The following is a 72,089-nucleotide window of genomic DNA, read 5'->3' on the forward strand; positions in this document are numbered from 1 at the left end:
TTTTACTGAAGATTCATCCTGCTGTCGGTAAGTGAAAGTTCAACAGCATCATTTTATAGTATTCCTGCTGGCAAAGTCCATCTATTTTGATGGCTGGTTGTGGGGCGACCTTGTATCCGAGCTCCTTGTTCTCGCTTTCTTATTTTCTTTTAAAAGCCAAACCTGAAAAGTTTTGCGGAACACATTTTAATTTGGTTTTATACTCATTCTTTTGTCTTCAAATTGCCTGTTAACTGAAGGCCTATAATGGATAAGTTTGTTTTATTTTTGTTTAAATTACCTTTTCGGTAACGGGCCTGCAACCACTCAGACTGGACGGTAGAGCGACGGTCTCGTTTCTTTCAGGTCCACGTTCAATCCCCGATCGTCCAAGTGGTTGGGTACCATTCCTTCCCCCCCTCCCCCCTCATCCAATTGTAAATCCTAAACCTCATCCCTTCCTAGTGCTAAACAGTGGTCATGGCCTAGTGCTTTCTGCTGAAAATTGCCTAGATAATAATAAATAATTGCTCTGTAATTTGCCTATTAAGATCCAACAGTACAATGGTTATTATTACCAATGTGTTCATCTCTTTCTCAGGAATATATCATAATGTATCATTTAATTTCCAAGGGAAGAACTAAACACAAAACATCCTCGCCAAGCCTTGCATGGGGACACTATGCACTTGGTTCAAGTGCCTGTGTTCGTAACTATCCACTTGGCCTGAGAGGGTGTGCATACCGCTGTCCGCCTGGTATAGGAAGCTATAACTCGGAATATCCACTTAGTTTAAGTGGCTGTGTATGGAACTATCCTCCAGACTTAAGAAGTTGTGCTGGCCAATAGAAGCATATTTACTCACATTTCCGTAATGCGAAAAATGTCACGAGGTATCTTTTTGACCTAACTTATTTTAATTTAACATAAAGGAGAAAGAACCTTACATTGCAAAGTGCCTTGAAAAGCTATTTTGAGAACCCTGACAAATAACGAGAGCGAAGAAAAGAGGGGAGACGGAAAGAAGAAAAAGAGGGGAGTGAGAGGGGAGAGAGGGGGGGAGAGGTGAGAGTGGGAAGAGCGAGGGGAACGAGAAGGACTAAGGGAGAAGTTTGATAAGACGTAAAGGGAGAGCTTTGATAAGAGCTTTTGTATGGGTAGAGGGGGAGTTGTGATAAGGAGTAGGGGAAACTGGAGATAAGGCTTAAAAGAGGGAGCTGTAGCGATGGCAAGGGGAGCCTGATATTGAGAAAGGGACCCTAATGGTTGTAAAGGGAGCCTAGTGGTAGTAAGGGGAGCCTGGTGGTGCTAAGAGGAGCCTGGTGGTGCTAAGGGGAGCCTGGTGGTGCTAAGGGGAGCCTGGTGGTGGTGCTAAGGGGAGCCTGGTGGTGCTAAGAGGAGCCTGGTGGTGCTAAGGGGAGCCTGGTGGTGCTAAGGGGAGCCTGGTGGTGCTAAGGGGAGCCTGGTGGTGGTGCTAATCGGAGCCTGGTGGTGCTAAGAGGAGCCTGGTGGTGCTAAGGAGAGACTGGTGGTAGTAGGAGAGAGTTTAGACGACGTTCACGAGTTTTGGGTTAAATGGTGTTGAGTGACTGACTTAGATGAGCAGTGACAGGGAGTGATGGACTGTTACGAACACTGGTGACAGCTGGACCTGTTCTCACAGTCATCACTGAAATGAGTCGTGTTGACACTCGTGAAGGCAGAGAAGGAAGAGATTCAGCAAGAAAGGGAGGAGAAGGAGGAGGAAGAGTAGGCGTAGGAGAAGAAAGAGGAGAAAGAGAAGGAGGAGACAAAGAATAATGAATTGGAAGAACTTCCATAAAACATTATTGCGTTAACAAACTTTTAATATTAAATGAAGTCAAAATGAATAAGTCACAGTATCTCAGTTTTGTTATAAGAATGTGCAGTAAACAATGTTCAATTCATTTTTTGCTTATTGAATGAAATCTAAATTTTGCCTCCTGAAAATATTCATAGAGACAGCGGCCTGCAAAATCCTGTTGCACAATTCAGTTCGTGCAACGCCCATCGGGCCTTTTTTGCCGTTGTTGAAACGGATGTGTCAGTCATTTTTGTTGAGTGAATGACAATGAACAATTGGAAGCACGAACATAACACCAGCTGAGGTCTATAGTTCAAAAAATGTCAATATGACATTTCTGTGTTGGGTGAAAAGAATATGGACGGGGAGCTCTATGTTGAATTATATCACAAAAGAAGTATTGACATTTTTTCTCATTCTCTTTCGCCTTTATGATTGATGTGAATTTTTATATCCCTGAACGAATGACCATTGTCAGATTTTTAAATATATTCCTAACAGAACAAAAGCTATATTCAAATATGTGTATACCTCATATATATATATATGTCGTACCTAGTAGCCAGAACGCACTTCTCAGCCTACTATGCAAGGCCCGATTTGCCTAATAAGCCAAGTTTTACTGAATTAATATATTTTCTCTAATTTTTTTCTTATGAAATTATAAAGCTACCCATTTCATTATGTATGACGTCAATTTTTTTTATAGGAGTTAAAATTAACGTAGATATATGACCGAACCTAACCAACCCTACCTAACCTAACCTAACCTATCTTTATAGGTTAGGTTAGGTAGTCGAAAAAACATTAATTCAAGAAAACTTGGCTTATTAGGCAAATCGGGCTTTGCATAGTAGGCAGAGAAGGGCATTTTAGCTACTAGGTACGATATATATATATATATATATATATATATATATATATATATATATATATATATATATATATATATATATATATATATATATATATATGTCGTACCTAGTAGCCAGAACGCACTTCTCAGCCTACTATGCAAGGCCCAATTTGCCTAATAAGCCAAGTTTTCATGAATTAATTGTTTTTCCACTATCTAACCTACCTAACCTAACCTAACCTAACTTTTTCGGCTACCTAACCCAACCTAACCTATAGAGATAGGTTAGGTTAGGTTAGGAAGGGTTGGTTAGGTTAGGTCATATATCTACGTTAATTTTAACTCCAATAAAAAAAAATTGACCTCATACATAATGAAATGGGTAGCTTTATCATTTCATAAGAAAAAAATTTGAGAAAATATATTAATTCAGGAAAACTTGGCTTATTAGGCAAATCAGGCCTTGCATAGTAGGCTGAGAAGTGCGTTCTGGCTACTAGGTACGACATATATATATATATATATATATATATATATATATATATATATATATATATATATATATATATATATATATATATATATATATATTGTAAATGACAAATTAGCGTGTCTTTCCCCTCGCGGGTAATAGTAACGGTGGAGTCCCCATAAGCGTGAGTTAGTGCAGCTGGACTCTAGGGTGAGGAGGAGTAACGGCGCTCGGGAATCACTGCGTCATCATGATCAACCTTCCCTCGTCTCTTTCCCCTCCACTCTCCTTCCTCTCCTCTCCTTTCCTCTCCTCCTCCTCTCCTGCTTTCTACTCCCTCTCTTGCTAACTAGAGAGATGTGGGGGCGCTTGCACTCCCCTCGCTGTTAGCTGATTTGCATTACAGCTCACCATTCTTGTCAGCGCTTGAAGCAGACTATGAGGCTGTAACAATATACCGGGTAAAGTGATGGGGGTGGGAGCCAGTCTCTTCCCGAGGCGACGAGCGTCTCCATACTGAGACCTCCTCAATGTACAACTATCATGTTTACTGCACCCTAGAGACAATCATGACCTTCATTAAGGTAACGCCACTGTCTGTGAGAGCTGGGGATAAATATTCAATGAGAAAAAAAAGGATTTAGTACTCCTCACCCAAAAAAGTTATAATTGGATAAGTATATAGGATGTTCCTCCTTATCCGAGTCTACAGGGGAGGAAAGGTAAGGTAACGTATCAGGATTACATAAGCCGTTACGACTATATAGCACTTATAAGATATATACGAGGACTAGGATTAAGGAATCCTAGGACTAAGGACGAAGGAAAGGAATGGTGCACAACTCCTTTTGGACGATCGGGAAATGAACCCCGACGTGCAAGAAGGGAGGTCCTCACTCTTCCTCTCCAGGGATTGAGGTCTAGCTCTATGTGTCCCGCCTAGCCTTATACCCATTGTGTTCCAGTTTACCTATTCAAAATCTCTATTCAGTCGGGTCCGAAAGTCGTGGATGGAAATGGTTTACAAAATTTCCTCTTTTAGAACATTGCAGCTGTTAACTACAGGGTACGAGTACTTCCTTACGTTGCTTTCTGAAGAAGCTATCCTGGTCCACCTTGTCCTTACCATTCAGTATGTTGTGATCATATCCCCTCTGTTTCTTCTAACATCTAATAGTTTGAGATTTAGTTCCATTAGCCTATCTTCGTAGATTAACCCTCTTATCTCTGTCATCAATCTTGTTGCAAGCCTTTGTACTCTTTACGTTTTGGCTTTTTGCTTCACAATGTGCGGCTTCCATAACGAAATCCATATTCCAGTATAACTTGATATGTACAACTTTCAAGAGGACAAAATTTCCCAATAAGTTTTTAGTGTATGATGAGAGGTCATGTTATTCAATACTATCTGTTTCATATAACTGATATAGCAACACTAGACCATAACAACGTTTGCTCCCAGCATGTTTGTATATTCCGACACACGGCTAAACATATGATAAGCATATGACTTCCTAAACATATGATAAAATTATGTAATTTATATCATAGGGACACTGTCTCTCGGTAATCTTGAATGGGAAACTACCATATTTTACTATATCTTGTCATCACAGTTTTGAATATTCTTTTACAATGGTGCTGGCTTGATTGGTTGCAAAGGTGTTTTTGGAAACAACAATTTTAAGGTATTCTGTTTTATTTTGGGTGAAACAGTTTTAAAGAGTGTTAGTATTTTTATAATAGCTTCCACTATCCTGTGGAATGTCTGTAATCCATGCCAGTCTCTTGTACAGAGTCGGACTTAAGTCATCTCCCTCATTGTCCAGCTGCCTGTAACTAATGATTTTTCCAGACAGAAATTTTTAAAGACATTTTAATGGAAAACTCTTGTTTCAACATTAGTTTTTCTCTAAAGACTGCAATAATGGCGGATCTGTAACTCTCGTTTTCAGCCTAATTAATTAATGAAATTATAACTTTGTAAATACAAAGGTTGTAATCCATCTCAAGTTTGAATGTCAAACTTTAATACTGGTTGTATGTCGTATAATTATTGTGCTGTCAGTAAAATTTTAAACATTTTCAGCACGGATGTTTCTTCTAACCATTGCCACTCATTCACTTGTTGGAGCAAATATGAAATCTATTATATTTCCATTGAGAAGATCAGACTACAATAGTATCTACAATCCACTTAAATAGTAAACTCTCTTCAATCTACATATTGTCCAGTATGAGTTCAGTAATTGCGAAGGGATATATGTACACTGAGAGGTGTATCCCGCTCCTTAGTGGTTATATTGAACGTTCACTTTAGCCCTGATTGTTGTTCAGAAGTGCGCTATACTTACTGGTTGGTCATTGCTTTCTTGTAGTGGCCTTAACAACCCTTCAGAAGATGATTGCTTTGAGCTCAATTCGAAACCAAACCAGGGCAGAATATACAGAGTATATACATAAAAAACATGTATATACACAGACTATATACAGCAAAAATATATATATACACAGAGAATATACAGCAAAAATATGTATATACACAGAGTATATACACCAAAACGTGTATCCTAATTCTAAGTATATATACATCAGAGAAACCTAATTAGGTGTAACCTAATTCTAAGTGCATACACACCGATAGTTTATTTTGGTCCCAGAACTACGTTCAGAACGAAAGAGGAGGCGCTACGAGTTAAGTATCTGTAGTAGTTGCCTTGTTAACCCTTCAATGGTTGAGAGACTTGAAGGTCAGTGAGAAAACGAGTTATTGTTTTTTTTCTCAACCTTCTTCGCTACCAAGACCAAGATGTGGAATCAGTATTTAATAAATGGGATTTGCTCAACAGCCAGGGTCATATATGCCGCACTATTATGAAAGATTTTGCCTAATAGTGGAGGTGGCAATGAATAGATTGCCATGGCAATTGATATCATCAAACTGCCATGGAAATATCTATAACTGTACTATAACTATTGCAAGACCAATTCAATGTAATTTATTAAATACTTGGTCAATTTTTATGGCAAAAAAATATGGCATGTTTACAATGGAAGGGGTACATGTGTCTAGGGAGAGGGTGGCAGCCTTAGCTAGTGCACTAGAGGGGGCTATTAGTCGGATTTACACTGCTAGAGAATATTGGGCAGAGGATAGACAGGGAGGGGGAAGCTCTAATCCTGATAACCGAGATGGGAGTCGAGACACAATGTGCAGTTAATATATGAAAACTTAGGGGAATTTCGTAAATATTTTTGGGACGAGTCTTTTTTTCAGAGAGTGACCCAAACATGTACACAAGGGAACACTACACAGAGAAGCTTGTGAATAATAAAAATGATCTCGTTAAATTCATCTGTGTGCCCACAATTAACTATTATTATGTGCAATTACAAAACCATTAATGTATGTTGAGAGTAGGTAACTATTAGCTGAAAACAGAATTAATTACTAGATATTATTTCGCACGGACCGTTCTTATGATTTGATAAGCGTCACGTATGACGTGGTTTTGCATAACCGCAAAAATACCAACCTATGTAAACCATATAATATACCATAGATAATGATATATTAATATATATTATATTCCTGATAGTCTCAGGAAGTGTCAGTATTACGGTATTTTTTAACTTCAGTACAATGCCAGAATTGTAAGACTGTGCTTGATTGCCCCTAAACTGTGGAACATTAGTGTGAAAACAAGTTGTACATAGACAAATTAGACTAGTAGAATAAGTTGCAATATTTTCCAGACAAGATTTCGAAGCTTTGTGAACTGAGAATTCAAACAATGGTACATAGAAGAAATTTAGATTGAACTGCTGGTAGCAAATAATTGCATAATAATCGGAGTTATAAGAAGGCCACCACTTCTGCACAGAATGTATTGGAATATATTATTGTTTTCAAATTTATTCAAATAACCCTGACAAATAAAGCAAGAAATGATGTTGTATAAGGATTAAACGAAGTTGTTGAAGACAATTTATAAAATAGAACATTATACAGCCAACCAGGGTGAATGATAGGTCAGATGTAAGTTAAATAAATCAAATCTAAGACTTTATTCATAAACGTTGTACATTTATAATCTATATAAATGAAAATGGAAATGTTCGTTTGTGTATAATCGCTAATCTCCGAAAGTTCTTCACCGATTGCTTTGAAATTTTCACACAACGTTCCATTCGCATCCGGTCAGATTTATATATACATACTATATAGATGTCACGTCTGTGACGGTAAAAAAACATGTTTTTACTGAAAAACTGTGTTTTTCATGTGAGGAGAAATCTTCGAACCCTCTTTACCGATTGCTATGAAATTTTGACACAACGTTACAGTCGAATAGGCGCATCTTTTTATATATCTGCTGTATACATGCCTTACCTGTGACAGGAAAAAACATGTGTAAGAAAAATACAGCGCCATCTGTTGGACGTAAGAGCAACACACGTTGTAATCTCCGAAAGTTCTTCTCTGATTGCTGTGAAATTTTGACACAACGTTGCATTCAAATAGGCGCGTCCTTTTATATACCTACTATATAGATGCCACCCATGTGACAGGTAAAAACATGCGTTTTTTTTTAAACAACGCCATCTGTTGCACATAATAGCAACACGCAAGCTATACTAAATATGTCATGAATTCTATTTCAATGTTTCCGATTGCATTGATAAATTTTATTTTCATATATTTCGATTTATTTTATTTTTTATTAAATTATTTTGTGTGACATTGTGTTGGAATTAAGCTGTGTTGTTTACCATACCATTTATTTCGTAGGTATAAGTATAGATACCACACCTGTGACAGGTAAAATTATGCGTTCCTTGAAAAACAGCGCCATATGTTGCATGTACGAGCAACACACATGCTATACTAAATATGTTACAATTCCATTTCAATTTTTCTGATTGCAATAATAAATTGAATTTTCATAGATTTTGATTTATTTTCATTTTGATTTAATTATTTTGTGTGAATTGCGTTGGAATTGAGCTGTGTTGTTTACCATACCATTCATTTCGGGAGTATAGTTTATTTATTTTTTGTTTTCATATTTTCATATAATTTTTTAGCTGTTTTTCTAATATTTCAGTGATGGGAACATCAGATCACTTGATGCTCCCATTTTTCTAATGGGAACATCAGACCATTTGGGATGATATCGGACGAGGGAGTGGGGAATGGTGGGGATGACGAAAGGGGACGAAAGGGAGAGATGGTGGAGAGGTCGAGGGGACAAAGGAGGGGGTAATGGTGGGGGAAGGACGAGTGGACGGGGGAGTTTGGGATGGTGGGGACGAGGGGATGGGGGAATGGAGAATGGTGGGGAAGACAAACGGACTGGGGAGTGGGGCATGGTGGGGAGGCCAAGGAGACGGGTGTGGGGGGAATGGTGGGGAGGACAGGAGGAAAGGGAATGATGCTGTGGCTCAGCAAACCACACGCGTCGCTGAGCCTCAGCAACGCGTGGCTGGGTACTGCTAGTTATATATAAAACTGAACATTTATTACAGAAGGGAGTCACAATAAGAGCATAACATGTAGACATTGGCATTATCAATATTAAAGACTATTTGAAACAATATGTTCAAACTATTGCCATACTGTTGCAATTAAGTTGCAATACTTTTGGACTAAACAGATGTATGACAATCTTAGTCAAACACATTTAAGCATAAAATGAGTGACACCCATATTACAATTTAAAAGATGATTTATTGCCAAAAAGAAGTGAGGTTTACAAGTATACCGCTAAGATATATATTCGAACAATGTATATCACAGAGTTTGGATAAAACAATTAGAAGTGGAACTAATATAAATTAATTATGATATGACGTAATTTACATTTACTCATCCCTCTGCATTCTATATAAACAGATTCAGGGACTAATTAGAATCAAAATCCCTCCAAACACTCCGATCATATTGTTTCCTCCCACCATCTTCTCCTCTCCTCCCACCCCCTCCTCTTCTCTTGCTCCTCCTCCCTCCCTCTCCTCTTCTCCCCCTCCTCTTCTCCCCCTTCTTCTCCTCCCCTCCCCATCATTCGGCCCTCTTCCCCTCACCCAAGTCAACCCCAACACGCGCCACCACCATTACTATTCCCAAGATGCTGCCTTCTCTTGCCTACACTCCGGAAGCTCAACGATTTCTCGAGAGATGCTTCCCTCCCGTCTAGCTCCAAGCCTCCGCATTCACACCCGGAATATTGTACTTGCCTCACGCCAGGCTGTTGGTCCAGCCTCGGACGTGCGCTACATGTTATAAACCATGTATGGAACGCCAAGAAAAAAGATATGGGGCGAATAGGAATTCTGGATTCAGAATTTTATTTAGTTGCTGGGTGGTGGGTGATATGGTGAGGTTTGTGTGGTGCATTGGTGCATGGTGAGGTCTGTGTTGTGCAGTGGTGCATGGTGAGGTCTGCGTGGTGCAGTGGTGCATGGTGAGGTCTGTGTGGTGCAGTGGTGCATGGTGAGGTCTGTCTGGTGCAGTGGTGCATGGTGAGGTCTGTGTGGTGCAGTGGTGCATGGTGAGGTCTGTGTTGTTCAAGGGCTGTATGGCTAACGGCAGCGGCCGCCTTGTTGGCCGTAATAACTATGAAAACCATGGCTGGTCCTAGTTAGCTGTACTGGTAGTGACAACAGTGGACGTTCCTCAGTTTGCCATAATTACTGTGATAACGGACGACACTGTCTGTAATCACAGACAGTGATTACAGACAGTGTGATGTGATAACAGTAAGTTGCCCCAAATTATCTGAGCCCGGTATACAGTCAGTCGTATTAGCTAAGGTAACTGTGGATGAGCTTCAGTCTGACATAATGTGAGTGTTGACGGTGGCTAGGCCATCAGGTTGATGAACTATCTGTGATTATGCCATAATTCTCCCCATCCAGTCTAATCGTGCTGGGATTACCAATCAGGGGTCCCTCTGCGTTAATAGTGTTGATGACTTACTCATTTTCGATCAAGTTGCGCTTTGACGAATGTTGTGAATGGAAATTTCGACGACCTGATGACAACCCAACAAGCATAGCTATCTGCAGTGATTTTTTTATTGAATATGCAGAGAAAATACAAATTTGCAAATACATTAATCAATAGTTTTGTTTGGAGGGAACGTTTGTTAATATATTTAAACCGATATGATAATAGAAGTGACGTTTTAGAAACAAAGAAAAAATCTATTATAATTTTAACAAATTCAGTTCAAATTCTATTCAATATAAATACAAACAGATTTTAGTTAAAGGGTTTAATATGAGATGTGACTTTTCTTAAGACAAAGTTGTCTAGTCCCAGTATTTTACTTTTTCATACATTGTTGAGTGGGGCCTAAGACTCAGGCCGGTCCATTCTTTTCTGTCTTAGGTGATGTATGAGTATTTATGACTGGTATATTTGCTTTAGCAAGATTGTGTCCCATGTGTTTAACAACTTCTGCTTTCTTAAATCAGAGATGAAATCCTATTTGGTATGTACCTCTACACTTTGTTTAATAATGTTCCAGCGGTCTGTCGGTCATTTCACTTCAATCCTGACATTTCCTCTTTTCTTCTGGAACCTGTAGGCCTATTTCCTATGCTCATGTGTATCCAAACCTGTTGCGATATAATAAAGTGCATTTCTACTTTTCTATTGATCCCTTCTTTCATCAAAATACGTGTTCGTAGTTGGTTGAATTCTTGTACCAACCCGCGGATCCAGATGTTGCAGCTGCTAAGGCGTGATCACTGCATTATGATCATTCCATAGCATGGTGATCTTCTGCATTCCTTTAACTCTAAATATTCGCTTAATCTGTGTTAGATTCTGTGGTATGTAAATGACTTCATTTCTTCTCTTACTTACAAGTTATTCAGTTTCATCTGCAATGTCATTCCCTAGTATTCCTTCATGACTTGGCACATAGTTGGAATGTTTCCAACGACCCTGAGTTTTGAGTGTTTCATTAATGAGGTGACATTTGTGGTCGGAAGGATGTTGTCATGAAAGTGATCTTGTTTTAAGGTTTCAATGGTGGTCTGCAACTTTGAAAGTTTTAAAGTCTCCGACTAACTGCATAATATACTGCCTTAACTGCAGATCTGGACTCTTGTCCCTGCTGGTATACTTATCGGGCTGTGATATATGTGAAACTGTCAGATACCAAGTTTCCTTCTATATTCATTTCTACAATAATACATAGCAGATAGGAATTAGTCTGGTATTTAATCGAAACATTCTCAGTGATTATACGTGTGATCTCCAATGTATTGGCAGTGTCTATGGGACAATGGGGCCACCTGTTGCTGTTGGAAGCTCTTCTGTCCCAAGTTAGTGCTCCAGTGATTATATCTTTAAGTGAACTGATTCTCGGTCTAGTCAATATATTGGTCAGCATGCATGCAGCAAGAAGTTCTACCTTTATTACATCCAATGGTATTTTGGTTACTTGTCTTAAGTTTAATAATTTTGCTCACCTGGGAGCCCCTGTTATGACTCGCATTGCTTCATTTTTAATCATCACCACCTCTTGCCAGGAGATACAACACTGCATTCGTGCTTAGGTCGTCCCTTGTTTGCTTAACGAGTTTCCCACACACCGCTTTTAGGAACCTATGCGTACATTTACCCCAGGTGCCAAGGTTCTCAGAATCTATTGGCACGAACCTGTAACAATGTTCTAGGTCCCTGTACTTATTGGTTTTCTTGGTCTCTATAAAGGTGGCCACCCCACCTCCCTCAGTTGTACTGTGAGGTAGATTGGTATTAGCCAATGACAACACACGTGTAGTCCCACAGAGCCTGTTTAGCATCCCTCCATGGCTGCAGGGTGACTCCATTTAGGTGTTTGTGACTGTTGTCAGGTTTGCTCAACTGAGGATCCCTTTGTGCTGGACACCCAGCTGTAGATAAACTTCTCTTGATGATGTAATTGACAGTTTCATGTCGGGCAAACTTTCCCTTTCACTGACGACAGACGAGACCATGGCTGCTGTATTGGTATGTCGATACATAATAGCAGATACACCGGTGTCTGGAGGAGATAGGAGAGCCAAGGCGCAAGGCAACGCCAATTCTAAGAGCCCGATTATCCAGACAGGGGGCCCAGGGCGGGAAAATATATATATATATATATATATATATATATATATATATATATATATATATATATATATATATATATATATTTCTAAGGCTCATCTGTTTCTTGCAGCCTCCATCCATGACCTCTTATGCTACTGGTTTTCATTGAGTACATTTGTCCCCTCTCTGTTATCCCCTTAAGTATTTCATATGTTTCTAACATGTATCTTCTTTTTTTTCTGTTTTCACCAACGTCAGGCCCAACTTTCCAGGCTTTCTTCCTAACCTATCCATCGCAATTCAAGGACGAGCCTCATTGCAAAACTCAGAATCTTTCTTTCAATTCTCATACTTGCTCTCCGAGCTTGGGTTCTACTGTGAAGCGGCATACTCACGACCTGGTCTCACGTAGGTGTTGTACATTGATCGAAGGCCTCCTTGTTTATATTCCTGAATGGCGTTCAAAATTTGGCTGTTGGCATTATTTTATTTATCAGCTTCCGGAGTTAGGCTTGAAGTTATATTCACTAACAGATCCTTTTGGTTTTGTCATTACAGGAATGTAGTTTCTTTTTTATTGTATGTGGTCCTAGTTTCATTTCAATGGCTCGTATTTTCTTCACCTTACTCCTTCTGGTGTTAAAGGTAAATGCTAGTTGTATGATCAGCTCTGCAGCTTGCATAAATCATCTTTGAATATCATAAATACCATATATGACCCGACTTGTTTTGATTCATTTTGCAATGTCTGTGAACAACGAACATCGACTCAACTCATAGAGCTAGTTCATTAATCTATGAAAACTCGTATCGATCCTAGCACCGATTTTTGTTTAATCACCGCTAGTCTGACATTCCACCCTCACTAGGACTCTCAGACTCCAGGCCGTTAGGTACACACTTGACAATGTGAGTGTTCTTCCATTGTCTCTCCCTCTGCCTCACAGATGTTTGGAACACACGCTCATGTGCAAGTGTAAAGGCATTTTGGCAGTCCAGAAATACGCAATTTACCCAGCCATCAGTCTAGTCTTATTTTTGTTACTTGATAATAGAACTCCTGTAGTTAGGTATGGTTCCCCTCCATGATATCATGGTGATGACTATTTGCTTCACTCTAGGTGGTTTGCTTCAAGTAATTTTCTCCAGGGGTTCAAACACGGAATCGAACACGGGACTAGAGGATCACGCGTCCAGCGTGCTGTCCGCTCAACCGTCGGCATATGTACTCACCTAGTTGGGTGAGTACATATGCGTGTATGTGTGTGTGTGTGTGTGTGTGTGTGTGTGTGTGTGAGTGTGTGTGTGTGTGTGTGTGTGTGTGTGTGTGTGTGTGTGTGTGTGTGTGTGTGTGTGTGTGTGTGTGTGTGTGTGTGTGTGTATTTACTATTTGTATTTGCCATTTGTGTGTGCAGGATAGAGCTTTTAGTTCTTGGACTCTACTTTTCTAACCATCGGTTGTCTAATGTATTGAATCCCGACCTATTTTTCCTCTAATATATATATACTACATATATTTCTCCCTCTCTTTCAAACACACATTCCCAGGATGCAGCCCGTAACAACTGTTTCGTTATCAGGTAAATATTCACTGCTAGGTGAATGGGGCCTTTGAGAAAAACTCTACCAACTTGGATTCTCCCTCGCCCGGGAATCGATCCCTGGCCCCTTGGACTATGACCCCGAGTGCTGTCCAGTCAGCCGCAAGACCGACTGGAATGAGGCCACTTTATATGTGTACTCACCTAGTTGGGCTTGCATGGGTTGGGCTTTGGCTCTTTGGTCCCGCCTCTCAACTGTCAACCGACTGATGTACCGATTCTTGAGCCTATTGGGCTCTATCAAATCTACATTTTAAACTGAGTATGGAGTCAGCCTCCACCACATCACTGCTTAATGCATTCCATTTGTTAACTACTCTGTCACTGAAAAAAAAATCAAATGTCTCTGTGATTCATTTGGGGACTCACTTTCCACCTGTGTCCCCTTCTGCGTGTTCCATGCGTGCTAAATAGTTTGTCTTTGTCATCCCTCTCAATTCCCCCTGAGAATTTTGTAGGTGGTTATCATGTCTCTACTTTCTCTTCTGTCTTCCAGGCACGTGAGGATTATCTCCCTAAGCCTTTCCTCGTAACTCATAACTTTCAGTTCTGGGATTAGTCTGGTGACATACCTCTGAATCTTTTCTAACTTTGTCTTGTGCTTAACTAGTTATGGACTCCAGGCTGGAGCTGCATACTTCAGGATTGGTCATACATAAGTGGTATACAGGGTTCTGAACGATTCCTTACACAAGTTTCTAAAAGCATTTCTTATGTTGGCCAATCTAGTATATGCCGCTGATGATATCCTTTTGATGTGGGTTCCTGAGGACAGGTTCGGTGTGATATCAAACCCCAGATCATTGACTCTTGCAGGATTTCACCTCCCAGATGGTACCTTGTGTTCAACCTCTTGCTCTTTTCGCCTAATTTCATTATTTTACACTTTCCTGAGTTCAAGTTTAGTGGCCATTTTCTAGACTATTCCTCCAGGTCGTCCTGTTGTCTCTGGCTATCTTCATCTGTCTTGATTCTTCGCATAACTTGTGCATAATCAGCAAACGTTGAGAGGAATGTGTGAATACCCTCTGGAAGATCGTTTACATATATCAGAAACAGGATGGGTCCAAGTACATAGCCCTGTAGGTCTCCGCTGGTGACAGCCCTTGTTTGTGTGTGTACTCATCTAGTTGTTCTCACCGAGTTGTGCTAGCAGGGGTTGAGCTCTGGCTCTTTAGTCCCGCCTCTCAACTGTCAATCAACTAATGTACAGGTTCCTGAGCCTACTGGGCTCTATCATATCTACACTTGAAGCTGTGTATGGAGTCTGCCTCCACCACATCACTTCCTAATACATTCCATCTGTTAACTACTCTGACACTGAAAAAAATTCTTTCTAACGTCTCTGTGGCTCATTTGGGCACTCAGTTCCCACCTGTGTCCTCTAGCGCATGTGCCCATTGTGTTATATAGCCAGTCTTTATCTACCCTATCAATTCCGTTGAGAATCTTGTATGTGGTGATCATGTCCCCCCTAACTCTTCTGTCTTCCAGTGACGTGTGGTTTAATTCCAGTAGTTTCTCCTTGTAGCTCACATCCCTCAGTTCTGTGTGAGTGTGTGAAAGGTGTGTGTGTGCAGGCGTGTATGTTTGTGTATGTGTATGTTTCAAGTAATTAAGCCTACGCGTGTTTCATACGGGGATGTCTGTATCCTATAACAAAAGAATTTTCAGATAAGCGCATTATCTATTAAATTTCTGGCCAGTGTTTTATAGTTTGATATTTTGCTCCGGCGCACCAACCATTAAAAGCGATTACTTTACGGCACGATAACATTAAGGAGCCATAGCAGCCCAATTTGGGTTCAGCGCGCCAATATCTCTATCAACCACCGACAAGATTAACCCAGGCCATCAAACTCTATTAAGCAGAGAGTCTGAGGCCGAATATAGCATTATGTTTTGGGAAGTTAATAAAGTGATGCATGTTTTTCTTACAGGCAGTTATAAAGTAAATTAAAGAGTCTTTAATCTTCTTTGGTATAAAGCAAAGGTTTCTTTTGAGAGTCTTGTATACGAAAATTATGTTTTAAAGACGTATAAACTACTGATGAGACTACAGTTCTACAGGTGTGGTTGGATTCACACTCATGAAGCAGGCATATGTAATCACAAAGCTAGCACATATGCTCACATAGGTCATTCACATATACTGACAAAGGCACGTATACGCTCTCACAAAGCTCAAACACACGTTCACAAAAGCACACACACACACACACACACACACACACACACAAGGGGCCTCGTAGCCTGGTGGATAGCGCGCAGGACTCGTAATTCTGTGGCGCGGGTTCGATTCCCGCACGAGGCAGAAACAAATGGGCAAAGTTTCTTTCACCCTAAGTGCACCTGTTACCTAGCAGAGTAAATAGGTACCTGGGAGTTAGTCAGCTGTCACGGGCTGCTTCCTGGGGTGTGTGTGTGTGTGTGTGTGTGTGGTGTGGAAAAAAAAAAAGTAGTTAGTAAACAGTTGATTGACAGTTGAGAGGCGGGCCGAAAGAGCAAAGCTCAACCCCCGCAAAAACACAACTAGTAAACACACACACACACACACACACACACACACACACACACACACACACACACACACACACACACACACACATACACACACACACACACACACACACACACACACACACACACACACACACACATACACACACACACACACACACACACACACACACACACACACACACACACATACACACACACATACACACACACACACACACACACACACACACACACACACACACACACACATACACACACACACACACACACACACACACACACACACACACACACACACATATGCCAATCTTTGGGGTTACTGTAGTGAAGCCCATGTAAGCCATATTGGTCGGCTTCCAGATTTTTGTAAATTCACTAATACTGAATGTGAATTGAGCCACCGAGGCCTAGCATCACTGCAATACAGAGGGCCTCTGGAGCTAGACGTGTGTGTTAGAAGATATCTAGATACAGATGTCTAGAAGACATGGGTACTTCTAAAATGGCTTCTAGTTCCCTATATCGAGGTATTTATACTTCTGAGAGGCGTGCATACTTAGTTACGGTACAGAGTGTGACCTCAGCTACTTTCTCCACCGTTGGGTTCTCCAGCAGGACTGTTTTGACTTTCTTGTCACATCGGATCTGAATGCTGGGACTGTAAGGGTATGCCAATCATAGCTTTTAACAGCAAGCAGGCTCGTGAAAATGCTGAATCATAAATATTTTCTTGTAGGATTTTGTATTGAAAATAATTCGACGCTAAAAAGCCTGAACCAACCTGATACTTGCTTACCGTCGAACAGAGACCCCAACCACTCCCTGACAGAATAAACAGCCGAACTCGGTAGCCAGACTGTTGCTACCGTCGATCGACCAGCAATGGGCACTGGAGTGCTTGCAATTATTTGGGAGATCACCCTGGTAAACGTCTGGTTCTGGAAAAGGGGTTCAGCATAACCTTTATTCAGGGTTACCCCTCACACTGCCTAATTGTCATGAGTACGAATGCCAGCAAGACACTCTGGGAGGGTGTGTATAACAATGCCAACAAATTTGACGGGAAAATTTGCTTCTTTCTACCGTTAGTAAAGAAACAGATTGAGGACTTTTTTTTTAAATTACTTCATAAGTGAGAGTGTACAGAGCACCTGAGTATTTATTTGGTTAATCCTTTCAAGCATCCTCTTTAGGTCGGTGATGTACCTTGAACCTCCTTCATTGTATGCAATCCTAGATGGATGCTCAGGAGGGTACAATTAGCAACATCATCATCATCATCATCATCATCATCACCATCATCATCACCAACATCACCAACATCACCATCATTATCACTGTCATCATCACCATCATTATCACTATCATTATGAAATGTCTTTTCTCTCTCAAAATCCTCCATATGATCACTTCACCATTATTCTCTTGCCTCCCTTTAATGTCTCTTTCTCCTCTCTCTCTCTCTCTCCTTCATATCACAAGGTTCTCACCCTTTCTTTTTCTCTTCTCTCCTTCTCCCTCAGTTCTCTCCCACTTCTCCTCTCCAGATAGAAAAATTGTGAGAGTGAACGCACTCGGCATCCATTTCCGGCATTTTTCTTGTCTGTTTGTTGCCATTATTTTGACCCAGTTAGCATTATTCAGGCCATAAATTATCATTTTCTTTCAAGAGGCTCTCCTGAAAAACAGTCTAAAATAGCTTGGTTCTTATCTCAGTAAGTTATTGGGCGTTAATTCAAGGTGGAAACACTCGCTTTCTCGAGGAAGTAAGGGGGTGAGGGGGGAGGGGGAAGGGGGGCATTATGGGAAAGGGAGGGGTAGGGGTTAAGAGGGAAGTGGGGTGGGGATTAATGGTGAGGTAGTGAGAGATCAGGGATAAGGGGTTGGTCAATTGGGTCGGCGTCTTTGGCTAAAGGGAGATGGGGTGGGGTTTAATGGGTAGAGGGTGTGTGGTTATGCAGTATGGGGGAGTTGGTTTAGGAGAGGGAAGGGAGGACAGTTGACGTTAAAGAAAAGAGAGGGGGGAGGAGGTTCCGGGGCAATGGGATTGGTTGTGGTATGAACCTGTTCACTACTTGTTTTTTTTTTCTTGTTTTTTGCCAAGTAGAGTTTGCATGTATAGTGACGGTGTGGAGAAGACTGATACTCCAACACGGAGGCGCAATGACCCAAACACTGATCGAAAAAAATTGCACGTGGCGGACACACACACACACACACACACACACACACACACACACACACACACACACACACACACACACACACACACTGACACTGTTCTAACTGACAAACAGATGAAGTCAGTAATCAGAGACAATGTATCTGACTGGAGGAGTGTTACTAGCGAAGTACCACAGGGTTCAGTTCTTGCACCAGTAATGTTCATCGTCTACATAAACGATCTACCAGAAGGAATACAGAATGATTTGAACATGTTTGCGGATGATGCTAAGATACTGGGGAAGATAGGAGACGCAGACGACTGAAATGCCCCTCAAATTGAACTAGATAATATAAGTGCTTTGAGCGTAAATTGACAAAGGGAATTCTATGTGAATAAATGCCGTGTTTTGGAATGTGGTTTCGGAGAAAATATACCACACATAACTTACAAATGACGTGGAATGGAATTACATAACTCTAATAAAGATGGAGACCTCGGGGTGGTTTTAAATAGTAAGCTGTCGCCAGAAGAACACATTAAGAACATTGTGAGAGGAGCGTATGCGTCGCTTTCCAACGTCAGACTTGCTTTTAATTATATGGATGGAGAAATACTAAAGAAATTGTTCATGACTTTTGTCTGACCAGAATATGCAGCAGTTGAATGGTGCCCCAATCTCTAGAAACACATAAAGAAACTGGAGAACGTGCAGCGGCACGCTACAAAATGGTTTCCGGAACTAAAAACCAAGAGTTACGAGGAGAGACTAGAGGCGTTAAACACACCCAAACTAGAAGATAAAAAAGACTAGAAAAAGAGGGGATATGACCACCACATACAGAATTCTAACAGGAATCAACCAAATTGACATTGCCAAGGAGGAATTCCTTAGACCAGTAACATCTCGAACAAGAAGACAAAGATTCAAGCTAAAGAAACAAAGGAGCCGAAAAAATATTAGAAAGTTTTCTTTTGCAAAGAGAGTGGTAGACGGTTGGAACAAACTAAGTAAGAAGGTTGTGGAGGCCAAAACCGTCAGTAGTTTCAAAGTGTTATTCGACAAAGAGTATTGGGAAGACGGGACACCACGAACGAAGCCCACATCCTGTAACTACACTTAGGCCATTATACTTAGATAATTACACATATTCACACTCACACTCACACTCACACTCGCACACGCAAACGCACACACACAGAACAGAAAGGAATAATTCAGAACCTTGTCTACCTCATATGTCACACCAATACTGCAATATGCGGCTCCAGCATGGAGTCCACATCTAGTCAAATACAAAACGAAGTTAGAGAAGATTCAGAGGTATGCCACCATGCTAGTCCCTGAGCTGAGAGGATTCTCACAGAATCACAAAATTCTCACAGGAATTGACAGTATATATAAAGTTAAACTGTTCAGCACGGGAGGTACGCGAACAAGGGGACACAGGTGGAAACTGAGTACCCAAATGAGCCACAGGGACGTTAGAAATAAACTTTTTTGTGTGTCAGAGATGGAAAGAATTAGGCAGTGATTAGTGGAAGCTGACTTCATACACAGTTTCAAATGAACATATGATAAAACCCAGAAAGCTTAAGAATCTGCTCACCGGTTCATTGACAGTTGAGAGGCGGGACCAAAGAACCAAAATTCAACCCCGGCAAGCACAACTAGGTATGTGCAACTAGGTGAGAACGCAAGCACGAACACGCATACACCTAGACATACTAGCACTTAAACATGCACACTTGCTTACGTGCTTACACATGGGGCCGGTGGCTGAGTGGACAGCACGCTTGATACGTAGTCATGTGGACCGGAGTTCGATTCCCCAGGTCGGCAGAAACAAATGGGCAAAATTTCTTTCACCCTGATGACCCTGTTACCTAGCAGTAAATAGGTATCTGGGAGTTAGACAGCTGTTATGGGCTGTTAAGGTAGCTTCCTGGGTGTGTGTGTGGGGGTGAAAAAACATTATTCAGTAGTTAGTAACAGTTGATTGATTGACAGTTGAGAGGCGGGCTGAAAGAGCAGAGCTCAAACCCCGCAAGCACAACTAGGTGAATACATGAAGACACACACACACTCCTACAATCAGACTACATGCAAGCCATCAGCAACTCTATGAAAACTAGTTTTTTCTCATTCAGTGAATTCAAGTATAACTTCAGAAGCTCTTCGGGTTTGAGTTTTCGATTATAGAATTGATGATTCATTTATCCCAACATACATACGTCATTTTATCGCATGATGACACTTGTATAATAATTTCAGGAAATATTATTTAGATTATTTAAATAATCATAATACTATTTAATTTCACTTCTGGATTAAATCTTTTGTACGTTATTGAAAGTGATATTTTCTCACGATAGTTACTACATCTGAGTGAATGTTAAATGTTTGTCAATTTTGAAGTGCTTATAGGAAACCCGTCCTCTTGAGTTGCTATAAGGGACAAAAAAGAGAACTAGCACCAAGTAAATGCTTATTATATTCACAATATATGCTCATTATATGAGATATATGTTAAATACGTTAGATACGTTTATGGGAAAACTAGTTGTCTCATCAATATTAACATAGCGATATACTGACATAATTTCCTGGTCAGAGAGTGATTTGAAGATCAAATCATTAGGCAGATGAAAATATTCTTTTAAAAATTTACGTAATGCTTGAGAACCCATACAAGAACATAAGTGATTAATTCAAAGACAGGAAAACTAAAAAGGAAGACGTAATTCCCCGGAAATATGTAGGCAAACTGGCAATGTATTTCAGAATTAAAATACATGAAAGACGTGTTAATGAGAGAATGTGATGAGTGGGTAAGATGTTAATGTTCTTAATCACCAAGTTAAGATAAATGTTAGTCTTCTTGTTTGAGAAGCTGTTCACTGGACACAGTTAAGCAAGTTCCGGTTGTGGGTACAAGTCACAGAATGAACAACCCAGCGGGTTTTCTTCCAATTGGGAATGTTGTACATGCTACTATGGCGGTGTGTCCACTCACAGAATGAGTGGCACAGCCCAATAAATTCGCCCTTCTGGGCCAAATTTAATGGTTATAAACACTGGTTGTTTACAGAGTGGTTCATGGGTAATCCTGCCGCCTCATACCACCATTGTCCAGGAAAGCCCCCGGGCCTTAGCGTCTTAGCCCGGGCGATCAGGCGAGCGTTGTGAGTGGTCCACTTGCTCTTGGGTCCGGTCCACAGTGACGCTCACGATCCTCTCTAAGCTGCCATTTTCCTCTTGGGTACGACACGCTGGTCGGGTCTGGCGTACCACACTCAGAGTGCACCAGGATCTGCACACATGCTATGCTCCCTCATTATAAGAGACATGCTCCCTCACTATATGAGCCATGCTCCCTCACTATAAGAGCCATGCTCCCTCACTATCAGAGCCATGCTCCCTCACTATACGAGCCATGCTCCCTCACAATAAGAGCCATACTCCTTCACTATACGAACCATGCTCCCTCACTATACGAGACATGCTCCGTTACCACGATCCATGCTTCCTCACTTTACAAGCCATGCTCCCTCACCATGAGCCATGCTCCGTCATCACGAGTAATATTCCCTATCCACAACAAAGGCTCCCTTGCCAAGTAACATGCTTCGTCATCACAAATTATTCTTAACAAAAGCACACCATGCTCCTCCACCCGTCATGCTCTGCCACTACAGGCTATGTTTCTCTGATAAAATTAGGCCTTCCCTCTATTGCACAAGCCATGCTAATCACACCAAGCCATGCTCCCTCACCACAAACCATGGTCCATCACCACAAGCCATGCTCCCTCACCACAAGCCATGCTCCCACACCACAAGCCATGCTCCCTCACCACAAGCCATGCTCCCTCACCACAAGCCATGCTCCCTCACCACAAACCATGCTCCCTCACCACAAGCCATGCTCCCTCACCACAAGCCATGCTCCCTCACCACAAGCCATGCTCCCACACCACAAGCCATGCTCCCACACCACAAACCATGCTCCCACACCACAAACCATGCTCCCTCACCACAAACCATGCTCCCACACCACAAGCATGCTCCCTCACCACAAACCATGCTCCCTCACCACAAACCATGCTCCCTCACCACAAGCCATGCTCCCGCATAACAAACCATGCTCCCTCACCACCACTCGTCTAACAAAATGGTCACTTTATCTCTGATAGCTGGAAGGTCGTGGATAATATTGGGTTTTCAGTATATTCCACATCGGCGTCTTGTTCACAAATCGAAGGTCGAGCTTCACAACAGAGGGCACACGGCGAGTCTCAGCGCAGCTGTTCCTGCTGGGAACGCTGAGGGCTGCTGAGGACACTACGGGCTGCTGAGGACACTACGGGCTGCTGAGGGCACTACGAGCTGCTGAGGACACTACGGGCTGCTGAGGGCACTACGAGCTGCTGAGGACACAACGGGCTGCTGAGGGCACTACGTGCTGCTGAGGACACAACGGGGTGCTGAGGGCACTACGGGCTGCTGAGGACACTTCAGGCTGCTGAGGACAACAAGAAGGTTTTCTGAGAACATAACTAAGAATTACAAAAGACGCTTGTTGTGGCTACCATAGTAGTGCGTGTGGCTGTATTTGTCTATCTGCCAATCCATCTCTCAAGTTGCACTCATTTCTCTGATGCGCACTCCGACCCTCTCTTGTCCACAAATATATATGTATATATATATATATATATATATATATATATATATATATATATATATATATATATATATATATATATATATATATATATATATATATATATATATCTATCTATATATATATATATATATATATATATATATATATATATATATATATATATATACATATGTCGTACCTAATAGCCAGAACGCACTTCTCAGCCTACTATTCGAGGCCCGATTTGCCTAATAAGCCAAGTTTTCATGAATTAATGTTTTTTCGTCTACCTAACCTACCTAACCTAACCTAACCTAGCTTTTTTTGGCTACCTAACCTAACCTTACCTATAAATATAGGTTAGGTTAGGTTAGGTAGGGTTGGTTAGGTTCGGTCATATATCTACGTTAATTTTAACTCCAATAAAAAAAAATTGACCTCATACATAGAGAAAAGGGTTGCTTTATCATTTCATAAGAAAAAAATTATAGTAAATATATTAATTCAGGAAAACTTGGCTTATTAGGCAAATCGGGCCTTGAATAGTAGGCTGAGAAGTGAGTTCTGGCTACTAGGTACGACATATATATATATATATATATATATATATATATATATATATATATATATATATATATATATATATATATATATATATATATATGCGAACCTAGTAGCCAGAACGCAGTACTCGGCCTACTATGCAAGGCCCGATTAGCCTAATAAGTCAAGTTTTCTTGAATTTGTATATTTTACTAATTTTTTCTTATGAAATGATAAAGCTATCCATTTCCTTATGTATAAGTTAATTCGTTTTAATTTGAGTTAAAACTAACTTAGATATGACCGAACCTAACCAACCCTACCTAACCTAACCTAACCTATCTTAACATAACCTAAATTAACTCAACTAAGTCAATAATTTATATTCTTTATATAATATAGTAATAATAATTCAAATCGATTTACTGGAAACAATTTATTGAAAATAAAGAAAATCACTCGGCCTATTAGGCAAATCGGGCCTTCACAAGCGTAGAGATTGTGTAAGGCCAGCCACTGGCGTCTGGCGTTCAACCTTCGAAAATGGACAGCCAGACAGATAGACAGACAGACAGACAGACAGACAGACAGACAGACAGACAGACAGACAGACAGACAGACAGACAGACAGAGAAACAGACAGATACTCAGTATGTTTTACAAATAATGATTAAGAAATGATTGATTCATGCAGTTTACTCCCAAAATGACCTGAAATGTGCCATATTTTTTTTTAATAATGTTTGTCAACTCGTACTATGCCGTAATTCTGAATATTTGTATATATACGTATGTTACAAATATAGTGAAAGGAGTTCTTGTAGCAGTATTCCTGCTCCTACCGAGGGGCCCGTTATGTTGCACATCCTGCACCGCTATCTGAGTTTGGTTGCCCGCCATGTTGCACATTATTGACCAATAGTTGGTTGCACCGACCAGTTAGGCTCCCAAGTGTTCCATTATTGTTCTGTTGGATCTCTACCTCGACCCCTTACTCTCTTAGTTATTGCCCAATCGCTGTCTTCTCAATTTTGTTCTTACTGGCTCTCATTGTCTCACAATGAGACAATGGCGTTACTGTCTCACACTCCCCTTGTTACTGTCTCACACTCCCCTCGTTACTGTCTCTCACTCCCCTCGTTACTGTCTCACACTTCCCTCGTTACTGTCTCAAACTCCCCTCGTTACTGTCTCTCACTCCCCTCGTTACTGTCTCTCACTCCCCTCGTTACTGTCTCACACTCCCCTTGTTACTGTCTCACACTCCCCTCGTTACTGTCTCTCACTCCCCTCGTTACTGTCTCACACTTCCCTCGTTACTGTCTCACACTCCCCTCGTTACTGTCTCACACTCCCCTCGTTACTGTCTTTCACTGTCTCACACTCCCCTCGTTGCTCTCTCTCACTGTCTCACACTCCCCTCGTTACTGCTCCGAACTCTTTCACACTTCTCTATTGACTGACTTTCAATGTCCCTTACTCCTCGCGTTACTGCCTCTCATTGTACCGTCGTTACAGATTTACTGACCGACATTCCTCTCGAAAGTTCCTCTCACTATTCCGCTACCCGCGTTACTGCCTCTCACGGTTCCTCACTCCCTCGTTACTGCCACGAATTATATTACACTTCCATCGTTACTGCCTCTCATCGTACCACACTGCCCTTAACACTGCTTCTCACTATCCCGCACATCTCATCATTATTGCCTCTCATTGCATCACTCTGCCTTCTTTACTGCCTCTCACTGAACGACACTTCAACCGCTACTGCCCCTCAACCTTTAAGAGGTCTATTGGCCATAAATCTTAGCTGCTGGAGTAACGAGCATTTGGTCATTGTTTACGTGGACTGGCGGCAGAAACTACCACCTACAGCTGCAGTGATTGGCCCGCTGACCGTGGCGGCGTGACGACGTGTTTTCTCGTTCTCGTGTGAGTCGGTTTAATGGTCTGGCTAATTGGGGTGACGCATGTGATATAATAAAGTTTGAGACCTGAGAATGTGGTTGGTGTGGTGGCCGTGAGAGACGTTCTGACGCCGTTTTTGACGTGCAACGTTTTTAGGATTGGAAGGAAGGGAGGGAATTATCAGGGGGAAAGCGCCAAGCCATTACGACTATATAGCACTGGGAAGGGGTCAGTATAAGGAATTGGGATGGGACGGGGGAAAGAAATGGTGCCCAACCATTTGGACGGTCGGGGGAGTTTACGTTTCTCCTGACGACTACACTAATGTGAGCAGTGTATTGATGAACGTGCTGCGTCTTCGTCTGTGACATCTCATTGGCATTCAGCGTTCAAGAGCTGGGTGGACAGTAATAAACTTAAAGGATGTATAGGGGGTCATCTGCTACTTTATGGGTCGTTATGAGGATAGAGTGCTCCACTTTGCCGCCAGGTGTGGGTGTAAGGAAGGCGCTGGATAATGGCAAGGGTCTTGCTATTTGAGATACCTAATGTGGTGAAATCGAGTGTTGGGCCTAGGGTTTGGTACAGAAGCAAGTGTGCAGGTATATATGTACACGTCTGGACCGGCGGCTGGGTTGGTAAATGGAAACCGCACTGTACGAAATGCGGTTCTCAAGATATGTTCCGTCATCTGTGATGGTGATGGGGTGTTCCCCTGCTGAGTGGTTATCATTGGCAATCCCGCACCTCTTTTAAATGCAGGTTTCCTGACAGCATATTGTGGGCAGGGCCTGGTGACCGCGTCAAAAAGTGCTCAGTGAGAGTGATTTGTTTATAGTAGCGCTCGTGCTCCTGATTCTATTGTGATTGGTGGCGAACATAGTGGCGATGGTGTTTTGCTTGTGGCTGTACACACAGTAGGGCGTGTGCTCCAGATGTGACCGAATCGAAGCACCCGTGTATAGTTGAGCAGTGTGTACACACACACACACACACAGGCTTCGGTGGAGGCAGAGACTATATGCTGCACCAGATGTAGGGTGTGTGGTTGCATATAACCACACAACATACATCACAATCCATACCCTGTGTGTCAAGGGTATGGATTGTGTGGGCGTGAGGTGCAGCGGATAGTGTGAAGGTCACTATGACCAGTAGCTCCTGGTGGGAGGGATTGTTCTACCTGTGGTGCGGCTCTCTGATGGGTGCTGCTGTAGAGGAAGGTGAGCCTACAGCTGTGAACCGTCTATATGCTTAATGAACCACCATCGGTATTACTGAAACATTTACAACACCACTGAACCACCCACAGAGTTACCGAACCACCCATCGAACTAACGAACCAGACACGGAACTAACGAACCACCCACGGAAATAACGAGCAACACACGGAGCTAACGAGCAACACACGGAGCTAACGAGCAACACACGGAACTAACGAACCAACCATGGAGCTAAAGAACCACCTGCGTAACTAAAGAACCACCGACGGTTATGATGAACTACCCATGGAACCAACAAACTACTCACGGAACAAACTAACCGCCGTAGACAAGAATGGAACAATTCTCGACACCAAAACCACGCATTAAACCATTTAACAGTATAAAATATATTTTTTCACAATCATTGTTTTCACTGAATAAACATTAAACTATAAATGTTTTTCATGTGATTGTACAATCAATACATTCTGTTTAATGGTATAAAAACAAGTATATAATATATAACACAATGACGCCTTTTCTTTTCCACTGCATTTTGCATATCAGGTAAATATTGCTAAAATATGCAGTATTTCTTGCTTCTTCACTACATATTTCGGTCAGGAACGTTATATTTTGTTAATTGAAGCTAACTTAAAATTATGAATAGAGATGAATAGTCAAACTCAACTTTTACGCACCAGCTACCATAGACTAATGAGTGTTTCAAGCATCATGTGAACAAGAAACTACAAATCACAGTTACAGAAACATTTTATTTTTCCTGTAATATTACACAAACTTCACGTAAAAACCCATAAGGCTTATGAAGTTTTGAAATCTGTCTATTATTCGCGAGAGATCTCTGTGTATTCTGATAATAAATGAATTAGAGCTTTCACTTACTAATGATTAAATGTTGTAGTAAAAGTAAATTAAAGATTTAAATATCAATCAAACTGAAGGTCGAGGGATATACAAAATTTATCTAAAAAAAAAAACACTTTGAGGTGTAAGGCGTTCGAGTGAGAACTCACTGAGATAAATTTTCCAGCTGCCATAAACTAACCAAATCAAGTAAGAATGTAAAATTAACAAGTCAGAGACTACGAGCAGAGAAGTTAAGTGTCAAAAGCATTCATTTAAATTTCCCATACATGGGAATTATATTGCCTCGGAGATGGCTTTAGACAATTAAGGTAACTTGTGAAAGCTTTTGAATGTTCTCTTCCTGTTCTTACATTGACCTTTTTAAACTTTTTAGAGACATTAGAAGGAATTTTTCATTGTCAGAGTAGTTAACAGATGGAAGGCCTTAGGCAGCGAAATGGTGGAGGCTGACTCCATACACAGTTTGAAATGCAGATATAATAGAGCCCAATTGGCTCCGGAATCTGTAAACCAATTTGACAGTTGAGAGGTGGGACCAAAGAGCCAAAGCCTAATCCCCGCAATCACATCTAGGTGAGTTCGTCTCTCTAATAAAGATCAGAATACACAGATATGCCACAGAGACGGATTTTTTTTTTTAGCTAAAAGAGTAGTAATAAAATGAAAAGAATTCGACGTACACGTTAAAAAAGAACTTTATTCATAATTAAAAAAATATATGAGAGAAAAATGGAGAGACTCGTATCATTAGACAGTCGATTTCGTGGAATCTGTACAGATCCAGGAGCTTTAAATTCGATCCAGCACACATATAGGTAAGTGAATATGACCCTTGTTGCTAGCAGCAACAAGGTCCGAAGAACACCATTTACAGTTCCTAATCTCGTGCGCGACTATTTACTGGTTCAGTTCTGGAAAACATGTAAACACACAAGTTGTCGAAGGAAGTAAGACTATATACCAAAATGTTTTTTAGAAACTATATTTCCACAAATGTTGGCGAGAGTTTAACCACATAACACACTGGATGTTAGTACACCCAGAGTACTAACAATGTACTAACAGTGTACTAAGCACGTTGTTAGTACGAATTACTTTCCTGATAGAAATTATTTATTATACTAGTCGCTCATGTCTAAACCATGAAAATTTAGGCAAAACTGCTGGATAGTTTATATTCATCAAAAAACTCTCCCACCTTGTGTTAAAGACTGCCCTAGAAACACAAACCGGAACTGTCTCTATTTTCAGCATGTAATAAATTTCCGCATGTAATAACTTGTAATAAAGTTGTTACATCTTGGCTTAACGTGTTTATGATGTATTAGAACGTTGTTACAACTTGCTATATTGGTTGTTATAACTGGTTAGGAGGTGTTAAATCTTGTTCGAACGTTGTACCAACGTCGTAGTTTCGGTGTGTATTTGGCGGGAAACAGTGACCATGGTCACTGTTTCGAAGAAAATGACAACATATCTGTTCTATACCAAACTTTTACCAGGAAGCTCAGGAGTCGAGAGGAAGAAAAAAACTCTCACAAATTAGACTCAAGCAGTGACTCTAGTCTGAGCCTCAAGCACCGAATCTAATCTCATTAATGAATAGCCAAGAGCTCATATCAGGGCAACTCATTACGGTGGAGTGCTGCCACGGGTCGAGCCGGATACCGAGAGATAAACTCAATTCCACTAAGCTAACTCCGCTTATCAAGAAAAAAGATATATTTAAAATTTACTTGGATTTCTGTATGGTAGTTATTGGCTGCCAAGGACACAAAAATATGAAAAATGGTACAAATTTATTGTTTTTCTGTTATTAAGGATCTCTTCATCTCATAAAGTATATTACAATGAAATATATAATATGCGTGTATGTATATAATATATGTACATGCACACATAAACGCGCGCACACACAAATGCGTGTGCGCGCGGACACACACACACACACACACACACACACACACACACACACACACACACACACACACACACACATACACACACACACACACACACACACACTCACACACACACACACTCACACACACACACACACACACACACACACACACACACACACACACACACACACACATATGGGGGGCCTCGTAGCCTGGTGGATAGCGCGCAGGACTCGTAATTCTGTGGCGCGGGTTCGATTCCCGCACGAGGCAGAAACAAATGGGCAAAGATTCTTTCACCCTGAATGCCCCTGTTACCTAGCAGTAAATAGGTACCTGGGAGTTAGTCAGCTGTCACGGGCTGCTTCCTGGGGGTGGAGGCCTAATCGAGGACCGGGCCGCGGGGACACAAAAGCCCCGAAATCATCTCAAGATAACCTCAAGATAACTATATAAATAAAAATGGAGATGTCCGTTTGTGCATAACCGCTAACTTCCGAAAGTTCTCCACCGATTGCTTAGAAATTTTCACACGCCGTTCCATTCACATCTGAGCAGGTTTTTATATACATAATATATAGGTGTCACGTCAGTGACGGTAAAAAAAAAAACATGCTTTTTTCTGTAAAACTGTAATTTCATGTGTTTTTCATGTGAGGGAAATCTTCGAAACCTCTTTACTGATTGCTTTGAAATTCTGACACGACGTTGCATTCGAATAGGCGCGTCTTTTTATATATCTACTATATACATGCTTCACCTGTGACAGGAAAAAACATGCTAGTTTGAAAAACAGCGCCATCTGTTGAACGTAAGTGCAACACACGCTGTAATCTTCGAAAAATTGTCACCGATTGCTTTGAAATTTTGACACAACATTGCATTCGAATAGGCGCGTCTTTTTATATACCTACTATATAGATGCCACCCCTGTGACAGGAAAAAACATGCGTTTTCGAAAAAAATATGCCATCTGTTGCACATAATAGCAACATGCACGCTATACTAAATATGTCACGAATTCCATTTCAATGTGTCCGATTGCACTGATAAATTTAATTTTCATAGACTTCGATTTATTTTATTTTTTATCGAATTATTTTGTGTGACATTGTGTTGGAATGGAGCTGTGTTGTTTAACATTATGTTCATTTCGTAATTATAAGTATAGATGCCACACCTGTGACAGGTAAAACTATGCTTTACTTGAAAAACAACGCCATCTGTTACATGTAAGAGCAACACACATTCTATACTAAATATGTTACAATTCCATTTCAATGTTTCTGATTTGCATTGATAATTTGAATTTTCATAGTTTTTATTTATTTTCATTTTGATTTAATTATTTGGTGTGAATTGCGTTGGAATTGAGCTGTGTTGTTTACCATACCGTTCATTTTGTGAATATAGTTTATTTGTTTTATTTTTTCACATTTTCATTTCCTTTTTTAATTGTTTTTCTTATATTTCAGTGATGGGAACATCAGATCACTTGATGTTCTCAATTTTCAGATGGGAACATCAGACCATTTGGGAAGGTATCGAACGAAGGGTGGGAAATGGTGGGGATGACGAGGGGATGGGGGAGTTTGGGATGGTGGGGACGAGGGGATGGGGAAATGGAGAATGGTGGGGGAGGACAAAGGGACAGGGAATGGAGCACGGTGGGAAGGAAGAGGGGGATGGTGGAGTGGGGAATGGTTGGGAGGCCGAGAGGACGGGTGAGGGGGTAATGGTGTGAAGGTCTGGGAGACAGGGAGGGTCGCTGTAGCTCAGCAACGCACATTTGTTGCTGAGCCACAGCAACGCGTGGCCGGGTACTGCTAGTAAATAAATAAAATCACGACCTAAACACTACATCAATGCTTTAAAATAAATAATATTGTAGGCAGTTAACAGATTAACCGGATTCATTTGGTAAACACGAGTTAATTTCAAAGGTTTAAAGAGAAATGGGCACTCCAGCTCACCCTCACGATCTGCCGCGGGTCGTCTGTTCGCAACGACGCCTGTTGGCATGTCTCTCACACCAGCACGTCCTCCTAAGGTTCTCCAACGTCAAGAAAACGGTCAATTTAAAGGGTCGTATCCTAACCTACCAAAGGACCCAAAACAGAAAACGAAAAATTTTGGCCTTATGTAACGCATACGATTGAAATGCGACATTCTATGTAAGTAGACAGGTTGCTCACACTCAACATCACCAATACGACTCCACGAGTGTAAAATAGGGCTTCATGGTTGAAACCGCTTATATCCCTCTGTTGACATTGTGTGATGCAGTAAATCAAATTATAAACATATCTTGTTAATAAATATGAAATATTTAATGTGTATAGTTCCTAAAACTGAGGAATGAAATAGGTGAAGTGAGCCACACCGACGATGTAACTGCAACAAGCAACACCCCACTTCGCTATTACTCTTCAACACAGTTAACTACACAAAGGTACAGTGTCCATCCCGCAAAGAGAGCTATAAAAAGTCTTAGCCAAAGTCTTAACAAAATATCAAAGACTTTGGACATCCAGATTCTTACCCTAAGGTTTAAGGAATAGTCTGTGGTACACTTTTAATTTTTAATGGGATCCTGGCAAAAATTTTATGGTTTGACATTAATTTTTTCTGTTTCAGAGAAATTCGGTCATACAGTGGGTTCACCGCCCACCAGGACGTTTCCTCTAATTACAGACTTGTAGCACTAATTAAACTGCTAGGTAAATTAATTTTTAACAGTAAATCTTGCAATTTTATAAATATAGAGTATATATGAATGAACTTTGCAACAAATGAATACTTATCAGTGATAATTAATAAAACTCAGTAATGTCATTGTACAAAATAAACCAGGCGAGCCATATAATAGAACAATATAAGGACCAGTATTACTGTAATAAATTTATATATAATCTTACGGGAATAAAAAATGTAGTTTAAGAGTAGGTAATTGTGAGCAGCAATCATACCTGGCTGGGCCTTCCTCACTGAAGAACCTGGAGCCACTAAGGAGAGGAGAAACACTAATCAACAATCATCAATTAGCAACTATAAGCTGTTACGTTTTTTAAGTTTTATAATTGATGTTAATTCATAACCTCCTTCTTCTTCTTGTAGAAGTACCATTTAAGTACCAATATATATATATATATATATATATATATATATATATATATATATATATATATATATATATATATATATATATATATATATATATATATATATATATATACATATATATATATATATATGTGTGTGTGTATATCACGAAAATAAACACGTGATTAAGAATGTGACAATGTCAGACCACGGAGGAAAAATGAAACAGGAATTTCCTTAAGTACTTTCGTATATTAAATACATCTTCAGAAGGTCGTAGCAGCTGTCTAACTCTCAGGTACCTATTAACTGCTAGGTGAAGAGGCGCATCAGGGTAAAAGAAACTCTGCCCTTTTGTTTCTACCTCGGGCGGGAATCGAACCCTGGAGCTTAGGACAAAGACCCCGAGAGTTGTCCACTCAGCCGAGAGGCTGATAATTTCTTATAGATGAGAAAGGTGTATGTACGGAGAGATGGGAAGGGTGTGTGTATGGGAAGATGGGAAGGGTGTGTGTGTATGGGAGGATGTGAAGGGTGTGCGTATGGAATGATGGGAAGGGTGTGTGTATTAGAAGATGGAAAGGGTGTGTGTGTATGGGAAGATGGGAAGGGTGTATGTATGGGAAGGGTGTGTGTGTGTATGGGAAGATGGGAAGGGTGTATGTATTTGATGATGGGAAGGGTGTGTGTATGGGAAGATGGGAAGGGTGTGTGTATGGGAAGATGGGAAGGGTGTGTGTGTATGTGAAGATGGGAAGGATGTGTGTATGGGAAGATGGGAAGGGTGGGTGTATGGGAAGATGGGAAGGGTATATGTATTTGATGATGGGAAGGGTGTGTGTATGGGAAGATGGGAAGAGTGTGTGTATGGGAAGATGGGAAGGGTGTGTGTATGGGAAGATGGGAAGGGTGTGTTTTTATTGGAGGATGGGAAGGGTGTGTGTATGGGAAGATGGGAAGGGTGTGTGTATGGGAAGATGGGAAGGGTGTGTGTATGGGAAGATGGGAAGGGTGTGTGTATGTGAAGATGGGAAGGGTGTGTTTTTATGGGAGGATGGGAAGGGTGTGTGTATGGGAAGATGGGAAGGGTGTGTGTATGGGAAGATGGGAAGGGTGTGTGTATGGGAAGATTGGAAGGGTGTGTGTGTATGGGAAGATGGGAAGGGTGTGTGTATGGGAAGATGGGAAGGGTGTGTGTATGGGAAGATGGAAAGGGTGTATGTAAGGGAAGATGGGAAGGGTGTGTGTATGGGAAGATGGAAAGGGTGTGTGTGTATGGAAAGATGGGAAGGGTATGAGAGGGAAATCTGGGTTCTGGGTTGACCCGGGCCTTTAGGACTAGATGAAAAGGAACGTAGAGAGTTTATACTTTATAAATCCATACTAGACCGCTGGGCTGCAATAATGTCAAAGAAACTTAATTTTCACTCTCATCCTGAAGATGCCCAAATTTCTAAAGTGTCCCCCACACCTCTCCATTGCTTTTCCGGCCACAGAATAGCGAACACACTCCTGTATGCACGACTACTGATCTGAAGCCTTCCTCCACCTGGTCGGGTCCTTTCAGTTTTACAGAATCTCGAATCTCCAACACGGAAGGATGCTGGCGGCGCTCATCTCGTGTGTAACACTGATGCCCTGAAGGCTGCTCATTTGCGGCAACTTAGCGGACATGACAAGTAGTGCACAACAAAACAGTCAAGGAAAATAATCTTCATTCTGGCTTTATTAATTGAGATATTGATTCTGATTTATGAAAGGTATGGCCAACGGATGGATCTAGCTTCACCCTTTCTTATGAATGAAGACTAAAATTAAATTTATTTCACAATTATTAAAAATACACTATAAATGATCGATTACTAGAGGGAATTGAATCTAGCGTGCAGCTTTTAACATATGCAGTTAATCTAGTGAGGTTAGTGTTAATTGTATGGAACCACAGCTATATATATATGTATATATATATGTATATATATATATATATATATATATATATATATATATATATATATATATATATATATATATATATATATATATATATATAAAGAGAGAGAGAGAGAGAGAGAGAGAGAGAGAGAGAGAGAGAGAGAGAGAGAGAGAGAGAGAGAGAGAGATAGATAGATAGATAGATAGATAGAGAGAGAGAGAGAGAGAGAGAGAGAGAGAGAGAGAGAGAGAGAGAGAGAGAGAGAGAGAGAGAGAGATCATGGTGCTTGGGCTGGGACACACACCAGCAGTTCTGGGAGATTTGTGGGTGGACGCGGGGCGGAGCTGGAATCTTAACGCAGCTCCGGAATGACGGCCGACACTAATAAAATTGTCAGAGAGGGAGAGCAGAGCAGGATGGAGAGGGGAGTTGCCCCGAGAGAGGAGAGAGAGACATCAGGATAGAGATGGGAGAGAGGAAGCAGGCAGGGAGAGGAGAGAGAAAGCTGGCTGGGAAAGGGGGAAAAGAATAGGATGGAGAGGGTGGGCACATAAGACAGGGAGAAAGTAGTTGAGTAGAGGAAGATAATTTGGGAAAGGATTAGGGACGCTGAAACAGCGAAAAGGTTGTGTTTTATGACGTAAAGATTGGATGAGAGAGAGAGAGAGAGAGAGAGAGAGAGAGAGAGAGAGAGAGAGAGAGAGAGAGAGAGAGAGAGAGAGAGAGAGAGAGAGAGAGAGAGAGAGAGAAAGAGAGAGAAAGCGAAGATGGACAAGGGACAGGAAATCTGTGGTCTTATCAAGGGGGAAAGCGTGGAGACAGACAAAAATTAGGTTGGGAGAGGGGAGGAAGAGGGCCACGAGAAAGGGGAAGAGCACCCTGGGAGAGCGGTGAGAGGCACAAGTTATGCTGAGAGAGGCGAAGGGAAGTAGAATGAGAAACAAGGAACCCCGCCGTAGGTGTGTGTGTGTGTGTGTATGTGTGTGTGTGTGTGTGTGTGTGTGTGTGTGTGTCTGTGTGTGTGTGTGTGTGTGTGTGTGTGTGTGTGTACTCACCTAGTTGTACTCACCTTGTTGTGCTTGCGGGGGTTGAACTCTGGTTCTTTGGTCCCGCCTCTCAAACGTCAATCAACAGGTGTACAGATTCCTGAGCCTATTGGGCTCTATCATATCTACACTTGAAACTGTGTATGGAGTCAGCCTCCACCACATCACTTCCTAATGCAATCCATTTGTCAACCACTCTGACACTAAAAAAGTTCTTTCTAATATGTCTGTAGCTCATTTGGGCACTCAGTTTCCACACACACACACACACACACACACACACACACACACACACACACACACACACACACACACACACACACACACACACACACACACACACACATACACACACACACACACAGTAGCAAGTGGAGTACCACAATGATCGGTGCTGGGACCAATTCTATTTCTTGTATATGTTAACGACATGTTTACAGGAGTAGAGTCCTACATGTCGATGTTTGCGGATGACGCAAAGTTGATGAGAAGAGTTCTAACAGATGAGGATTTCTTGATCCTCCAAGAGGATCTGAACAGGTTGCAGAGATGGTCAGAGAAATGGCTACTGGAATTCAACACGAGCAAATGTAAAGTTATGGAAATGGGACTAGGAGATAGGAGACCAAAGGGACAGTACGCAATGAAGGGGAAAAGCCTACCTGTGACGACGCGTGAAAGAGACCTGGGGGTGGACGTAACACCTAATCTATCTCCTGAGGCACATAAATAGGATAACGACAGCAGCGTACTCTACACTGGCAAAAGTTAGAACATCATTCAGAAACCTAAGTAAGGATGCATTTAGGGCGCTTTACACTGCCTACGTGAGACCCGTCTTAGAGTATGCCGCCTCATCATGGAGTCCCCATCTGAAGAAGCATATAATGAAACTGGAAAAGGTTCAGAGGTTTGCAACGAGACTCGTCCCAGAGCTACAAGGGATGGGGTATGGGGAGCGCCTGAGGGAACTGTGCCTTACGACACTAGAAAGAAGAAGGGAGAGGGGGGACATGATAGGAACGTATAAGATACTCAGAGGGATTGACAGAGTGGACATAGACGAAATGTTCACACGGAATACAGAATAGTAACAGAACGAGGGGACATGGATGGAAGCTTGAAACTCAGATGAGTCACAGAGATGTTAGGAAGTTTTCTTTTAGCGTGAGAGTAGTGGGAAAATAGAATGCACTTCAGGAACAGGTTGTGGAAGCAAATACTATTCAAAATTTTAAAACCAGGTATGATAGGGAAATGGGACAGGAGTCATTGCTGTAAACAACCGATGCTCGAAAGGCGGGATCCAAGAGTCAATGCTCGATCCTGCAGACACAACTAGGTGAGTACACACACACACACACACACACACACACACACACACACACACACACACACACACACACACACACACGCACATTCCCAGGAAGCAGCCCGTTGCAGCTGACCAGCTCACAAGTTCCTATTTACTGCTAGGTGAACAGGAGCATCATGGTGAAAAACTCTGCCCATATGGTTTCCGCCTCTGCAGGGATTTGAAACCGGGCCATTAGGATTACGACCCCTAAGCGCTATCCACTCTACCGTATGGCCTCTTTGCTTTGGGGGCAATATAATTTTCATAGTTTCTTTCTGCCAATCATCTTATTTTTATAATGTCATTCCTGGCCCTGTTGCAGCTATTTTGGTTTACCTCTGTCCATTGTCTTCTTTATCTCCTCCACTCCCTCCTGCTTTTTGTTTTTGCTTCCAATCACTGTCTATTGAACCACTGGTTCAATATGTTCTACTTTTTTCCCTTAATGGTAGTATGAATCACTCTTCTGCCTCTATGCACCTCAGTTTTACTTGGTCCATCATCTGCTGGACCGTCTTCCCTCTAAATTCCTCCCCCCATTGGACACTTCCCAGACACTCTCTTACTTTCATGTTGTCTCCTTTGTATAGTCTGCTCTTCCTTCCCTGACTCCTTGTCTTATGGGCACTGTTCTAAGTTCTATCTTGTAGTTAAATACCAGGACACAATGGTCACTTACTCTTAGTGGTATTTCATGCTCTAAATTCTTAATGTCTTCCTCATTCTGGGTGAAGATCAAGTCCAGTATACTTGGTGACTTGGTGAGTCTCCTGCCCTTTCTCTTGTGTCCTCCTTTCATGTTGTGTTAAAAGTCTCTTTCTACAACTTTCACTAACTTCGCTCCCCACGTTTCTTCTCAATACTGCGGATTTCTGGAATCTCAGTCAATCTCTAAATGATTTAGGTCCCCACTGACGAGAAGTTTAGCTCTCATGCTGTGTGCCACCGTTGCTGCTCTCTGCAATGCCTCTATGCATGCATTCTTTTTCCAGCTGCTGTCAGGGGGTCCCAATGATGGAGTCTGTGTATACATTCTCACTCTGAATCTTCCGTTCTTCAAATTTCCACTTCCGCTTTACTAGGAGGGCAACGCCTCCTCCTATCCTTTGTGGTCTTTCTTTCTTTATCACTTGGAATCCCTTGGGAATATTGCATTAGAGATCATATTATTGATTTTCGTTTCAACTTTTGCAATGAAATCCGGGTCATTTCTCTTACACTTCTTTAATTTCCTCTGTTTTGTTTGTAATTCCGTCGGCGTTCGCGTACCAAATCTTCATGCTCTTCCTGGACACCTTATTCCCAGTTATTTTAGTGTTAGAGAGTCAGGGGGTATATGGAGGTCAGGAAGGTGTTGGTGGGGGGGGGGGGGGGGGGCATGAGTATAAGGGGGCTGGTGAGAAAAAGGGTGTGTGGGGCAGTGCAGAATCATGTACTGTCAGGGGGGGGGTGAGTGGCAGAGCACGGATGGGTGGGGGAATTGGGATCAGCAGGCAGGGGGGGACGGATAAGCCAGTTTAAAGAATTAGGGTGTATAGGCCAGTTAACAGAAGTCATCAGACCCCTAACCCAATTCCCAACAGCACTCGGTGAACCTTTTTTGGCCACAGATATTTCATCGTATTAGTTATGTGCTAGATAGAATCGGAACTTGTGTTATTTTTCCACATAGCCCGATATACATATTGGTATATACGGCACTGATGATGTGTATTCCCTTAAGCTGATATCCACTAGGGGGTATACTCGGCACTGATATATCCTATGGTAGGGCAGGACTAAAGTTTTAATATAAATCATCTGACGAACACTCACACAGACGAATAAACGCACTTACGACCTGACCAACAGGTAAAAAAAAGTATCAAATAGAGAAGACAAACAGATAAAGAACACCAGCAGGTAAAGAAGACCTGCAGATAAAGAAGACCATCAGATAAAGAAGACCAACAGGTAAAGAAGACCATCAGATAAAGAAGACCAACAGATAAAGAAGACCAACACAAAGATTACCAACACACAGGCTGCCAAACAGGCGACCAGACTAAAGTAGGAACACATAAGCCGACCATCAGACAAGCAGGATCAGTGGCAACATTTCAAACAACACTTGACTCGTGTTAACCAAAGCTCAAACGTTTATTGTTACTTAAAATTTCGACTCATTAACCTTCCTGTACCTGCCTTACCTCTCACAAAATTTGCCAATCAGCAAATCATACATTTCCACAACGATATAAACACTAAAAGCAATACTTATCCATTACAAAAAGAAATAGCTAAAAATCTCCTGGGGTCAGATTCACGAAAGCCCTTACACAAGCACTTACGAACCTGTACATCTTTTCTTAATCTTTGGCGGCTTTGTTTCCAATTATTAAACAGTTAATGAGCTCCGGAACACCAGGAGGCTGTTTATAACAATAAAAACAGTTGAATGGGACGTTTTCATGCTTGTAAACTGTTTAATAAATGTAACCAAAGCCGTAAAAGATTGAGGAAAGATGTACACGTTCGTAAGTGCTTGCGTAAGTGCTTTCGTGAATCTGGCCACAGGACACTTTCCATCCCTCTACGGCCAACGAAGAGGCCACACCATCCTCTTCCGACTACTGGAGGAAGAGATGGCCTACCAAGGAACAGATGAGAGGACCCAAGCTGAGGTGAAGGATGCTGCCGTGGCTGGCGTGATGACACAAGTTCTCAGACGGATGTAAAGGTCTTCAAAAAGGTGGGTTGAGGAGACATTAATCACAGGAGATTATTGTGTCGCAAGAAGAGCTAGATTAATTGTGGAAAAAACATGGAAAAGACGACACAAATGCTATGAATATCATAGTGGTAAAGTTATTGGCAGATGGTAGAAGTGCAAGGTGGCAGGTTACTGATTATAGTAAAAATAAAAAATAAAATACAAATAATAATAATAATTAAAATAATAATAACAATAATTATTATATTTTATTTCAGGTTCATACATGCGAATAATGCATAAATCAAATAGTTGTTAAACCAACTATGAAAGTGATGAAGGGCAATAACCCTGAACGAGAGATTGTTATTGATAACTGAGAGTAACACTTACTGGAACACTCTCAGGAGAGGGAGAGAGAGGGGGTGGAAGGAGGAGGGGTAAGGAATGGGGACGAGCAGGAGAGGCTAAGGTAAGAGAAAGGAGAGGCTGAGGTAAGAGCAGGAGAGGCTTGGGTAAGAGCAGGAGAGGCTGGGGTAAGAGCAGGAGAGGCTTGGGTAAGAGCAGGAGAGGCTGGGGTAAGAGCAGGGTGGCGACGGTGGTTCATTTATAAAAAAATTTTATCATTATAGAGCCAAAGTTTGCGAGGGTGGAAATTATCCTTAATTATTAATGAAAGGCCAATGAGCGGCCGGCAACTGATAGCCAATGGGAGGCTTAACTGGTTCTTATCATTCTGCCGCCATGAACAACGAAAGGGAGAGAGGAAGATAGAGAAGATAACGAGGGATAATGGAGCAGTAAAAGTAATGAGTTTATGGCCAACCCCAGGGAGAGGGAGGGAGGGAGTGAGAGAAGGGGAATGTGAGAGAAGTAGGAAAGAAAGGGCACAGCTAATTAAGAAAGGAAGGGAGAGCGAAAAAGAATGAGGGAATGGAGGAAGTGAATGAGGAACCGAGGAATAAAATAAGACAGAAAATGAGGGAGAGAGATAGTGAGGAAGACCAAGTGAGAGATAAGTGCAAGGAGCGAGAGAGTAGTGAGTCTTTATCAGTATAAAAAAACAATACTCGCAAGAAACAAAGAAGCCAGGCTCTTAGGGCCTGGGGGAGTGAGGAGTCTGTGTAGAGTGTGGGAGTGTCCGTGGTGTGTGTGGGGGAGTGTCCGTGGTGTGTGTGAGGGAGTGTCCGAGGTGTGTGTGAGGGAGTGTCCATGGTGTGTGTGAGGGAGTGTCCGTGGTGTGTGTGTGTGAGGGAGAGTCCGAGGTGTGTGTGTGGGAGAGTCCGTGGTGTGTGTGAGGGAGTGTCCGTGGTGTGTGTGAGGGAGAGTCCAAGGTGTGTGTGTGGGAGTGTCCGTGGTGTGTGTGAGGGAGAGTCCGTGGTGTGTGTGAGGGAGTGTCCGTGGTGTGTGTGAGGGAGTGTCCGTGGTGTGTGTGAGGGAGTGTCCGTGGTGTGTGTGAGGGAGTGTCCGTGGTGTGTGTGAGGGAGTGTCTGTGGTGTGTGTGAGGGAGTGTCCGTAGTGTGTGAGGGAGTGTCCGAGGTGTGTGTGAGGGAGTGTCCAAGGTGTGTGAGGGAGTGTCTGAGGTGTATGAGGGAGTGTCCGAGGTGTGTGAGGGAGTGACCGAGGTGTGTGAGGGAGTGTCCGAGGTGTGTGAGGGAGTGACCGAGGTGTGTGAGGGAGTGACCGTGGTGTGTGAGGGAGTGTCCAGGTGTGTGAGGGAGTGTCCGTGGTGTGTGTGTGAAGGAGTGTCTGAGGTGTGTGTGAGGGAGTGTCCATGGTGTGTGTGAGGAAGTGTCCGAGGTGTGTGTACGGGAGTGTCCGTGGTGTGTGTGAGGGAGTGTCCGTGGTGTGTGTGAGGGAGTGTCCGAGGTGTGTGAGGAAGTGTCCGAGGTGTGTGTGAGGGAGTGTCCGTGGTGTGTGTGAGGGAGTGTCCGAGGTGTGTGAGGGAGTGTCCGAGGTGTGTGAGGGAGTGTCCGAGGTGTGTGAGGGAGTGTCCGAGGTGTGTGAGGGAGTGTCCGAGGTGTGTGAGGGAGTGTCCGAGGTGTGTGAGGGAGTGTCCGAGGTGTGTGAGGGAGTGTCCGAGGTGTGTGAGGGAGTGTCCGAGGTGTGTGAGGGAGTGTCCGAGGTGTGTGAGGGAGTGTCCGAGGTGTGTGAGGGAGTGTCCGAGGTGTGTGAGGGAGTGTCCGAGGTGTGTGAGGGAGTGTCCGAGGTGTGTGAGGGAGTGGCCTGCACAAGAGCACCACGCATTGCGACGTATACTTAACCTATAACCAAAAACCTATATAAAAAAAGATGGCATTGGCTAGCGAAATTCACATAATTGTCCCGTTTTCTGTTCGTGGGTCCTCAGGTTGGTTAGGTTCGGGTACATTGGTAGAACAGTTTAGGGACGTTATGAGCGCTCAAGATGACGAGCAGGGAAGAGACAGGGGCAGGGGCATGCCAGTGACCGAGGGGGAAGGGACAAAGGGAAATTAAGACACTGTGGACACTGCCAATAGCATGAACGAAAAAATAGTCTGAAGAAAGCCGGGGAAAAAAATTCAAATACAGAAACATAAAATGTGGGAAATAATTCAGTGAGTCTGACAAGTGACTGTTTCTTCTAGGAGCAGACGAAATACAACAGACACTAACACTCTGTTATACAATCACGCGGCTAGTCACAATATCCACGACAAACGTTTATTTTCTTAAAATAAATCTTATTTGTAAAATAAAAAGAATGATTAACGGCATGGCAAAAATCTTTATAAGTGCTTTTATTTAAAAAAAACTTTCTATAACGTTTCGAACAAGTCTACGTTCACGTCAAGATTAACCAAAAAAAAAAAATGTTAGAGTTGCCGAAAAATATATTAAAATTAAGACTTCAAAATATAAATTAAGGAAGAAATAAGCATTTCATGAAAATCCTAATTGAAATGTAAAATAAATGTCACTAATTATACAAGGAGTAGATTTACACATAATTATGCACAGAAAAAACACTCGACTTATAATTGAGAGGTTTACCATAATCTATTCTACAATCCTCTCTAAGCCACAATCCTCTCAACCTGTGGAAAGTTTATAAGTCAAGAACAACAGTTTACCAACCATCCCGAAAGTATACTTCAGTCCCCTTATGAAATATCCCCTTATGAAACAGAGAACCCCCCCCCCCCCATCATCTTCCAAAAAATTACTGAAATGTTGTAGAAAATGTTCATGTCATTAGAGAACCGTAGGAATGAGGAGCAATAGGAATGACCATATCCTAATAGAACATTTAAAAAGTTTGATGAGATAATGAGAGACAATGCAAAAAATGCGTGGAGGAAGAGGAGGAGAGAACGCAACGAGATGAAGAGGTAAGAACTCTGCAATAAGAGGTAGCCAGGAAGCAGGCGGGTGAAGCCAGGGAGCAGGCGGGTGAAGCCAGGAAGCAGGCGGGTGAAGCCAGGAAGCAGGCAGGTGAAGCCAGGAAGCAGGCGGGTGAAGCCAGGGAGCAGGCGGGTGAAGCCAGGGAGCAGGCGGGTGAAGCCAGGAAGCAGGCGGGTGAAGCCAGGGAGCAGGCGGGTGAAGCCAGGGAGCAGGCGGGTAAAGCCAGGAAACAGGCGGGTAAAGCCAGGGAGCAGGCGGGTGAAGCCAGGAAGCAGGCGGGTGAAGCCAGGGAGCAGGCGGATGAAGCCAGGGAGCTGGCGGGTGAAGCCAGGGAGCTGGCGGGTGAAGCCAGGAAGCAGGCGGGTGAAGCCAGGAAGCAGGCAGGTGAAGCCAGGGAGCAGGCGGATGAAGCCAGGGAGCTGGCGGGTGAAGCCAGGGAGCTGGCGGGTGAAGCCAGGAAGCAGGCGGGTGAAGCCAGGAAGCAGGCAGGTGAAGCCAGGGAGCAGGCGGGTGAAGCCAGGGAGCTGGCGGGTGAAGCCAGGGAGCAGGCGGATAAAGCCAGGGAGCAGGCGGGTGAAGCCAGGAAGCAGGCAGGTGAAGCCAGGGAGCAGGCGGGTGAAGCCAGGGAGCTGGCGGGTGAAGCCAGGGAGCAGGCGGATAAAGCCAGGGAGCAGGCGGATGACAACATTCCCCACAGGCAAAAGCATCAGGATGTGACAAGAGCGGAACTATAAAAAATCGCTAAATGGTAATATTTTTAGTAGAGAAGATGAGAGATTCTGGTAATTAGATTGTAAATTTCAAGTGAATGACTGAATCTTTTATGAAATATACAAAGCAAATACTGAAAGGGGAAAAAAAAGGAACTGCTAGCAGGTTTTATAATTACTGTTCATTTGTGTTCGTAGAAAAGTATATAATCAAGTTTTATTCTTGTAATAAAGTGATGTAGGTTAGTTTGATAGGCCACAAGTACAGGCAATATAGTGTTATAGTGTGTCTAATAAATTTCTGTTGCTTCTTGCGTCTCGTCACTCACTTGCTTATCGTAGTTATACTCACTACTCTCTCTTCCTTTCTTAAAATCATACATAAATTTATCAATGCTGATTTGTACATAGATATGACCAAGCAGAGTGCTAAAGTTGTTTTCACGGGCCTGTTCTTAATATGTGTTTGCGGGGTAGTTACCCCGGGCGTGCAGGCACACTAGTTCCGGGTCACTGGAACGTCTGTTGCAGTGACCCAGAACCACTGCAACCACACCTCGCAAGGTTCCTCGAGGGTGAGGAAGCTCTTGCCATTCGAAGGCCATATTTTACTTGGTGAAGATTTCACGAGTCCGCACATTGTTTTATACGATGTTCACATTGAAATATATTACAAAGAACTTGAACCGTTCAAGTAATGACCAAACCACTCGTCAGAAAATGAAGAAACAGTGTGGTTTCGGTCCGTCCTGGACCACTATCAAGTTGTATAATTGTCCAAAACGAACCGAAACGTCGTCGTTTTTTCATCGTCTGAAGTGTGGTTTGATATAATGTCTTCAGCCACGTTTTTGTGACTTTTCGTCTGCTTATCGATCAAGTGTTTCATTTGTTTTAATTACATTCGAAGGGGGGCACTAAGGGCCATACAAGAACGCTAGTTCCCCACCGCTGGTCTAACTAATCGATCACAGTATCCTATCACATTCATTGCGAACATGGTACAGAAGATAAATAAATAAATAAATTTTTATCCTAAATTACATTATTATTACATGAACTATTCGCGTCTACAGGATAATAATGTAATTGGCTGTTCTTTATGCCACTTACAAAGAGCTAATGAGCTTATCAGCTTTCATACCTCATTTACAAATTACCTTTATTGGTGTCATTAAAATGACGTGGACAGTTTATTGCACCATTAAGTAAGTATTGACCGTTCCTGGTACAATTATGAGGGATTGGCCTTACCCAGTGTTGACCATTGTTGTCATGGTAAATTATTATTATTATTATTATTTTCTACCGCAGAGGTGACCACACATTTACAATACTAACCAGCATATATACATTTTCTTCTGTCCCCCATGGACAGGGAGCAGTAGTCAGAGGTGCCTTGGTGGCAACGCTTCGTGCGCAACCCGTCCTCTTAAAAATAACGTCACTTTTCACTCGTATGCGCGCTATGGCCAAATTTGGACGTAATTTGAAATAAAATCCACTCAAAAAAGTGACGTACTGTTCCGTTTTCTGTTTGAGTCGTCCGGCTTACTCGGGAAGCTTAGAAAAGGTTTCTTTCCATTAACGTTTTTCATACCGTTTTGAAACTTTATGAGAATTTCCTGCCCACCTAACCTATCAGAGGACCCTTAACTTACTGTTGTTGAAAAAAAAAATCCCAAATTTATTTTCAATTTTTTTTTATTTTCAAATTACGTCCATATTCGGCCATACGGGCAAACGGCTAAAAGCGACGTTCTTTTTAAGAGGACAGGTTGTTCGACCAAGCTTGAGGTTACCTTACCTTGAGGTGGTTTCGGGGCTTAGCGTCCCTGTGGCCTGGTTCCTCGACCAAGCCTCCTCGTTGCTGGACTGGTCAACCAGGCTGTTGGACGTGGCTGTTTGCTGCGTGGCGTATGAATCACAGCCTTGTTGATCAGGTATCCTTTAGAGGTGTTTGTCAAGTTCTCCCTTGAACACTATGAGGGTTCTGCCACTTATATCCCTTATGTGTAGTGGAAGCGTGTTGAACAGTCTCGGGCCTCTGATGTTGATAGAGTTCTCTCTCAGAGTACTTATTGCACCTCTGGTCTTCAACGGGGGTATTCTGCACATCCTGCCATGCCTTCTGGTCTCATGTGATGTTATTACTGTGTGCAGGTTTGGGACCAGCCAATCTATTACTTTTCACGTGTAAATTATTATGTATCACTCCGGCCTGCACTCAAGATAATACAGATTTAGGGGTTTTAGTCGGTCCCAGTAGTTTAGAAGTTTTACTGAGTGGATTCTAGCTGTAAAAGATCGGCACGCTCTCCAGGTCAGCAATTTCTACAGCTTTGAAAGGGGCTGTCATTGTGCAACAGAATTCCTCTCTGGAGAGCGCTAGCGTCTTGAAAAGTATCATCATCGGTATAGCAACTCAAGTGTGAAAGGTTCTTGTTATCCAACCTGTCATTTTTCTTGCAGTTATGACGGTTACTTTATTGTGTTCTTTAAAAGTAAGGTCTTCCCACATGAGTACACCCAAATCCTTTACATTGCCTTTTCGTTCAATGTTATGATTTGACTGAGTTTTGCAAGCGGTTTCCGTTTTTATATTTTACTTTTTTCCATAGCGCATGAACTGGAACTTATCCTCGTTTAACACCATATTATTTTCTGTACCCCATAGAAAAACCTGATTTACATCTGTTTTGAAATTTGCCGTGTCCTCCATGTTGTCTACTTTTAAAAAAATCCTCGTGTCATCTGCAAAGGATGATACAGTACTATAGATTGTGTCCTTCTCTATGTCCGATATGAGGAGCAGAAAAGTACTGGTGCAAGCACAGTACTCAGAGGGACTGAGCACCATGGCATAAATCGTTTCATATTATTCGCTCAAGCTTTTCGTGCTATTGAACTTTAATACAAGGAAATTAATCATTCTCACTAGCAAAAGTCTGCTACTAAAAATTAGGTTACATTAAAGTTAGATAAGAAAAATTTAACATTCCTAATACATAAATATTTACAGGTTAGGAAGCGGAATATGTAAAAAGAGGGCTGTTAATGTCACACGAAGAATGCCAGCTAATTCATAAGACAAATTTGCTTTGTGTGTATAAAGAAGATCAGTCGTATGTCCGAAAAATATTACACATTTTGATATATAAAGTATAAGACCAGTGCAAATAGTCTGTGGTAACTTCTCTGTTTCATAGATTTGAAACCTTAATTTTGAAGAGTAATTATACGAGTACTCTAAATACATTAAGGAATATAACATATGGCACAGAAAAGAAATGCTTAAAATCTCAAACAAAAGTTCGAGACATTGTTATAAGACTATATCCCGTCCTCGCATACTAAGATCCAAGCTCATTAATCCAGCTGCCGAAACCCACATTTATGAATATAAAACGGTTTACACACAACTCAAAAATGATGACGTCCGAACATTTCGGGGACAGTACTTCGCTCACGTTCTCTGTTCGAACCTCAATTCAATAAATGGTTCACCCTCGTACGTCAAATATAACAGCCCGTCCTCCAAACAAAGATCCAAAAGTGATTCCATCCACCCGCCAAACCCCCTGTTTATTAATGAAAAACGGTTTACACACGACTCACAACTGATTTCGTTCGAACACTTCCGGAACAAGTGCTTCGCTGACGAATTTTGTTCTAACCACAACGCTGTAAATGCTTCACCCACGTACTACAAATACAAATAATCGCCAACAGAACCTAAACACCTAACCTAACCTATCCTATGCCTATATATACACAATATGCCAATATAATATAATATTAATTTATACTTGAGAAAAGTCCCGTTTTGAATGAACAGCATGCTAAAATTTATGAATGCGTCTGTGGGGTCGACCGCTGAATGTAATGGACTTGAGACGAGGACGGGTTGAACCTAACCTAACCTTCGCCTAACTATATATAGATTTTTTTTATGTATACGAATGTTAATTTATGTATGAGAAAAAAACTATTTTTAATACAGAGTATTTTTAAAATGATCAATGCATCTGGGGAGAACAGCCGGTGCTTCAAGCAGCCAAGTGTGAGGACGGGTTGACTGAGGAGGACGGCCGCTGCCTTAAACAGCCTAGTTTGAGGACGGGCTTGAAGACTAATGGAATAAAATAAAAAAACAACAATGGAACGGGAAAACGTATTGAAGGGTGAGAAGCCCTACTAATTCTACAGACAGACCTACTAATGTTCCGGACTGAACTTTCCTCACTTTTTATCAATTTTATTGATCATATCTATGCTTGATCAATTTTACAACCAGCTGGGGATTTGAAGGTTGAAAAACTCTACTAGTACTCCAGACTGACATTTCTATCGGTGCATTGAAGTATCTGACCGGATAACGACCCACCAATTACCGGTGCCTGTTTACACCAGGATATACTGATACAACACACTGCTCTCGCTCCACCGTCAGCATAAACGTCAAATGGACTGGTAGCCCTCCCTCGCCTTGGCCCAGCTAGCTATCCCACATCCAGCCTCCGTTCAGCTCTCCCACGCAACTGACCTGCTATTTCTCCCACGCCCAGCTATCCGGCCACTCCCAGGGCCTGATATCCCTCCCCTCCCTCCTTACACAATGTATACAGTTAAGCGTAATTACAACATACTTTTCCCGTTGTGGTGCTTAATGAGGTGATTATATTCACCGCGCATCGTACGGCCGTTTATGTGCCTCTGGGTCTCTGCAACTTTATGAACTTTGGAAAGTTCTTTGCAGCAAAAGTTTCAGGCGTTTATCTTGCCTTTCGAGAAATCTGCTTCTCCTTGCTTTAATTTTTTGTACACTGAGGCGTGATTAGCGCCGGAGAGAAACAATGAAGGAAGCTTTGTTACGGCCACATTACCAGGAGGGAGGCGTGAGGGAGGATAGAGAGAGGGAGGTGTTGTGACTATGAGGATAGCCTTCCTCTCTGGCCCTTTGTCGCTGCTCTGCTATACTGTTAATGTGTACTAATTCTCAGAGTTTTTTTTTTATCTCTTTCATTCAAATATCTTATATGATATACGTATCTAATTGTTTATGTATTTTTTGTTGTTCCATGATTTAGTGATATTTTTTACCTGTTTTCGATTTAGTGTACATCTCCTTATAGAAGCAATGGTTGAAATTTGGATTTGAATTTCTGGTTAAGTAAAATATATCTGCAAGTTATACTTTTGAAAAGATAAAAGATTAGATATACACCTACATACTTTATTATGAGGGAGGGGGGGAGGGGGGTGGCTGGAGGAAAAGGAAGGGAGGGAAGGAGAGAGGGAGTGTGGTTGGAGGGGAGAGAGGGAGAGTGGCTGGAGGAAAAGGTAGGATGGAAAAGTAATTATCACATGAGAACAAAGTACAGTTATGGCTTTACCACCATGAAGGAGTTAAAGGACAAATTACGATTATATTCACATAAAATCCTACTCATAATTAAAAAGAAAATTCATCATATGCTGAACACTCCCCACAGACTTAGTTGATAGGCAAGAAAAATATAATCATCAGAATAACCAAGTCTGCCCTTGAAACCTGTCCTCCCACTTCATGCATAGCAATTTTGATGCAGGTACCCTATCGTTAAAATTCCAATGCTTCAGTGAATTTAAAATCGCCGCAATATCGATGCTTAATTGGGTTAATGAACAAGGGCCTCGATAGGTCAGGTTGGGTGGGCAGGTTCAAAGGTTTCTGGGTTGTCAAACCCTTTCACAATTTAACGTGTCTCAAATAGTGAGAACTGCTTGAAACACCCGACCCAATTGCAGACCTGCCTACCTCACCCTGCCTTCCTCACCCTGCCTTCCTCACACTGCCTTCCTCACCCTGCCTTCCTCACCCTGCTTTCCTCACCCTGCCTTCCTCACACAGCCTACCTCACCCTGCCTTCCTCACCCTGCCTTCCTCACCCAGCCTACCTCACCCTTCCTTCCTCACCCTGCCTTCCTCACCCTGCTCTCCTCACCCTGCCTTCCTCACCCAGCCTACCTCACCCTGCCTTCCTCACCCTGCCTTCCTCACACTGCCTACCTCACCCTGCCTTCCTCACCCTTCCTCCCTCAACCCTGCCTTCCTCACCCTGCCTTCCTCACTCTGCCTTCCTCACCCAGCCTTCCTCACCCAGCCTTCCTCACCCAGCCTTCCTCACCCTGTCTTCCTCACCCTGCCTTCCTCACCCTGCCTGCCTCACCCTGCTGTCTGCTGTAAAAGGACATTTACCATGAGATATATCTGTAGGAAGCGATATACCGTGCAATATTGCTGTAAAAAACAATTTACAATGGGATAAGGCTGGAAGAAGCCATCTTACACGGGATATGACTGTTTGCAGCCATTTACCACGAGGATAAAGTCGCCGAAGCCATTCATTTTAGTCAAGAAAATAATAATGAATACATTTTCAATACCGAAAGAATGTTAATAATTATTTCGTCATGGGATGATTAAATCAGGCGAGGGATGTTGCATAGAATGATTGTACAGCTTTGTAACGTAAGCTGTTGATGATTTCTTTCCCTTTTGTGGTGACTAGGTATTCCTTGGCTTACGTGTACTTATGAACATGAGTGTTAGTGAGCTATCTTGAAAATATTTGCAACTTTGCATGCTGTAACTCTGCAACTGTACGTTGTAAATCATTTTGTAACAATTTTGAAACTGTGCCAAATGGTTATTCCTGTATGTGCGTATTTTCAAGAATAACTCATTCACAAACGTTTTCAGACTAGTGCATCGCTATTATGGAATGTAGAGGCAGTGGTTGAAATATTCAGCAACAAAAAATACACGTTTAATTCTCATGCCATAAAAATATGGGGTCAAAATGTAAAATTCATTTTGTTGGAAATATTTATCATTTTACAATTTATTATTTCATATTATTTATTAAGATAAATAATTATATTTTTTTTATTATACTGAATAAGGCGTTTGTGTTTTTTATACCATTAATTTAATGCAGGTGTGATGGACAGAGTTGAAGATATAAACAGAAAAAAGAGGAAGAAAAAGTGAGGATATATATATATATATATATATATATATATATATATATATATATATATATATATATATATATATATATATATATATATATATATATATATAAAGATTGTGAGGGTACCACCTCTGGTGCCAATGTGGGGACCCATAGCCTCGGAGAAGAAAATAAAAAGTATTCAGAGGAGACCTTGTGCTTTCTCACTGAACACTAATATTATCCTCTCCTACCACCCCCATTCTTTTGTATGTACACATATATATTTATTTTATTTGAACTTTGTTACAAAAAAGGAGTTACATATGGGTTACAAAGATGGTTGTCATAGGTTGTCGAGTTCCTCCAGCTCCTCAGATGACGGGCAGGAACCCTGGATGCAGTGCGCATTTCCCCTCTGTATCGCCACACTGAGGCGCTGGAAAAGAAAGCTTGCAGCTCTCGGGTCCCTTGTTGTTTCAATGAGCCTAGAACCCAGTTCCTTCAAAAAACTGGTAGCACTTTTACCCCAGGCGCCGAGTGTCTCAGAAGCAATGGGGACAAAATTGTAGTGGTGATCCAGTTCTCTATACTTACGATACTGTTCTCTATACTTATATATATTTATATATATCCTCACTTTTATATATATATATATATATATATATATATATATATATATATATATATATATATATATATATATATATATATATATATATATATATGTGGGGACCCATAGCCTCGTAGAGGAAAATAAGGAGTATTCAGAGAAGACCTTCTGAATTCTCACTCAACACTAATATTTTCTCCACCTACCACCCTTATTCTTTTGTATATTCACATATGTATTTGTTTTATTTAAACTTTGTTACAAAAAATGAGTTACATATGGGGTACAGAGACGACTGTCAGAAGTTGTCGAGTTCCTCCAGCTCCTCAGATGGCGGGCAGGAACCCTGAATGCAATGTACATTTCCCCTCTGAATCGCCACGCTGAGGCGCTGGAAAAGGAAGCTGGCAGCTCTATATTCCCTTGTTGTTTCAATTAGCCTAGAAATCAATTCCATAAAAATATTGGAAGCACTTGTTCCCCAGGCGCCGAGTGTCTCAGAAGCAATGGGGACAAAATTGTAGTGGCGATCCAGTTCTCTGTACTTACGAGATTTGGCTTATTCCCTGTGGGTGGCAGTGCCACCTGGTTGTGCAACACTGAAGTCAATGTAGGTGTTAGCCGCAGTTGATACGGACTTGTAGTCCCATACCAACTGCTTGCCATTCTTTTTGGGGTTCACTGTGATACCATCTGGGCGACCAATAAGAGCATCAGAGTTACGGGGCGTTAGGTAACGGGGCTCTCTTTCAGCTGGGCATCCAGCTGTGGTGAGGCTCCTCATGATGATGTCGTTAACTTCAATTTGCCTCGAGTGCCATCCCCCTGTGCTTTGGCAGAGTAGGTCATTGTGGCCGTTCCTATCAGCCACCATTTACATACTATATATATGTGCGAACAAGCCTGAATGGTCCCCAGGACATATATATATATGTATATATATATATGCCCTTATATATATGTATATATGTATATATATATATATATATATATATATATATATATATATATATATATATATATATATATATATATATATATATATATATATATATATATATATATATGTCGTACCTAGTAGCCCGAACGTCGTACTCGGCCTACTAAACAAGGGCCGATTTGCCTAATAAGCCAAGTTTTCCTGAATTTATATATTTTTTCATTTTTTTTTTCTTATGAAATGATGAATCTGGCTATTTCATTATGTATAAGATAATTGGTTTAAATTTGAGTTAAAACTAACGTCGATATATGACCAAACCTAACCAACCCTTCCTAACCTAACTTAACCTATCTAAACCTAACCTAAACTAACACAACTACGTCAATAATTTATGTTCCTAATATAATATAATAATAATAATTAAAATCAGCTAATTGGAAACAATTTATAGAATATAAACAAAATCACTCGGCCTATTAGGCAAATCGGGCCTTGCATAGTAGGCCAAGAAGTGCGTTCTGGCTACTAGGTACGACATATATATAAATATATATATATATATATATATATATATATATATATATATATATATATATATATATATATATATATATATATATATATATATATATATGTCGTACCTAGTAGCCAGAACGCACTTTTCAGCCTACTATGAAAGGCCCAATTTGCATAATAAGCCAAGTTTTCATGAATTAATTGTTTTTCGACTACCTAACCTACCTAACCTAACCTAACCTAACTTTTTCGGCTACCTAACCAAACCTAACCTATAAAGATAGGTTAGGTTTGGTTAGGTAGGGTTGGTTAGGTTCGGTCATATATCTACGTTAATTTTAACTCAAATAAAAAAAAATTGACCTCATACATAATGAAATGGGTAGCTTTATCATTTCATAAGAAAAAAAATTGAAAAAATATATTGATTCAGGAAAACTTGGCTTATTAGGCAAATCGGACCTTGCATAGTAGGCCAAAAAGTGAGTTCTGGCTACTAGGTACGACATATATATATATATATATATATATATATATATATATATATATATATATATATATATATCCGTTATTGTCGTTGCTTTCAAACTTGTACATAGAATTCTTCCAAATGAAATTTGTTTCATAATTTACCTCCGGAATTCTTTTACGATTTGGATATGTTCTAGGTTATCTTGAGGTTATCTTGAGATGATTTCAGGGCTTTAGTGTCCCCGCGGCCCGGTCCTCGACCAGGCCACCACCCCCAGGCAGCAGCCCGTGACAGCTGACTAACACCCAGGTACCTATTTTACTGCTAGATAACAGGGGCATAAGGTGAAAGAAACTCTGCCCATTGTTTCTAGCCGGCGCCCGGGATCGAACCCGGGACCACATGATCACAAGTCCAGCGTGCTGTCCCCTCGGCCTACCGGCTCCCTTTGATGATATTTTGTGTATATGGCCTACAAATGTAAATTCAGACGAATTTTTAGCTAAACTTAATATTGAAATCACCGTTATAAAATTCACTTATGAGACAGAAATTTATAAATGTTTGTCATTCTTAGATATACTTCTTCATAGGAAAGATTTTGTACTAAAGGTTAGTGACTACAGAAAACCTACGAATAATTCACCTTATGTTCATTATTTCTCAGGACATAGATACAACGTGAAACAATAATTTTTTTCCTCAGTGTATCTGAATACATATATACAGATGAGCTTAAGCGCTGTTGGGGTTGTTAGTCCAGACTTCTTAGATAAAAGTTTAAGAATAATAATTCTATTGATATCAAACTTTGTTATCCTCTAAATCTTTTTGTAGAATTTTCCGTATCAAAGCACGTCGTACATATTATAATAGTAATATATGCAGGAGAAAAAACGCTCAAAAATGTGTTTGGATTGTCCGTGACACCTGGACTGCCAAAAATATCTTAAAATATGTTTACCATATTTTTCTGGGTTGAAAAATATTGTCAAGGTCTTGAAACCTTTTGTTATACATGTATTGCTTAATTTCGAAAACACTGTTGGCAAACTATTAGTAAGAAACAGTCCTCGTAGTGATAATTGTGTCATTTATAAAATACCTCGTAAAGACTGTAATAGGTTCTATGTTGGGCAAACATCTAAAGATTTTAAATGAAGAATATAGCAACATAAATACTCTGTAAGTCATGGCAAATTTTCTAATGCTTTGTTTGTTCATTTGTCAGAAAGTTCTCAACAAAATAATTGGGAGATGGTTTCTTCAATAACGAATGGTAAAAGCCTTTTTAAATGGAACAAAATTGAATCTACTTTAATAAAGAAGAAAATAAAAGGTATTCAGAGGAGACCTTGTGGTTTCTCACTGAGCACTAATATTATCTTCGCCTACCACCCCACTTCTTTTGTATGTACACATATATATTTGCTTTATTTGAACTTATATATATATATATATATATATATATATATATATATATATATATATATATATATATATATATATATATATATATATATATATATATATATATATATATATATATATATATATATATATAACGTGTGTTTCAAAACCATGTCTATGTGGTATACATTTCACAGAATCAGAATCTAATTTAATGTCATGACAAGAGGTCACTGCAATTAACAATAGTGAAACGGATATTACACAGTATACATGATAGTAATACATCAGAGAAATAAATGTATACATTCTCCACCATAGTTCACATAATATTTCCTATACAGCATTTTGTAGCATTACATACAATAAGCATATAAGGATGTTTTTCAAGCTACATGACATTTGGCTACTGCTATTCACTAGACTTCTAATATATATCCATAAATACATGACAAGGACTTATGGTACAGAAATATAATATACATAGTTATATATGCAATACATTGGCAATACACATTTATTACTAGTGTGTTGTCGTAAAAAATTAACTACATTATTTAATATTCTTGTTACTAGGCTAATTAGCCAAGATATCACCATAAAGTTTGAGCACATCATACACCAACCACAGTATGATCATACTGGTTTATGTGTGGTAATAACGGTCGCTGGTCACCAACGAGCTAGCGGATCAAGCAATTGTAATGGTGATGGAAAGATGCTGATCGAGATTCAAACTGCACTCCCTTTTATATCTCAGAATGCATAATTAAGCAAATTTTCAGATCTCATACTGTAAAAGTCCTGCGCCCACATGGTGTATTTTACAATGAAGTGGATGATGTTACTATGGGTTCTCCTCTAGGTGTCCTGCTTGCAAATTTTTACTTTTTTATTAGTGTGAATTCTATTCGCACTAATACTCTATTCATTCTATTCACTCCATGTGATCTCTATTCACATGGACCTAAAACCTGAAGTCTACTGTTGGTGTGTTAAAGACATAACCAAGCAGGTACCTGCGCTGAATGCTTGCTACAGTTTAATAAATCCTTCGAGCGAAGTTCCGGTGTTAGTTTCACTTACGAGATGGAGAGAGAAGATAAATTGCCTTTTCAAGAAGTAAGTCTCTGGAGAGAACGGGGGTTTTCACACTGCCAGTCTATACTTAGGGAACCAACATAAGATATACTTTAAAGTTAGTAGTAAGTGCTGTGACAGGTACAAGGAAAGTGTTGTTCATGACTGTGCTCTCATACGCAGCTTCAGTTGTATGTGGGTTACTGGGAATTCAGCAGAGTAAGGCAGGTCCTTATCAATAATGGACTCGCTAATTCATGTCTCAAAGATGTCATTAAAAGGATTATGAAAAGCAATGGTACCTCTGATGAAATAGCCAAGACTACTGAATCTGTCGCACTTATTGAACTCATTGACGTGAAATTCTTTTTAACGGCTCAAGAAAGTCTTAGTGACATCATCGAGAGCGACGTGACCACTTACCAACACTAGCCAGAAGATACAGATCACAATTTACTATAAGAGAGAGAGAACCACCAACTTAATTATGAAAAACCAGTTCGTCCACCAAGGGAAAACTATTGGTGGACGATTAGGAACTGTCAGTTCCAATATTCTCAAAACATAGGCAAAACAACAACATATCCTTCTAGGCGCCTGACAATGGGCAAACGACAAGGTTCTGTGAAACAACACATAATTTTACATTAAACTAGACATATCACCAGCGGTAGCCTGACTAAGAAGGAAATAATTGATATGTACAACTGCTTGATATGTACAACTGCAGTAGAACATTAGATATAAAAATCACAACAGAGCTAACGTTCTCAGCTACTATCAACGTCTAAAAACTGTTGTACTATAATGCTCTTATCCTAACCTACCAGAATACACAAAACAGAAGACGGGACAGTGTGTTAATTTCACAAGCCTCTACCATTTTCAAATACGGCAATTTCTGGCCTTAAGTAGACTAAGAGGACGGGATGCATTCTACATAGTTATATATGTACATGGTAGCTAACTTGTATTCACTTCACCTGTGTCTCTGAAGATGTTGCGAACTTCAACAAAATTCACCATCTAGCGTCTGGCCACACTTGTAAATTTAACTGTGAGCATATAAATCTTTTACCTCCTTCCCAAGTGAAGAAGAACATTTTAAGTATAGATAAGATTCATGCTAAAATCATTGATCTAACCTTCGCGGTCAAATTCGAGTGGTGGTGGCTCAGTGGTAAAACATTTGCCCGGCGCTTCGACCTGGGTGGATAATATACCTTAACCTGTAGTTAATACCTTAACTAATCCTTAACTGTAGCCTCTGTACGCCCAGCAGTGAATGGGTAACTGGTTGTTAAACAATTTGACTGGTCGTATTCCAGGGAAAATTAGGATTAAGGACTTGCCCGCAACGCTATGCGTGCTAGTGGCTGTACAAGAATATAAGAACTCTGGCATATGAAAAAAATCTGCTGAGATTTCTTTATTGTGAGTATTTATTGTGTAAGGACTTATTGAGGCTCCCACACAAAATGGCAGGTCTCATAAGGTTAGTGTTAGAACTGACTAATCATACTGCTCGTTTCTCTTTCATGTTCCCCCTCCCTCCATCTCTCCTGCTCACATTGCTCTCCTCTTGCCTGTCTCTCCCTCTCCCTGCAACAGTCAAGACTCGTCAAAAGAATGAAATTTTTATTAAGTATAAACATTACTCCTTGGCGGGTATGTCTTTATCGCTAGAAAAGAACTTCCGTGCCTCTCAACATTTGGATAATTTCCTGAACGTCAACTGTTGCGAGAACAGTTCGCAACAGCTGTCACACTGCGTTGTTCTCATTATTTGAAAGTGACCATTTCCCAAGTCGTACATCAACTCGGCAAGACTGTAACAGCCAGAGGCCAGATTAACGAAGCAGTTATGCAAGTACTTGCGAACGCGTATATCTTTCCTCAATCGTCGACGGCTCTGGTGACATTTAATAAACAGTTTACAAGCATGAAAGCGTCCCAATCAACTGTTGTTATTGTTATAAACAACCTCCTGGTGCTTCGGAGCTCATTAACTGTTTAATAATTGTAAATAGAGCCGCCAAAGATTGACAAAAGATATACAAGTTCGTAAGCACTTGCGTAACTGCTACGTGAATCTAGCCTCAGGTTCACTTATATTCTCACCGCTGAAACCCCTTACATCGACCCAGGTGATGGAATTAATTAAGTCAGCGTGAGACAAGTGCTTCGTGATAATTCATCAGTCCCCCGAACACACACACAAAGTTAGATTGCTTTAACACAGTCTCGCGTGCGTGCTAATGCCAAGTGGAATCCCTTAAATTAATTTGGAATGGAACATGTGGCTCTTCTCCTGACGCCTCTAAATTTGGCGGTCTTGAGTGGCAGTAAACCTGTACGGAAGCACCCGGAAGGGCGCCATTGACCGCACCCTGCCACCACAGAACGGTTTACTGGGCCGCCTCGCCCCTGACAGTTCCATCACATATGTTTTCCAACACAATTGTTCCTTATAAGGTGGGCTAGGACTAGTGCACATGTTAATGAGCTGCTCTCACAGGTGTATTCGCTATTATTCAAGTTAGATTGCCAGATGGTAAACTTAACCGTGTTGGGTTTGCTTGAGCCACGGTGCTGGCCCTCCAGGATACCCTTGGTATACCCTCGATGCTGGCCCTCCAGGACACCGGTGGTATACCCTCGGTGCTGGCCCTCCAGGACACCGGTGGTATACCCTCGGTGCTGGCCCTCCAGGACACCGGTGGTATACTCTCGGTGCTGGCCCTCCAGGACACCGGTGGTATACTCTCGGTGCTGGCCCTCCAGGACACCGGTGGTATACTCTCGGTATACATGTAATTCAGTGAATTGCTGAAAAATCAACAACAGAAGGTGATTGTAGTCCTTTTAAAATGCTAATCTAACCTACAAACATAAACACAGATTTACGTCTTTCCTACATTAACAGTTTTCGAGGTATCTTTTACATAGTGTCATTAATGTGTATTTACAAAGGTGAAATGCAATTCTGACCATTTTCCATATATCCAGCATGCAAATACACATACATATACATATATATGCACATATATATATATATATATATATATATATATATATATATATATATATATATATATATATATATATATATATATATATAAATATAAATATATATATGTTTCATTGAATATGACCGCATATTCTGTATTTATTATTTTCTGGTTTAGGGGGTTCTATCCTTCTAACTATTTTCTTAGCATCAGGGCTTAGCAGGAATAGGAGTTCTCCAAAACTCATTTTCGTAATTTTAAGGTGAAGAAAATAAGTGAATTACTATAGAATGTATTACACTTATTTATACAATTTGCACAACGTTTCGAACCTCCATGGTTCATTCTCAAGTGAAGAGATCTTACAATGCTGGTTGATTTTATACCCACACTGGGTCAGGTGATAAGACAATAAAGGTGAAAACATGGGGGGGATACATAAGGGATAAATGTGGGGTGAAACATAAGAACATAAGAATAGAGGTAACTGCAGAAGGCTTATTGGCCCATAAGAGGCAGCTCCTATCTACATACAAAGATTAATCCAGTGTATTTGGCCTGTTATGTTGGACATTGTCTTCTGTGTTGGCATTGTTATGTTCTGGTCTTGTCCTTACTCTCATGGTGGGTAGAATAAATAGTTCCGTGATTTGGGTGTTCATGGTAGGTTGTTCTATTCTTATGTGAATTGCTTCAAGAATTTGTAATCTTCTTGCATCTTGGGTTTTGTCTATTATGCAGGTATTTTTGTTCAACATTTCTCTTGTTAGGGTGATGTCATGGGTTTGTCTCATGTGATTCCTAGGGGCACCGGATTGAAGATGGCATGTCAAACGCCTCGTCAGCTTGGTCGACGTCATACCTACGTACTTAGATTGAAGGTTACATCCTTCGTGGGGGCAAGTGTACATGTATACAACGCTTGACTGCTGTAGAGGGTTCTCTGTCGGCTTCGGGCTGTTTTTGATAAGGAGTTCGGAAGTCTTCTTGGTTTTGAAGAATATTATCAGGTTTATGTTTTGGTTAGGAGTAGTGCTTTTGAAAAATAGTGAATGAAAATAGTGAAAATAGTGAAAATAACAGTCTGCCATTCTTGGATGTACTACTAACAAAAACAGGAACCTCTTTAAGCACCAACGTATATACCAAGCCCACTAACATAGGATTATGCCTGAACGGTAGAAGTGAGTGCCCCCAAAGATACAAAGCCAGTGTTCTCAATGCATATATTCGTCGAGCGCTTACCCACTGCTCTGAATGGAGCAACGTGAGTAGAGAGTTTGAAAGAATAACTCAGGTATTGGTGAACAACGGATATAGGCTTGGGGGTGGGAGAGACGGAAAGGCATGTGGGTGAAGGGAGGGCTTCGGGGATGGGGGAGAAGGGAGGTCCTGGAGAGAGAGGGGCGGGTGGGGGGAGGGGGGTTGGTGGAGGGAGGGTGTGCTAGGTGGGTAGTTAGTGGGGGGCTGACAGGAAATGGGGCAGGTTGGGTGTCTGTTGGGTAGAATGTGGGGGTGGTACCCCACTCCTTGTGGCTGTTGCACTGTTTGAGGAGGGTTCCCCACTCACCTCTGGGATTGTAGGGTTCAGGGTTGTGGTACTCTGATTCCTTTCTCTCTCCCTGCGCTCCTTCCTCGCGTCTGCTGCCTGCTTTCTCGTTTCCCTTGTCATATCCCTCTGCAGGAATACTTTTTTGAACTTCTGAATATATGCTCGATGGCTCTTCCTTGCTAACAGTTCCTCTTTCATGATTTCGCTCATGAATACCACCTTTATCATTCGGTCTCTGTTCTTGTTGTACTTTCCAAGCCTGAAAACCATTTCAGCATTTTGGTCAGTTCCCTCTATCCTTACCTCTTTAAGGATCTCGGTAACTACGCTTTTGTCCTTGTCTCTTCGCTCCTTTGGGCTGGTCCCTGTTTGCACTTTAATGCCTGCTACTACTATTACTGCTCTGTTTTTCTCTAACATCCAGCTAGTACATCTAGCTGCTTCCTGAGAGAAGCCACTTCCATGGCCACTTCCCTAACTGCAGACCTGGTTTCAGGGCTCTTTTTAAGCATTTCAGCAAATGTGAGCTGGGTTGTGGTGGTCCCCTCCACAGTAGCGTTCCCATTTCCCTGAGGTACGGTTTGTGTCTGGTATATGTGGAAGAGTCTCCTTTAGGCATCTTATCTCCTCCTTTTCTGCCCTTAGTTCATTCTGCAGGTTGGCTCTGCTACGGTTACCCTACTGTGTGTGTGTGTGTGTGTGTGTGTGTGTGTGTGTGTGTGTGTGTGTGTGTGTGTGTGTGTACTCACCTATATGTACTCACCTATATGTGCTTGCAGGATCGAGCATTGACTCTTGGATCCCGCCTTTCTAGCTATCGGTTGTTTACAGCAATGACTCCTCTCCCATTTCCCTATCATACCTAGTTTTAAAAGTATGTGTGTGTGTGTGTGTTTTAAAAGTATGTGTGTGTGTGTGTGTGTGTGTGTGTGTGTGTGTGTGTGTGTGTGTGTGTGTGTGTGTGTGTGTTTTGTGTGTGTGTGTGTGTGTGTATGTGTGTGTGTGTGTGTGTGTGTGTGTGTGTGTGTGTGTGTGTGTGTGTGTGTGAGTGTGTGTGTGTGTGTGTGTGTGTGTGTGTGTGTGTGTGTGTGTGTGTGTGTGTGTGTGTGTGTGTGTGTGTGTGTGTGTTTTGTGTATTCGTATGTGTGTATGTATTTATCCCCTGAACTAATTGCAGCATATATTCTCTCACTAAAGAAGGAAAACAAATATTATTTTGCACAGCATTAGTCATTCTTTAAATTTCTCCCCAGATTTTTCCTAAGCTCAAGTTCTGTAATATCATTGAAAATTTGCATGCAAATGAAATCCAGCTGAGAATTTCGAGGCATTACCTAACGCTGTCAACATATTTTGTGATAAAATGCCTATATCTACAACCTGGGCGATGTATTATACAACAAAATAATGTTAACTCTGTTTACAAATGCCAGATCATTTACCGAAATAATTTATTAAAAATAAACTGAGATGACAAGAAGATTTTGTTAAAGATTAATTACAAATAATCACTGATTAATTTAAAATAATGACTGCTTCAGTGCATATATGGAATTAATTTATCGACGGCGTCAAATTGAAAGTTTCTTGCATCTACTTTGTGCCTAAAATAATGTTTTCAAGTATTACAAGTATTATATTATCAAGTATTATATAAACTATGAGTTGCTATGAATTAATGGAAACTGAAAATTCCCAGTTGGATACCAGTTGCGAGTCTCTGGAATCCTTCCCTATTTTGGGTGCTCGTGTCTTAGTTGGTAGGACTACAGGCAGCTGCTTCTATGGTCAGCTGTTCATGAATGTAATGTTATTATCCACGTTGCCGTGACAAAATAATATATATATATATATATATATATATATATATATATATATATATATATATATATATATATATATATATATATATATATATATATATATGTATATATATATATATATATATATTGTCTATGTTTTCATGCCTTCAAATGCCCACTTGGGGATTGTAAGCCTCAAAGAACTCAGTATATAGGCAAGACAACAACATCTCTTTCCAGGCGATTAACGATGCATAAACAACAGGGCTTCATTAAGGAACATATAATCTCTTCCCACAACCAGACCATCACCAGAGAAATCTTAGCAAACAACACAGAAATCATCGATAGATACAGCGATAGCAGGCGGCTTGACATCTGCGAGACACTACACATCAAGAAGTCAACACCAGCAATCAACAGCCAATTAATGCACAACTATATTCTACCCACTTCAAGACTCCGCTCCAATATAGAAGCATCAAGAAATATGGACCAATAGGCCCTCTGCAGTTACTTCCGTTCTTACCTTCAATTTACCCAATTAATACCCATTGTTTCGTGTTTTGTCCTGTGTTGAAAGTTTTGTTCACCTCATCCAAAACTGTTGTAACATATCACCTTACCCAAAATGCAGGTATAAAATAAAATGAAAGCTGTGTAAATCACAGTAAGAACTCTGTTTAGTGTTTGCAGGTTATAGTTGTGTGTGTGTAAACTAAAAGTCTTTGAAAATATAATAAGTTATTACGAAACGCGTTCAAGTGTCGCGTCAAACTAGAAATGAAAATGAATTTTGGAGAATTGATTTTTCAATTACCATCAACAGTGAAAAGAACCATAAGAAATATTGAGAAAATTCGTGTTAGAATTATTAATCTTACTTTTTCGGTCATATATAATAATATATTTGTCTACAGGAAAAACTGCTACCAATATATATATATATATATATATATATATATATATATATATATATATATATATATATATATATATATATATATATATATATATATATATATATATATATATATATATATATATATATATATGTGTGTGTGTGCATATCACGAAAATAAACACGTGATTAAGAATGTGACAATGTCAGACCACGAAGGAAAAATGAAACAGGAAATTTCCTGTTTCATTTTTCCTTCGTGGTCTGACATTGTCATATATATATATATATATATATATATATATATATATATATATATATATATATATATATATATATATATATATATATATATATATATATATATATATATATATATACAGCCAAAAAAAAATTGACAACTATCTAATTAATGATTATTTATCGTGAGCTGATAATTTATTTTACATGTTGAGTGAAATCCAATTGTTTGAAGCTTTGTTAATCCCTTCATAACTCATTAAACAATTTATTTATCAAACAGTTTTCCTGTGACGATCAATTAGGACTGTTCATGGGAATGTGTAGTTACATATGTGACTGTAGTATGTTTCTTCATCCTGCTCGTTGATACTGAAGCGTATCTGATGGCTCCTCTGCAGCTCCTTTACTATCGTATCTCACATATAAATAAAAATATTTATTACCTAATGGCAAATAATATCATAAATGCGTATTATTTTAATTGACTAACCTCCATAGACGCCATCACCAGCGTGTGGTGATAAAACTGCCAGGATGGCGGAGCAAATGAGATCAGAGTCACGCGAGAGAATTAAATGAGAGATAACGATTGTACTAAATGCGACCGAAAATAAAGAATTTTTCCTAGTGGCCAGACCAACCACATGGACTTGTAGCTATGTTTTCTATCCCCATGGACTTGTAGCTATGTTTTCTATCCCCATGGATTTGTAGCTATGTTTTCTATCCCACATGGACTTGTAGCTATGTTTTCTATCCCACATGGACTTGTAGCTATGTTTTCTATCCCACCTGGACTTGTAGCAAGGTCTTATATCCCACATGGACTTGTAGCTAGGTCTTATATCCCACATGGACTAGTAGCTAGATCTTCTATCCCACATGGACTTGTAGCTAGGTCTTATATCCCACATGGACTTGTAGCTAGATCTTCTATCCCACATGGACTTGTAGCTAGGTCTTCTATCCCACATGGACTTGTAGCTAGGTCTTCTATCCCACATGGACTTGTAGCTAGGTCTTCTACCCCACATGGACTTTTAGCTAGGTCTTCTATCCCACATGGAATTATAGGTATAGGTCTTCTATCCCACATGGACTTGTAGCTAAGTCTTCTATCCCATAGGGACTTGTAGCTAGGTCTTCTATCCCACACAGACTTGTAGCCAGGTCTTCTATCCCACATGGACTTGTAGCTAGATCTTTTATCCCACATGGACTTGTAGCTAAGTCTTCTATCCCACATGGACCTGTAGCTAGGCCTTCTATCCCACATGGACTTGTAGCTAGGCCTTCTATCCCACATGGACTTGTAGCTAGGACTTCTATCCCACATAGACTTGTAGCTAGGTCTTCTATCCCACATGGACTTGTAGCTAGGTCTTCTATCCCACATGGACTTGTAGCTAGGTATTCTATCTCACATGGACTTGTAGCTAGGACTTCTATCCCACATGGACTGTAGCTAGGTCTTCTATCCCACATAGACTTGTAGCTAAGTCTTCTATCCCACCTCATTATCCATTATCTCCTCAAAGTGCTACGTTGGTTCTTCATGTACTTTATCGGTCTTCCATGTTTTTATAGGTCTTTCTCCTCATATTTACCTTATCGTCATGATGGGCAAAGCCGATGACGTGGAACTTCTCCGCGAGCTTGTGTGGCCTGGGCTTGAGCGATGTGTCCAAGCATCTTTCAGCATGATTATAGAATAATTCCTATTTTTGGTATCTTTGGCTCTCGGAAGACTGGTACGCTCGGCGGACCTGAGAGGATTATAGACATCCTGAGGCTGTTGAAGTGTTAGTTTCATATCATACCGGAAGGTAGTGGAGACAACGACAACGGAAGTCAGTCGACGAAATTATATCAGAGAGCCATCGGTATAATTTTAACGGAAGAGAACGGACTGAATCATACCGAAAGGCAGCAATGAGAATAACAACGGAAGACAACGGACAGAATCATAATGAAACGCAGATGACAGAATAACTACGGAAGATAACGGACAGAATCATATTGAAACGCAGAGGACAGAATAACTGCGGAAGACAACAGACAGAATCATAACGAAAGGCAGCGGTGAGAATAACAACAGAAGACAGCGGACACAACTGACAAAATAACCCGGCAGTGTAGCACGCCATTACAAAGACACTCTGGCAGAACACTGTGCTATAATAACTGTGACTGCCAATGTACAGCATTAGGACACACGTGTCCTAGATGCAGATTATGACATGACGCGTGTGATTAATGACACGACACATGTGTCCTGGCTGCAATATGCTCTATGATCAATACATATCTTAGCAAGCGGTCTGACCGGCTGCAAGTAATGATAAGTTGATATTTTAGTGTAATGGATTAATACGATCTTATAAATGCTCCCCCGGATTAATTCGATCTTATAAATCCCCCTGAATTAATTCGATCTTATAATCCCCCGGATTAATACGATCTTATAAATCCCCCCTCCCCCCGTATTAATACGTTCATATAACTGCTCCCCCGGATTAATCATCAAGACATTAGTCCGAAGCACGCCAGAGATATATTATATTCACGCGTGATGGAATCAGATTCTGTCCCCAATGGATCCCATCCCCTACAGGACTTTGAATGGACGTTGAGCATATGCTCCTGAGGAGCACATGGAGATACTGTCTCTCAGACAATATGGGTTTTGGAATATCGTTACTAGGATATTAGGTGTTGTTAGATACCGTCACAAAGACACAATTCAGGCTTCCTTGAAAGAAACCAGCGTCTTTTATGCCTTTCACAAGCCCACTTGGGGACTGTAAGCCCCAAAGAGCTCAGTATATAAGCAAGACAACAACGTCTCTTTCTACACACAGCACCGCTCCTGTGCCAGGTAAGTTCACTACGGGCTCACCATAGCCCGTCCTACTAAGAACTTGTTCCGAGTATCTGAATCTATAGCAACAACAACAACGTCTCTTTTTAGGCGATTAACTATGCACAAACAACAGGGCTCCATCAAAGAACATATAATCTCTTCTCACAACCATACCATCACTAGAGAAATCTTATCAAACAACACAGAAATCATCGATAAAAACAGCGATAGCAGGAGACTCGACATCAGCGAGGCACTACACATCAAAACAGTCAACACCAGCAATCAATAGCCAATTAATGCACAGCTATATTCTGCCCACTTCAAGACCCCAAACCAACATAGAAGCAGCAAGAGGAAGTATGGGCCAAAAGGCCCTTTGCAGTTACTTCCAATCTAATGTTTTCATACAAAGTTTATACCCATTGATCCGTGTTCTAGCATATGCTCTGTCACCTCACCCAAAACATTTGTGCCATATGACCTCACCCAAAATGAGTATAAGCTTGATGTATTTTATGTGTTAACTAAGTCTTTGAAAGTATTACGAAACGCGTTCAGGCATCAGACCAGAAATAGAGAATGAATTTTGGAGAGTTAATTTATCAATTACCTCCAACAGTGAAGAAGAACGTAAGAAATATTGAGAAGATTCGTGTTAGAACTATTAATCTTGCCCTTTCGGTAATATTCAACAAATATTCGGTAATATTCCACAGCTCAATTAAATGGTTCTATTCCACTAGACTACATTTAATAGACCACCATCGCCAAATTCTTGACAGGCCTCTTTGACACAAATTGTGACAGTTAGCTCTTGCTAATATAATGTATATGCAATATTTCGAAATAAATAAGATATGAAAATTGTATTTCTTTACGTAAATACAAATAGGTTGACACATAAGGAAAATCCTCCAACATATATTCAGCAACAATCTCTTTAAACATCTGATAAATATAATAAAAAGTAAACAATTGATAATAATTAAGTAAAAATGATAACCGGTTAAAAAAAAAAGAGAGAGAACGGTTTGTGGAAATGCATTTTTATGTTGGCATAGCGAGGATGGAGGTGGAGAGAGGCAGCAATAACGTTGAAGGGCCCCTCGTCTCTCTCTTTCTCTCTCTCTCTCCACCTCTTGTGAAGGCTCTGGCCATCATCACGTGTTCTATTTACTATTCCAGGAGAATTTTTTGTTTAAGTCACCGCTACAAAACGCCGGGTAACTAACCCTTTGCGCTTGAAGATATTATAGTGATGCTGATTTTGATACAGTGCCAATGCTGGGAATATTGGTACGGAACGGACTGCAGTAACTGCAAGTGGTTTTTAGATATTTACTCTAAAAGGATGACCTCTCATCTCACATCAGAGACAGCAATGGAGAGTAAGAAATCTCAATTAACCAGTCTATGCACTTACTTCACTTCTGAGTATAAAAATCCTGCCATCTCTGACTTTATTTGTGAGATTATATGATAAAACGCCCCAATCCAGTGAACTATGAACACCCTTAGAAAATTTTCTTACATGCCCTCCTGCCTTACTTTAATAATAGTTAAAACAACTCAACATTTCAATGACAAATTTCTGTAAATGAGAGTAAATATCTCTCTTCCTGGTTTCTGTAGAATTTATCTAAACACAAGATAACTAAGCTCCTCCTCACAACACCTACTTGTAACTTAATACCTTGTTTGAATGCCAAAGGTGTTCTTTGCAGCTCATCAAAGTGAAACAGTTAAGAACCAGTTAAATGGTTTCTTTGTTGAACCAGAGCAATTTCCGAGATCAAGTCATCTAAAATTCGTGAAACTTTACAATTCATTTTGGCTACAGTTAAGAAACCAAAATACTTAAAATACTTAAATACTTACAAAAATTACATTTCTTGTATATCAATGGGAAGAAACCAAACGTTCAGTTCTAGCTTGTAACAATCAAAGTAACTACGGAGTGATAAGTATACACAAATATAATGATAATAATAAGTGTAATTAATATACAAACAATAATAGTTTAAACAAAATATAATAAAATTAACCGACATATTAATAAAAATTTACATATTATTTCCCGCTTAGGGATGATAGGGAGGGAACCGGTTATCTGGTTCATCACTTGCGCCGAGTTTTCGAAGATTAACTAGACTAACTTTAACATTTATAACTAGACTAACTTTAACTTTAGACTAACTAACTAGGCTAACTAGACACTTTAATTTATTTTAAACTCCTGACTGGTCCATTTACACAACAAAAGCAAATCCTTTCTCCACTCTACCTATGGTAAGTCAGCGGCTCCAACACTAGATATATGTGAGTAAGCCGAAAGAACTACAGCTCTGAGTACTGATTAATCTGAAACTATCTTTCTTCTCCTACAAACGTAAACTAGTTAATGTTCAGGCTTGTGACCTGAACTGGTTCATACACTGGTTATATATACTTACTTATATTTCTTTTCACCAAAAAACATTACAAACTGGAAAGATGAAGACCAGTTTTAAACAGGACCAGAAAATACAGATTAGTGAACATATTATTTTTCTTTGGACCTGGGTTATAGAGCCTGAGTATATTGTCAAGGGATAATATAATCGTCTCTGTCGTGCCTCTGCCAACACTAGTCTAGTTATTATCCTCATCCTAGGCTGTGCGTCTTATCCATGTCAATATCATACTAGAAACCTGTTGGGCCATCAGTTCAACTCTAGTGAATATTTACCTGTGTAGATCCTGTGACATCCTACACCTCAAAGATATTCTCGCTAGCACCATACCATCTATATAATAGACTGTCTTCGTACAAATATATAGGTAATAGAACTATTCATTCTGCTTCATTCTGGACTACACCAACCCAACATCCCGCTAGTGGTTCCCATTCTCTCCTTTCCCAGCCTACACCATTCTACCTACATACTAGGCCCTCACTCCCTCCTCTATTCCAGCCAGCACCGTTCCATCTTTCATGTAGCAGTTCTTGGTGCTTGATATATTGAGTTCTCTTGCCCCCTTTTCCTTCCTTTCCCCTCCGCGTCGATCATCTTCCCCTCATTAACCTCCCCTTCGTTCTTTCTCTTTGTTCCCCTCTCGCCTATCCTTCACACCTCTCCTTCCTCTTTCATTCCCTCTTCTACCTCCTTTGATTCTTGTCTTTCTCTCTCTCTCTCTCCCTTAGGTTTTCTCCACTGCAATCTGTTTCTCTTTCATCTCCTCTCTCCTGTCTTTATCTCACGATCGTCATTTTGTTCTCCCCTGCACATAATCCGATCCTCTTGTCCACGGTATTCTTCTCTTTTATTTATTATTCTTACATTATTCCCCTTTTTTTATCAAACATCATTGTTTTACCACCTTAACTTCAACATAATTATTCTCTTCCAATAATAATCGCACCTCCACTTTTCTGCCCTCTACTTACTCGCGCTCCTTCTCCATCATAATACTCCTCCTATTCCATCTCCTTTTGCTTCTCTACTCATTCTGCCGTGCCTGCTGCGTGTTCCGCCCTCCCCACCGTCCTCCTCCTCAACTCTTCCATCAGCTCTCCACGGACCGGTAGTCACACACAAATCACACGCTGGCTGGTGATCTAATCCTGAACACTGATGGCAGAGCAAGGAGGAACATCACCCTCCATCTGGCTCCTCCTCACCCACCTTCTGGCACCTCCTCACCCACCTTCTGGCTCCTCCTTACCCACCATCTGGCTCCTCCTCACCCACCGTCTGGCTCCTCCTCACCCACCGTCTGGCTCCTCCTCACCCACCGTCTGGCTCCTCCTCACCCTCCGTCTGGCTCCTCCTCACCCACCGTCTGGCTCCTCCTCACCCACCGTCTGGCTCCTCCTCACCCACCGTCTGGCTCCCCCTCACCCACCGTCTGGCTCCTCCTCACCCACCGTCTGGCTCCTCCTCACCCACCGTCTGGCTCCCTCTCACCCACCGTCTGGCTCCTCCTCACCCACCGTCTGGCTCCTCCTCACCCACCGTATGGCTCCTCCTCACCCACCGTCTGGCTCCTCCTCACCCACCGTCTGGCTCCCCCTCACCCACCGTCTGGCTCCTCCTCACCCGCCGTCTGGCTCCTCCTCACCCACCGTCTGGCTCCTCCTCCCACCGTCTGGCTCCCCCTCACCCACCGTCTGGCTCCTCCTCCCACCGTCTGGCTCCCCCTCACCCACCGTCTGGCTCCTCCTCCCACCGTCTGGCTCCCCCTCACCCACCACCGCACGGATGACACAGCAAGTAAGGGTCACCTACACCTGCCTCTCCTACCATCTCCTTTTTAAGGCCCATAGGATGTATAAAAGCTTAGCATGTCAAAAAGGGGGTAAAGGTGCACAACATACCAAAGTTGAATAAAAATATATAAATATTATATATATATATATATATATATATATATTTATTTATTTATTTATTTATTTCTGCAAAAAGAAATTCCACAGTTGGAGAACAAGAAAACGCTAACAAGAAATGTTAAAAGCTTTACGAGAGGGAACAATTAAGAGAGAGATGGCGGAGGGACTGAGCGACATGTGACAGAAAATAAAGAGACAGAAGCCACTGACCGCTGAGCAAATGTCTGTCTGTCTGTCAAGGACAGAAAGTGACAGGCAGAGGAAGGGATGAGGGAGCGATGTGTGTGAGAGAGAGAGAGAGAGAGAGAGAGAGAGAGAGAGAGAGAGAGAGAGAGAGAGAGAGAGAGAGAGAGAAGAGAGAGAGAGAGAGAGAGAGAGAGAGAGAGAGAGAGAGAGAGAGAGAGGGAGAGGGAGAAGGAGAGGGAGAAGGAGAGGGAGAGAGAGAGAGAGAGAGAGAGAGAGAGAGAGAGAGAGAGAGAGAGAGAGAGAGAGAGAGAGAGAGAGGGAGAGGGAGAAGGAGAGGGAGAAGGAGAGGGAGAGAGAGAGAGAGAGAGAGAGAGAGAGAGAGAGAGAGAGAGAGAGAGAGAGAGAGAGAGAGAGAGAGAGAGAGACAGAGAGAGAGAGAGAGAGAGAGAGAGAGAGAGAGAGAGAGAGAGAGAGAGAGAGAGAGAGAGAGAGAGAGAGAGAGAGAGAGAGAGAGAGAGAGAGAGAGAGAGAGAGAGAGAGAGAGAGAGAGAGAGAGAGAGAGAGAGAGAGAGAGAGAGAGAGGGAGAGAGAGAGCCTACTGGGCTCTATCATATCTACATTTGAAACTGTGTATGGAGTCAGCCTCCACCACATCACTGCCTAAGGCATTCCATCTGTTAACTACTCTGACACTGAAAAAGTTCCTTCTAACGTCTCTGTGGCTCATGTGGGTACTCAGTTTCCACCTGTGTCCCCTTGTTCGCGTCCCACCAGTGTTGAATAGTTCATCCTTGTTTACCCGGTCGATTCCTCTGAGGATTTTGTAGGTTGTGATCATGTCTTCCCTTACTCCTCTGTCTTCCAGTGTCTTAAGGTGCATTTCCCGCAGCCTTTCCTCGTAACTCATGCCTCTTAGTTCTAGGACTAGTCTAGTGGCATACCTTTGGACTTTTTCCAGCTTGGTCTTGTGCTTGACAAGGTACGGGCTCCATGCTGGGGCCGCATACTCCAGGACTGGTCTTACATATGTGGTGTACAAGATTCTGAATGATTCCTTACACAGGTTCCTGAACGCTGTTCTCATGTTAGCCAGCCTCGCATATGCCGCAAACGTTATTCTTTTTATGTGGGCTTCAGGAGACAGGTTTGGTGTGATATCAACTCCTAGATCTTTCTCTCTGTTCGTTTCATTAAGTACTTCACCTCCTATTCTGTATCCTGTGTCTGGCCTCCTATTTCCACTGCCTAGTTTCATTACTTTGCATTTCCTCGGGTTGAACTTCAACAGCCTT

General features: G+C 41.2%; 1 protein-coding gene across 1 annotated transcript; it reads left to right on the forward strand.

Annotated features, from left to right (window-relative positions):
* The first annotated feature begins 19,785 nt into the window (after positions 1-19,785).
* LOC138359964 (golgin subfamily A member 6-like protein 2) lies at positions 19,786-43,859 on the forward strand. Its single transcript, XM_069319839.1, has 5 exons — positions 19,786-19,836; positions 31,972-32,081; positions 32,267-32,349; positions 39,624-39,780; positions 43,142-43,859. Exons 1-5 carry the CDS (start codon positions 19,786-19,788, stop codon positions 43,857-43,859), a joined length of 1,119 nt encoding a protein of 372 aa, XP_069175940.1.
* The last annotated feature ends 28,230 nt before the right edge of the window (positions 43,860-72,089 follow it).

The sequence above is a fragment of the Procambarus clarkii genome, chromosome 94, assembly GCF_040958095.1.
Source record: "Procambarus clarkii isolate CNS0578487 chromosome 94, FALCON_Pclarkii_2.0, whole genome shotgun sequence".
NCBI classification, from domain to species: Eukaryota; Metazoa; Arthropoda; class Malacostraca; order Decapoda; family Cambaridae; genus Procambarus; species Procambarus clarkii.

What these genes read in the sequence shown, in the direction of transcription:
- LOC138359964 (XM_069319839.1), top strand. Translation starts at nt 19,786, where the DNA reads ATGGAGTCCACATCTAGTCAAATACAAAACGAAGTTAGAGAAGATTCA. An exon ending in AGCACTAATTAAACTGCTAG is followed by an intron (nt 32,350 to 39,623) that starts GTAAATTAATTT and finishes ATCTGGCCACAG; the next exon opens with GACACTTTCCATCCCTCTAC. An exon ending in ACACAAGTTCTCAGACGGAT is followed by an intron (nt 39,781 to 43,141) that starts GTAAAGGTCTTC and finishes AGAGGTAGCCAG; the next exon opens with GAAGCAGGCGGGTGAAGCCA.